This window comes from Lampetra fluviatilis, chromosome 13 (assembly GCF_964198595.1).
Source record: "Lampetra fluviatilis chromosome 13, kcLamFluv1.1, whole genome shotgun sequence".
NCBI lineage: Eukaryota > Metazoa > Chordata > Hyperoartia > Petromyzontiformes > Petromyzontidae > Lampetra > Lampetra fluviatilis.
The window spans coordinates 6,140,129-6,212,217 of NC_136287.1; the positions used below are offsets into that span (position 1 = coordinate 6,140,129).

Sequence of the window (72,089 nt, forward strand, 5' to 3'; positions counted from 1 at the left end):
CGACCATTGCTCCGGGCTCCTACAACGACCCCGCCTTCGTCACGCGGTCCCCCTTAAGTACCCTTTGGGCGGCAGCTCCCCCTAACTCGGACCTGCCTTTGTTCCCGAAGGTACCCCCTTAAGATAAAGATCCCCCGTATAGCCTTAACAGACTGTAGGGGCAAGTGCTGTTAGCAAGCACCTATGAAGGCCGGAACGGTACACGAGGGGGTGGGTGGCCAACACCACGCCCGACCACCTTTGTCTCCCCAGTGGCGATGTTTACACACCACACCATGTACTAATTTCAGGCTGAGTCAACCTAGGGGAGGCCCAGGACGGGTTCAGATAATCGTCACTGGTGTTGGCCGTGAGCAGGAATCGAACCCGGGTCGCTAGGTTCATAGCGCAGTGCGCTAAACGCTACACTACCGCTCCCCACCACAGCACCCGTGACATGATGTCATCCTCCGCTGTCAACTCACTCGCACCTCCCTCTGTACCCCCTCTCATGGTTGCTCACTCTACTCCTCTACACTATCACTGAGGACGATGGGGGGAAAAGGCTGGCCTTTTTTCATATACTAGCTTTTTTGTCTGTCCAAGGATGGGTGTATATGGCAGTACATCTGAAATATTCAATAGAAAAATTGTTCAGCTCATGATTATGAATGAGGAGGGGGGGTGCCCCATTTTGAGTGACGTCACCCGCTAATGTTTATCGTGGAGAGGTGCGCATGTGGAGTGACGTCTTCCACTCATGATTATTAATTAGGGGAGGGGTGCGGCATGTGGAGTGACGTCATGCGCGGGACGGACAGACATTTCTGAGTGATTATAGTAGGTGATATATAGGGCCCAGGATCGGGCACGCAACCCTACACAACACAGGGAACGAGATGCGCAGGCTCCTCCACTTACAGCGGAGCATGATCATCATCATTTGAACGGTGTCGTTACTCGAAAGTGCTCGACATTTGCATATTCTCCAATTGCACATGATCCACATGATGTGGAATTGGAGAAGATCTATGCATGTAACTCTGTAGAAAGTAGTTGGTGAAAAATTAGGAGTATATATATACACATACACACGATATATGTATACAATATATATGAATATATTATATGTGGATATGTATAGTATAGGTACATATTGTTTCGACTAGTATATGCCATACTCTCCAGATTAAAAGACGCTCCAGAAAGTAAGAAGCACCCCAAGCTTGTGTCCGACGTGAATAAAGTTAAACTAATCTGGTCACGCGCACCCACACACACATTCGTTTTAATATAGAATTGGGAAAAGTGTGTCTATGATCCAAAGGATATGGTATACCTCTGATATTCAGCGCTTTGAGATTATTAATTTCAAATGCGCTTTTTAAAACGGAGTTCATTATATGTTTAAAGCTATAATAACACTAGTGGTGAATATTTGAACTGGTCCTGGACCTCCCCTAGGTCGATTCAGCCTTTAACGTGTACCTGGTGCGGTGTGTAAATGTCAGCACTGTCGAGACAGAGGTAGTTGGGGGTTGGCCACCAAAGTCCAGTTACTGACATCAGACCTTGTGGGACATTTGAAAATATCTCAATAAAACATAAGATATAGTGATAGTAATTTTTTTATTTAGCTTAGTCATGAATTAAAATGATAGTTTGTACGTCAACAAAACTTAATACGAATGTATGTTTATGTTTTATTGATTAATCTACCAGTTTCCTCATGAGACCCATTCAGTTCCCTTTGAACTACTTTGGATTTTCTGACGAAAAATATGAATATGTATACAAAAAAATAATGGCAAGACATACATGTGCATGTCAATTATATTTAGGACTGTCCAAACACGGCAAAGTTGCACCAATCAGAGTTGGTCAAAAGAGAAGAGCCAGAGCGACTGTTGCTATTTGTAAGAACCATGTCAAACGCTTCGAGTTGCGTTAGACCGTGCCATCGTTCGACCGAACGTGCTGTGCTTCCTTCCCGGGCAACTGCAAGCGGACAGATGCCCTGCCCTCACACAACTCGAGGTGTGCAGTGGAGGCACGTGATGACTTCATTTCAATTGTATGTGTAGTGTCGTAATAACAGATGAATAAACTCCTTTAAGGCACACACTTGTTTATTGTCTTTCTTTCGACACAGTCCCTATACACACACAGAGGGATATACGGTTCCCTCACCCGTAGCCTAAGGAGGTACAGCCTCCCTACCTGGCGGGACCTACACACGGCTCTGACTGCTAGCCTAGGGAGGTACAGCCTCCGAACTGGCGGGAGCTATTCCCAGTCTACCCGCTACCCTAGCGTCCTCCGGCTGGGACCTAGGGGAGGCTAGCTTGACCCACCGCTGGCTCGGTGGGTCCCCTGACCACTGGTCACGCAGAGCCTTAGCTCTTACAAGAGCTGTAAGGCTGGGGAGCCAGGGTCTGCCTGCCAGGACCTATTCTTCCCTTGACTGCTGGAACACAGAGCCTTAGCTCTTACAAGAGCTGAAAGGCTTGGTCCAGGGTCCTAGCTTCTTCAGCCCGGGCTGCGGTCTTCGTGCGAGGAGAACTGGCGCGCGCTCCCCACGTTCGCCCTTTTATACCCGTTTGTAACGGTCTTTATCCAATCACACGCTCCCTCGTGGGACCCTCTGATTGGTTCTTTACAAACCGTGTTTTCGATCCTCTTTTACCTCATCTGACCCCTGGCAGTTGGTCTGGCGGGAATCCGTGTTTACGATCCGCTCTCACCTCTCCCTGACCCCGGCCGTTGGTCCCAGAGCGGTAACTCTGCATTGCCCCTCTGATACACAGTGGCCCCGCAGGTTACCAAATAGAGTGTGTCTAGCACCTCTACATATGCATCAACAACTCTCCCGTGGGAGCCACGGAGTGCCTGAGAGAGAGAAGGGAACGTGCCAACACCTTGGGATTTATAAACACTCCGATCAACTTTTTCTCAAATAGTCCGGTCATAGAAATGTATGAATGTCCCACCCCCCGATCAACGACCCACTCTAAAAAACAAATGCTGCTGCTGCTGCCACAAGCTGGAGATATCAAACGTGGGTTGACGTAGCAAAGCGTTTGTTCTAAAAAAAATACACAAACCACTTCGCCGTATGAAAGCAAATGCAAACTGATCGGTTCCAGGAGTGGTTCTATGGGCAGCATTTTTTTGTTGTTGCTGTTGAAGGCAGGGCGCCTAATTGCTCCTGTTTGCAAGATGATGCTTTCATTCCAAGTCTGGAGGTCCTAAATCTCACTCACTGGTACAGTTTCCAACTGTCGGCGATCCACGCAGAGCTTCACAACAGACGATCCGGGTGAAACTCAGTGCCGAAGCTTGATTCATCTCCTGTTCTGCAAGAGACTTGAAGATCTTCATTCTGCCAAGTCGCCCTTAACCATCAATGCGCTATAATGCACCTGTTTTAACATTCGTTGCAGTGGAAACATTCCGCTGGCAATCGGAAGGGCTGTGCGGAGTCAAGTCACAGCCTGGGTATTTAGAAGACAAACGTTTTGAGAATGGATATCGGAAGTCAACACGCACTCGCGTGGCGCTGTATATTCTCAACGCAGTCACCCTTCACATCAATGCATTCATCACACGTAAGCCCTGTAAATCATTACGGGGCTTCCACATTTAGCGCATTTCTCGATCAGTATCTGATTCCTAAAGCTTCCTCGCCACTCATTATGTGCGATACAAAGAGAAAGATCGCCCTTATAGCCTCAACAAAATGTTGGGACAAGTGCTGTTAAGCGAGCATATATGAAGGCCGGTACGGCACACGAGGAGGTGGGTGGCCAGCTCCACGCCCGGCCGCTTTTGTCTCCCGAGTGGCGATGTCCACACACCACACCAGGTACCCATTTGAGGCTGAGTCGACCTAGGGGAGGCCACTGTTACTGGTCGTGAGCGAGAATCGAACTTGGGCCACCGGGTTCGCAGCGCACTTCCGCAACACAGTATGCGTGTAAGCACACACACGTACATTTGTACCACGTACACAATTTATGGTGCCTTTAAATCATACGATGATCTTTAAAGGTCAACCTGCACATACCATTTTTAATAGCCAGTAAATCGGTAGGTGGCACATGCGGTGGGATAAAGTGTGGGTTCTCTCGGCCTCTTTCAAGGCGTTTCGTGCAGCTTGACAGATGAGGCTAAAATCTCAAGAAGGGCTACTCCATAGCCACCTCTTGGTGCGGGCATTGCAAGGTTGCGCCTTTGCCTACATGGCGTGTGGGTTTCTTCTTCTTTCTAGATTTGAAGTTTTCGTGACTGTAAGGATCCATACTCTTTGGTTCTTTATTTCTTCATCTTCTTCTTCGGGTGGCTGATGCTGATGGAGAACAACAACTGTCATGTTACAGTGAGGTGGTTGGGCCAGATAACTGTTCCGTGTTGAAGCAGCGGCACAGCGACCCGACAGAGCTTTTAGTATTTCCATTCGTGCGCCAAGCGTCAAGCGTTTGCTTGCTGCCGCGGTTTGTCCAGCGGATGCGGTTCAGGGCGTCGTGACCCCCCCCACCCCCCAAGAAGCTTCGCGGAAGATCGAGGCCAGGGATCTTCTTGCGTCGCCACCGCAGTGCAATTGGATGGCGGCGTCAAATGGTTTTGCCGGTGTCCACTCGAGCAGTCTGCTCCGAGCACGCGCTGCCGTTTGGGCCGTGAGCGAGTCCACGCGTCTGGCCGTGAGCTCTTGATGAGTTGCACCCGGCGAGACTTGGCCCGGACCGTGACAGCGTCTCGCGTGTCAAACTTTCCACTGGCGCAGTGTGTTTATGCTATCTGCCGCAGTTCGGTATGTAAAAAATATATATTTATAACAACGGCGTATTCTGATATTTTGAGGTGGTGTTTCGCACGTAAACAGCTTGTTAAAAAATATATAAAGATAGTATGCTCTCTCGCTTGTATACTAATTATTTGTTATGTTATGAATTCAGCCATGGGTTACAGCACGGCTCGTCGTGCACCAATTACGAACGTCGTGAAAGATTCCCATCGGTCGGGACAGACAACGGCGAACAACCGTGTCCTTTGTAGGGCTTCTGATTCCGGGTGTTTTTTGTTGTTGTGGTTGTGTTGCGTGTTTGTATTTACGCGCAAAGCGGCGCGACTGGCTCCTGCCGCCGACACAGTCACACAAGCGCGCGTGGCTTATCAGCACGATGACACACACGCTCCACACTTCACGGCATTTGAACCCGCCGGTGCCACCTCAATTGACACCGCAAGCGCCCCGCATGATGAGAATCCGGGGCACTCTTCCAACGTCAACAACAAAAGCACAGCGCGCCATCTCGTTAGCCGGAACCCTACCGCCTTGCATGTGAAGCTGTTTTGTCTACAGGTTATAAAAACAAAGGCAATGGATTTTCTATTCCACCCTCCCCTCCCTCCCTCCCTCCCTTTCCTCTTGTTTTGGTCTTTCCATCAAACATTCTCATCTCCGGTTTACCTTTACATCTTCACGCTCCAGTTGCCAAAGTTTGGTTAGTTGGTTTGAATTGTGTTGCCGTATATTCAGTTCATTGCCTAGGGCAAAATATGAACAAGGGGGCAGACAGCAGACAGAATTGGAGCGTAGATAAAAGCGATCCACACTGCTTCGTGTAAACAGGGCTAAGCTGCTGGGTGTCCGTAGAGAAGCAGAGGAAAAATCCACGCAAGGGTCCTTCAGACCACAAACAAACGTAAAAGTTTGTGGATTTACTCGTGGCTCGAGCTTTGATTATATGTTGGCCTTCCTTTTCATGTGCGGTCAAAATAGTTTCTCCCAACTCATGAGGTTATATTAGAAACACAATGGCTCACTTTATGCAGCAGCCTGCAGCGTTTAAGGTCGGCCTTGGGTATCTCAAGAAATGGAACACCCCAGCAAGTTTTCTTGGTTTCTGTTTTTTCCAGCTGACATCATCGCGAATTTGAACTTTGTTTTTCTTGGCTTGCGCTTCCCGGATCCAAAGGCTTTAGTATCCGCTATCAGTGCGACAGCCTGGACAGCAACTAACCTCGACAAACCGCATTGTCGGCAAGGCATTAACGCGGTTATCAACCTCTCGTACTTGGTCTCTCATAGATAATGGATTTTTTTTGAGCCACGCAATATTTGCTCTATTTTTATCTCGAAGTATATAGCTGATCCAGGCACAGCCTTGTGCCGATGACTAACCAGCAATCAACAGGGTCTTCCGTGAGATGTTGCATGGCAGCAGAAGTACCGAGTGGAGGTGATGATCAAAGCAGACTGGCTGGTTTCCCAGTCACTGCGTTATCTCTACCATTTGGAGGCAGAGCCGAATATGGCCTCTTGGAATGCTTTGCCACTGTGGTCACATCTTGTGGAAATTAAGCCCCTCGGCCAACCTCTGGCTCTGCTGAAATGGATCTAATAGCTTCGGCACTAAGTGGCATTTATAGCTATTTAAAGCTATTTCCCCATGATTGTCCAATGTGTAAGGATGCACTGAATACAAACCTAATAGTTTTTTTCGTAAGCTGAAACATGTTTTGTCCTCAGGAGCATGGCTCATTAGTTTGGTGTCCCTCCCTCCATCGCTGCATATCCGCCAACAGCCTCAACGTTGCAAAATAAATCTGTCATCGGTGGGCGGTGGGAACACCTGGGTGGGCAAAAGCTTCCATGGGGGGCAGAGCCGTCCCTGGGATACGGCGAGTCAAGTCGACCGCCCCGGGCCCAGCGCTTTGGGGGGGGGGGCACGCTACGGGGGGCGAGCCCACACAGGGTGAGTTGTCCCGGGCCCCGCACCCCACTCTATGGACGGCCCTGTCAGGGGCCCAATGACTCGACACGAGTAACGCCGCTTTTACAGCTTCGGCAATGGTTCAAAGGCACGTGCTGATGGCATAAGCTTCCTGAGTGATGCCAGATTCAACAAATGTAATCGACACAAGAAAGAAAACCGGAAAGAGTTGGCTTTCACGAACTACCTCGGAAATACGCAGTTAACTTCAGTCAAGTTGTAATTTTTACACAAGCGAGCGGTCGGCTTAAGTGCACAGAGTGCAGTACCTCCAGCAGCGTGCATTTTATGCTCAAACAATCCCCGCTTGAAATATCAGAAAATAACATCTCTAAGAAGAAGCGTCGTGCGAATTACAACTCGGATTAAGCACGAAACTAGCTGTGTAAATGCGAAGGTGATGAGTATTAAGCAAGGGATACACTTGATGTTCAGACCCAGCATGAGGTTCAGCCAACAAGTCCTCGGGGCGTTGATTTAATTCGTAATTTGAAAGGAAAACAGACATGGAATTTTTCCCAACCTGTGGTTTACTTTGTGGCGTCACGTGTACCGCCAGGGGCACACGTCACAATGTCGGGGGGAGGGGCGGGGGGTTACGTGAGACGAATCATTTAGCGGCGATCACGTGGGGCACGATCACACGTGATTCCTCGGCCAGGACCGCATTTGAGGGTGTGCACTAGCAATGCTGAAGCTGCTTTACATTTGTTGCATGGAATTTAGTGAACCCGTGTGCTTGGACGCCTTCCTGTGCACACTTGTTGTGCTCTGTGCGCGCTATAGCACACAGCAAGATGTATGGCAGGCAAACGGGTCGGGGAGCTGCTGCCTAAGACGTTCCAAAGCGTGTTCCCCAAGTAAGTTGGTTTTAGAAACATGTGTGAAGAGTATTTGGCTGCTGGAAATGTCCACGTGATAAGCCACTTCGTTGAGCGACCATTTGTAGGTCAGATCGCTTCTGAAAAAGAGCTATATAGCTCAGTGGGCCTTACCTTGTAGATAAAATATATTGATTGAGTCTACAACTGGCCCATTGTTCGCAGGGTCCCGTGATTCAGCAGCGCCAATCACACAACCCCGCCGCCCCGCTACCAGTCAACACGAACTTGTGCACCTTGCGAGTTTTCGTGCAAGAGACAAGACTCGATCCAACGAGACGTCTCGTGCTACCTTGGAGAGGTCACACTCGGAAAACACTCGCCGCATTACAGCAGCGCACGCGGCGAATGTGACTCGTGAAACGTTGCTTCGAAGGGAACCTCTTTTCAGGCGGCGAGACAGCTGAAAGAGAGAGTTATTCAGCCAAAGTCTTCCAGGACGGCTTCCAGAAGCCTGCACAATCGCGAGCAGCCATGTTGCCGGTGCAGGAGGAGGGGACCCCACGTGACCTCAACTAATTTGGATGCCTATCGGAGTGTGCGGAGTGCGCTCGCTCTCGCAAGATCTTGGAAACTAAGCAGGTTCAGGCCTGGATAGTGCTCGAATGGGTGATCACCATGCGTATAATTGGTGCTCTATAGGCTGCTGCAGTGCGATGTTTCGTGGGCAGTGGACAATATTAATCGGTTGAGGTATTTTAATTCTATGCTACTCGCCTTCCAGTGCACACGTATGTGCACGTGCTTTGGATGGAATACAGTGCCGTTCATTAATTCTGACATTTTTGACAGGACCTCATAAATTTGTCGGACTAAAAAGGATAAAACAAGACTGGCAATTTCCAGCACTACAGCATTTAGATTTTACAGCGACCTTTCTATATTGGTCCAGAAAAATATACGTTTCTCGTGTTGTCATCCAGCCCAAGTGTCTCTGATTATACACTGTGTAACAATTTTGTTTTGTTCCTGGGTAGTAAATGTTATTTCCGAATTGCTTATGGCTCAAAAGTACAGAAAATGGCTATTATTCCCCAGAAACTTTGCTTTTGTGACCAGAACATTGATATTTTTAAATTTACCTATTTTCCAGAACATTCCAGATAGATTCAGTGCTGAGTAAACTTGGAGTAATTTCTAGAACATTCTAGAACTTTCCAGTAAAATAAATAGTAGTATAAATACAGGGTCCTTAAGCCCACCAGTTCAGTTTAGTTCCAGCTGCCTAAGTGGATACATATCTGCATTTTTCTGAGATGGCATCAAGAGGCTGCAAGCATCCGGCAGACGCATTTTGCTATGTCTGCGGCCATTTATCAAGACAAGAGCGAAAAAGTACTCTGTGGAAGCATCTGCTAAGATGTGTGAGGCCTACAAGGAATATTTCGGCATGCCTGTCGGGGATCACGACACCTCATTTCACCTGCGAGCAATGCAAAAAAAACTCTGGAAGGTAAGATGGACAATTGTTGCTCGGAATTTAATGTTATAAAATTTGTAAAAAAAAATATTAACTTTGTAAAGTTTAACATTTTTAAATGTTTTACAATTTTCAATGTATTGAAAAAATATATATCAAATATGAAAAATGTTGCGAGAATCTCTTACACATCAATCATGGGTGAAATAAATGTATTTATGTTGGATGGTACAGAAGGGAAAAGAGAGCCATGAAGTTCGCTATCCCAGGAATTTGGCGGGAACCGACTGACCACTCAAGCAACTGCTACTTCTGCATGGTGGACCCTTCCAAACGTCGGACTGGCAAGAATGCACCTGCTATCACGTATCCGGACCTTCCTTCATCCATCGCCCCGGTGCCACACTGCCATGAGCTCCTCGTACCCACTCCTCCGGAGAGAGAGCAGCCATCTTTAAAAGAGAGCAGCAAGTCAGAGAGCGAAGAAGACGTTGTAGATCCAGATGACAATTTCTGAGGTGGAGCTGAGGAGAGAAACCCATACTCCCCCAACCAAAAAGGCCTCAACGACTTGATCAGAGATCTTGGTCTCACCAAGTCCAATGCCGAGCTTTTGACGTCTCGGCTCAAGCAGTGGAACTTGTTAGATGAAAGTGTGCAAGTCGCAGATCAGAGGAAGCGTCACCAACCTTTTTGCAGCTTCTTCACCCATCAAGATGGGCTCTGCTTCTGCCACAATGTGACCAGTCTGTTCGAGGCAATCGGAATCACCTGTAACCAGAATGAGTGGCGCCTCTTCATTGACAGCTCATCCAGGAGCCTCAAAACCGTGCTGCTCCATAATGGTAACAAGTACCCATCTCTTCCCCTTTGGGACAGCAGGGACACCAAGCCGCACTACCACAGGCAGTACTGGCCACAGCGGACCGGGTTCTCAGTGGGGAGGAACAACGTCAAGTGGGAGCCACTGGTGGACCCCCGGAAGGTGCTGATGCCACCACTGCACATGAAATTGGGCATTATGAAACAATTTGTCAGAGCTGTAGAAAAGGAGTCGGCAACCTTCAAGTACCTTCAAGACTTCTTCCCTTAGCTGTCTGAGGCAAAGGTCAAAGCCGGTGTCTTCATCGGACCACAAATAAAGAAGATCCTGGAGTGCAATGAATTCCCCAAGAAGCTCACTAGTAAGGAGAAAGCGGCTTGGAACAGCTTTGTCACAGTGGTTCGTGGCTTCGTGGGAAATCACAAGGTCGAAAAACTCTGTGAAGCTGGTTGAGACTGGTGAAGAACTACGGCACAATGAGTTGTAGGATGTCTCTCAAAGTCCATATCTTTGATGCTCATCTTGATAAATTCAAGGAGAACATGGGAGAGTACTCGGAGGAGCAAGGCGAGCGCTTACATAAGGATATGCTGGACTTTGAACGCTGCTATCAAGAACAGTATAACAAGAACATGATGGGATACTCCATTTGGGGGCTGATTCGTGATTTACAGTAAAATCGTAAATCTCGAAAAACTACTCACTTCTAAATCTTTTGTAGTCATTTTTGTATTACTTTGGTATAAATACATGTACATTTTGATTCATATGTTTTTTCTGACTTTTTGAGAACGAAAAGACACAAATTAGCCTTTTTTTCATTGAGTAATAGCCATTTTCTGTACTTTTGAGGCATGAGCAATTACGAAATAACACTTACTACCCAGGAACAATAATTGTGTTAAATAGTGTTATGAGCTAACCTCTTGTTGGAGTTTGGCAGTCTATTGCAGACTACTGCCAAACCCCATCAAAGCATGAACTTACACGTGATTCCACTGTTACACCATAAAAGCCTGGGACTTAAGGTGACACTATAAACTCTGTTTATTACTCTTTTGGAGTAAGCCTTCTTCCAATCCACAGAACTTTCGACAGTAATTCCTCCACATCAATCACAGTTGCACCAGGCACTCTCCCCCAAAGAGGTTAGCTTGGGTTTATGCAATATACCACTATTTAATATACTCGGTATTACCTGCCATGAATTTTAATCAGTTTGAAAGCAATATTTCAGGCAATATATCAGTCTGCTGGAGAACTCTACAAATGTTCGACTAACCCGTTTGAAAGTTTGAGTCAACATTTAATGTGTGCAGTTCACAGTAATGTGAATAAAATGTGGTTTCAGGAGCACACTTTAGAAACACTCCATCTTGCAAAGGGCCCTGCCGATTGGCTAAGCAGCGAGACTTCTGGCACTCGACCCACGACACAACTGGCCATTGCTGCTTCATTCAAATTCAGATTCCTTGAAACGGCACAGGTCACCGTCCACCCAAAATGTCGCTTTCCCAGAAACAAGTGCATTGCCAGCATGGGCCTTTTCAAAGTTGATGAAAACATTTTGATGGTTTTATCAGTACAATGTTGAAATCTGAAACTTGCAAATAATAATAAAAAATAAATGTGATTTGTTTATCCATGCAGGAAAGTCACGCGTCTGTAGGAAGGTGGTTCTCCAGTGGCATGTGATGATATACTATAGTTTGCTTTGCAAATTAAGGTATATTCAGTAAATACAGTCAAGTTATCTTGATTAATATGTATTTAATATTTTTTTGGAATAGATGTATTGGCCAATTATTTTATGATTTAACATATAAAAAACACAGCAGAATGTTCTTTTAATCTCAATCCACTTTTGCAATTATTTTTTCACTTTTCAAAACAAAGCAATTCATGCCTCGTTTCATATTGAGCCATTATCCACTGCTGAATGAAAGCTTCCCTGCAAAGTCACCATCACTGGTGGGTTCTGCTTAATTTTGTACTAAATCCGATGTGTGTGATGTTCAGAAACGGGTCAGTTGTTGGATAAAGGGCAGCAGTGTTTGAGTGAGAGATTAGACAAAGCTTAGTTTGCAGACAAGGATAACAGGAAATGTTTCTTAATCCAAAATAATCTGCATTCACAACAGATTATGGGAAGCTTTCTCGCGAGCTGGCTTGATCTTTCTCGGACATCAGTGATATAATCATCCTCTGCCTTGGATACATAACCATACATAAACCGCGCGAAGATGAGTCCAGGATTGAGGTCAGTCCATTATTGAACAAATTATTTGGTGATGCTGCTGTATTGGCAGTGGTGCACAAGCACACAAAAAGCGTAACTCACTCATAAATAATGCTGTGGCCTTAAAAGGATATTTATATGACAGGTGACGTTTCAGGCAATGGTCCTTCTTCATGGCATATAAAATAATAAAAGAGGGCCCTTGCCCAAAACGTCACCTCCATTATATTTAACTGTTAAGGTTGCAGCAGGATTGATACATATTCAAAGTTTTTTTCATTATTTATTAGAAACCAACTGCTTGGAATTACCTCCGGCACAGTGATAGATCATGCCTTCCTGAGATATGTTAATGAGCCGTGGAGGCGAGATGTTGACTCCCTTGCCTGGTATGAAGGAGGTCGTGGTTTCGATCTCAACCCTGACACCTGTATATTTGGAGTTTGCATGTTCTCACCGTGGATTTTTCTCCGGGTCGTCCGGGTTTTCCCTCCACATTTATCCTCCACATTTAGAATCAACGCGCGTTTAAAACATTTGGCTGGCTTAAATTTCCACGTGACAAGCCACTTTGTTAAGCTGTCATTTGTGGCCAGGTCGCTTCTGAAAAAGAGCTGTATAACTCAGTGGGCCTTACCGGGTAAATTAAAAAAGTATTTTTGTATTTACTCACCTCCTCCTGAAAGCAGCCGGAGAAGGACGATGTGCCAGCTGAAGGAACGGTACGCAAAGCCGAGGGACCCGTGGCGTTTTCACTATGACACGCTCACGAGTTATGCCGCTCTAATTAGTGTGTGCGCTTGTGAGGAAATTCGCTTTCCGAGATACAATGCAAATAGGGAAGGTTTGCACGTCGGATAGATCTCTCCTCCTCCTCCACCACCACCACCTTAAACGTCATCGTGTTTACTCAGAGACATGCCCTTCCGCGGATGAGAACTAATGCATTTTTATTGAGATAATATATTCTGATATCACTGCAGTGCTCCCTCAACTGTGTGCAATAACCGTCCCCGTTTTATATTACATTGATCCCATCTGAAGCACAACAATGAATTAAGTGGTAGCCTCGACAGCAATGTGGTACACATTCCAGTCCTATTCTGGCATTAGAGAGGCAAGGACACACACACACGCGCACACACGCGCACGGCTAACAACGAACGTCCAAAGAGCCATCGTGACAGTAAACTCTCACCCGACTGCCACTGCGGCAGAGGGATAGAACGATAATCCTCGTAACATACCGCCTGGATTCAATCACACGATGGCTGAACCAGCAGGAGGTTGCCTGCATTCTGCGCACAGCCCGCCTGCTTATTGAGGATTTCAGGATTCCCTAGTAATGCCTCGGGCAGGGACGGCTAAACGTCGAATGCGGCCCCGGTAGCACAAACTGGGAAAGAACACAGCAACGGTATAAGGTTGCTCAGCTTATGCCACGTGCCAGACAAGGCTACAGGAATAACATTCCCGGTAGGAGGGTTTTCTTAAGTTTCTATCGTGGGTAGAGTTACTTACCCCACAGGACCAAACCCCCAGCCCACCCCCCCATCCCTCTTGCGGAGCAGTGGTTTGTCGGGCACCTCTTTCCACTGCAGGGATGTCTCAGAGTAGTCAATCGATTCCGTTTGCATTCGTTGCTCAGGGTCAAGTTTGCCGCAGCCGCCACCTCGCCCGAACCCACCCCGTGGGGCAGAGGGGTTCTCTGCGCTCGCCACGCTCTGTGGGCGAGGCGCGCCTGTGCATATTCGGAGTGTGCGGGATCTTTTGTACGGGCAGCCGTCAACTCACCGCCACCAGCAGCAACCGCCGCCGCCGCCGCCACTCGGCCTCAAGAGGCGACTCGTGGCCGAGAGGCGGTGTGGGGATCGCGTTGCGGCGTGAAGCGGTCACGTCGGCGTTTTAGTGTTACGCGACGCGGGCTCGTTGGCTCTCGTCCAAAGCCGAATGTCAAAATATTTAATTACTCGTGCACTGCAGGTTAACACCCCCTCCCCTGTCCCACCTCCCCTCCTCCTCGTATCCCCGTGTTTAACAAGACACGGACACAACACATTTTGCGCGCGTGCCCAAAACGGGAACGGCATTTCGCTCGACTAAACGTGTTTGGGGATGCACGTGATCGACATTTACCTCGAGTCTCATCAATTGGCGCTGCGCTGGAGCGGTCAACATCGAAGGGGAGAGACACCTCGACGGCAGAACGAAAAAGTCCCGCCGGTGCGCGGCTGGGAAATCGGTGGCGCCACGGACACCGTGGGAATCACAAAAGCCTTGAATTAAAAAAAATCACGATTTTGGTGTCGTCTTCACAACGAGGCGCTTGCGAACAACACCGCTCACGCGAAACAATTGCGTGGTTTTGGCCGCATGCGTCACGGCGGCGGTCACACGACGGCCGACGGTTTGGTGGGGGGGGGGTTTGACGAGGTGCGACGATGGGGAACGGCAGACGAATTGAATATGCGGGACGTGTCTTTTAGATGCGGCCAAAACGCGGCGAGGGAGAGAGCCACGTTTACTGGAAACCGAATTGGGGGGGGGGGGGGGAAAGAGAGGCCGAAGCAGCCCGCAGTCGTCGTTATCGTCGGTCTCGCATAGCGGGGGATGTGCGGCACTTCAAAAAGGGTTGTTTTTTTTGTTACGGGATGCACAGCCACCGAATGTCTCCCGCTAGATCAATGGGGCTTCCCCCCTCCACCCCCGCCGTCTGCGCAAAGCGGCGATACGGAGAGACGAGGAACGACGCCGCAGCAGCCGAGGTGAAGACAAGGCGATGGTCGAGGGATTTAGAAGGCGAAGTCAACCGCGCACGGACGCCTCGATTTAGCGTGGGCAGGGGAGGTGTTTTTTTTGCGCCGAACGGAAATTTGGGCGATGCAACCTGGACGCGATGGATCACGCGAGAGACTTTTGGGACGGTGCCGTCGGCGGCAAAAGCCGACGGCTGGGATAAGGATTGGCGCGAGCGTTCGCCGCTTTGTTACGCAGACAACGGGGAGAAGAGCCCCCCCCCCAACCCCTTTCGTAACGATGAAGGCATCAAGATAGAAGATACGTGGGAATTCTGCCTACTCCAACAGAGGGAAGCGTGGAATGACACGCAGTAACCTTTCTGTCCCAGAAGCTTTGGAGAAATAAAAAGGGGTAGACCCTTATTTATGCCAGAAGAAGTTGCTATACATACACACACGAGGTTGCAGAAAGGCCACCATTTTCAGATGCTATACTGTACTTTACCATTAGAATATTGTTTACAGCCCCTTATGGAATCTACTGCTGGATGAAGGCCTCCCCATGCTGTCGGGAGCGGGGGATGGGGGGGGGGGTGTTTAATCCTCCTTCCTTTACACCGGTGGTGCGTGTGGGTCGCCGAAAGGAAGGGGGCCACACGACCAGTCAGTTGAGCTATCGCTCGGCTACTGACATTAGCCGTGGCTGCCAACTAGACTCGGGCGTTGTCATCCCCCTCATCCGGCATCGTTTCGTTATGAATCCTGAATTAAAACGAGGAGACAGGCACACGTTGGTGCGTCAATTGTGCCCGAGAAAAGTGCATCCATGGCGATACTGAAAGGTTGCTTGCTTTGAAACTAAATATCCTGAACATGAGAAAACAGAGTAGCATCAAAACACTAAACAAGGCGTTTAAAACGTATGCAAACCTTGCTTTTAATGAGTTAATTTCTTGTAAATGGTTACAGTACGAGCAGAAAGCAACTATTCATGATTTAAAAATAAAATGAATTAAAATCGGTATGGGTATGTACATTTTCGTATATTACATATGCCCCCAATGGTTGAAAAAACAAAAAAACTAAACATATCGTGAAGATCAAGATTTATTCAATATTTACATTTTATACACAAAAGCAATCCATAAAATACGACACGACACACAACGCTTGATTTTACAGGTTAGTCAACCTACGGGCGCCCGACGGCTGCTTTTGTTCCCCCCCCCCCACCAACAAGACAGGTTTACCAATTCACGAGAAAGTCGGTAACATTTAGAGACTGTTCAGTGCAACATCATAAGTAAGAGAGCATAGTTTGACAGTTATATAAAAACGATAGACGTTTTACTGCTCTTTCGGCAGGGGGGCTGCTTGACCACTGCAGTCGACCACCCTCGAGTGATTTTTCGCTATAAAAACACCCGCGCGGCATCATCCCTTTCATTTCGGCTCAAAACGTGTCCATCGGCTTGTGTAATTTCTTAAATGAATTCACCTAACAGCAGTTCCTGCCCGCGCCCACCACCGCCCTCCGCTGAGATATGTGCACCGTTGTTGATTTAGAGGCTCAGATTTCACAAAGGCAATTTGTATACGCATGTGCATACGCGCGCGCGCTCACACACACACTCCGCGTTTTTAAAAAACGTCGGCATGTACACGCACGATTCAATAAATGACTTCGTACAGGGTAGCCTTCTTGTCCCCGGAACCAGTGACTATGTACTTGTCATCCACCGAGATGTCACAGCTCAGAACGGACGAAGTCTCCTTGGACTGCAAAATGAAAATCAAGACGTTTGAAAACACTCGCAAGCCTCTCGCGTTAACATCATTTTGTCGACGCAATCATTTTTTGTGCACAAAAAATACAACCACCAACAGGAACGAGTTTTAACCGAAACGCCATTCCTGCAAACTTTGCAAAAAAACTCTGCGACACCTACCTGGAATATGCTTGCCCCGTAGGGTGTTCTCCAGGCATTCAGCAGGTAATCTTTACCGGTGCTCACAAACCATTTACCTGTAAAGTGACACGCACGAACAACCATTAACAACGTGGTCTTTCATCACGGTCGTCGTTTTAGTGACGCGCCGCGCGACACGTAATAAATCACAGCAACCACAAAATCGAAACCCCATTTCTCGCTCACCGCAGTGGGCGAACTTGAGCGAGAGGACGCAGCTCTCGTGCAGGTGCAGCTGGTACTTGTCGGGCTTGCTGTGGTGCAGCACCTCCACGTTGCTGCTCTCCATGCCCACGGCCAGCCACTCCCCCGTCGGGCAGTAGCCCAGCGAGAAGATCTAGCGAGGGCGAGGAGAGACATTCATTCACACCGCGCGTCATCGGCCTGCGTTCTTGGCCCGGCTTCGTGGCCGGCGTTAGAGCTGTCGGCGCTGGGTGTGGCTTTTCAACCAGGAGTGATGTTTGTCAATAGGTGAGTGGAAGTTAGCATAGGCACGGTCCATTGATTTGTGGCCAACCGTTCTGTTTTCCAAATGACACAGAATCCAACTGTTGTGCAAATTAGACAACAGATTGGGCTTCGTCAGGGAATAAGGTGGGGAGATGAGGGTGGGGGCTTAGATAAAATAAATATATATATTAAACTCTGAAGCAAGACAGGGCAAGAAGAAGAGGGTGCAGGCAGCACACCTGCGAGGTGAAGTCGTGCTGCTGCAGCTGCCTGCCCTCCCGCAGGTCCCACGACCTCACGGTGTTGTCCAGGCCTCCTGTCCACAGCTTCGTGCCATCGTGGGAAATGTCGATGCAGCTCGCGCCATCCGTGTGTCCCTGGAACTGCCTGTGAGACGAGTCGAACCCGGGGCACGCACGGTTTATGAAGCCGGCGGCTCTGGCGCGCGGCGCGACGCGGCAGTTCGTGTCTGCTGGTGTCTGCTGGTGTCTGCTGGTGTCTGCTGGTGTCTGCTGGTGTCTGCTGGTGTCTGCTGGTGTCTGCTGGTGTCTGCTGGTGTCTGCTGGTGTCTGCTGGTGTCTGCTGGTGAAAGCGGCTGGCGACGGACCTGACGAGCGTCTGGTTGTGCAGGTCCCACACGGCGATGTTGCCGTCACTGCAGCAGGAGAAGCACACCTTGGAGTCAGGACTGATGGCGAGCGCGTAGCACGCGGGCGCCGACGACGTGAGCTCCGCCTTGATGCGCGGGGTCGGAGCCGCGAGGTCCCAGATGGAGATGGTGCTCGCCTCGCCGCCCACGATCAGCGTGCGCCCGTCCGGCAGCAGCTTGCACGACCGGATGTAATTGTCCCGGTTCTCAACAACAAGAACGACAACAAAATTTTACTTCTCTTTAAAAACTGGATGAGAGTACACACTTCAAACATCGTCATAATCAACTTCCATTGTCTGTTCACTGCCGGATAAAGGCCTCCCCCACGTGATCGCCATCCGTCAGTCCCATGATAGCACAATAAAAAAAGTTAAAGGTTTAGCCCTGAAATTGCTTGCTCAAGGCACTGTTGGCGGGATGACCTCTCCACTCGAGGGAACACGTTGGACCGACTATCTTGGAAGAGGTGGGAGAGTACCCACACTTTACTCCATCACACACGGCCACCTGCCAATTGAGTTAACTGTGGTGCACCCCGTTGATATAACTGCTCGCTGGAGAGAGGCGGGGGGGGGGGAATAACCTGCACTGGCAGGTTTCAACTGCCGTAGGTAGAATCGAACCGGCGATCCGTGGATTGCAAGACTGGCGTGGGAACAGTTAGATCAGAGCAGAATCTGTGCAGTTCATGAGACCATTGTAATTTGCTTCCTGTTTGAATGTATGTATGTTGAACTTCTTATTGCACCGTACGTAGCCAACAGTGCGAATCAATTGTGCTCGATCCTGTAGTGAGACACTTGCGTAAAAAAATCAATGTCATTTATAAATGTGTTATAGTAGTATTAATTTGAATTTGGTAACATTGTAGATCGCACACATTGCGCAACTCTGCTTCAGCGTTGTGTATACCAAAACAAAGTGCGTGTACACGAGACGTGTACCACCTTGTGAGGGAAGTCAAGTGCGGTTATTCCATAGATAAACTTGTCCACGCCATAAGAATGTGGAATTTCCCAACAATGGCTCAGGGCCACAAAAAGGAGATGAGCACCGTCTGAATTCTTATGCGAGCAGGCATTCACTTTGACTGAAATAAACTAAAAACCAGCGCGGTAACCACGGCAACTCAGGAGCATCCCTGATGTCACGACAAGGCAGCCGAATTGTATACTACAAAATAAACAAGCAGACAATGCATCTCCTTCATACGTTACTCCTCCGCGTGAAAAATATACAAGTGTTATTTTACACTACCCCACAACCACAATGCATTCTGGGGAGTGCACAATTTCAGCAACATTGCTTCAATGCAAGCAAACGCTGGTTTCGCCACACAGCGTCTCATCATCAGCAGTCAGACTTCCTTGAGAAGCAATGCTGGTGAACTGCCACATGTTAAGCGGCAAGGATCCTCTTCTTAAAATATGGGGGGGGGGGAGAAGTCCTAGTTCAACGCACACTGATTTCCATGTGATGGTATTAGTCGTGCCATGAGAAACATTACAACCCCTGCACCTCCGATTAGCATGGTTGGCTACGTGCGGTGCCGAAAGAAGTTCAACACACGTACATACATATGTACATTCTCCACAAAGGCACGCATTTATGTGTTATTGTTGCGTGTTGCAAACGTCAGCTTACGAGGCAGTCGAGCTGGGAAACGGGCGTCTTGGTTCCCGGCTGCCCGATGTCCCAGATCTTGACGCAGCCCTTGCCCCCCGTGTAGACGTGGCGCGTGGGGTTGCTGATGGTGACGGCGCACACCACCTCGCCGTGCGGCAGCGTGCTGATCTGCCGCGCGTGACGCGGGATCCCTGGGCCCATCAGGGCGTCCGGAGGGAACGGCACTGGCTGCATCTGCCCGTCCGCGCTCACGTGGAACGAGTACGCCCTGTGGCACCAAAACGCAAAGATGTAGCGCGCAAAGCACTCTCGACACGGCTCCATTGGGATTTATCGTGGAATATTTGCAATTGCAACTGCGCTTCAAGAGCCTGCACAGAAACAGTAGTGTATCACAGTGGCATGCATATCTCACTATATATTTATTTTTGTTTGAAGAGAAGACAGCCAAGTCAGTCATCGGCAGAGGAGAAGAGGAAGGAAGGCCTTGAGCCTGGACTTTGGCGCAGAGAGTTCGTCGCATGGATCAGAATCTTTAATTAGACTGGAGAAATCCGAAGATATACAAAGCGCTTTTTAATTTTTTTTACACGTCTCTGTGCGGGAGCCCTGAGCGCGCGTAATCTTCTCGGGGTGTAGAACCGGAGGTGCAGAGGCACGAAGAATCGGATTTCCACTTTTCCTAGAGACCAAACCCATACTATTTCCGTCAGCCTAGATCAGGTGTCGGCAACCTGTGGCTCCGGAGCCGCATGTAGCTCTTAAAAAGGGACCGCTTCGTGACGTTTTATTTTTTAACAGACCACCATCTCATATTCACATTGCATTGCGGCTCTTGAAACGTTTTTTTTTACCGAATTAGAAAAAAACTTTACTTCTTGTTTTGTTGGTTGTCGACACCTGGCCGAGATCGATCACACCCGTGAAATAGACTTAATAAAATTGAACGCAACACCACCAGATCCCCATACATCCCCCCCGGATTGCCAGGGGGGTAGGGAGGGGTTTGATAGTAGGGGCAGAATAAGAAGAGTGACTTCCCACTAAAATAAAAGGTTGTCTGGGGAGGTTTTGGCCGGAAAGGCTTGGTTTGTCGGGAGCAGAGCGCACGCGACGGGCACTACAGCGAGCTGAGAGAGCAAGGTCGACAGGGGCAAGTGTCGGGAGGATCTTGAAAGAGGCGAGCGGGATTCTTAAACTATAAACAATTTTTATTTTACCAGGTAAAGCCCACTGAGCTATATAGCTATTTTTAAGAAACAACCTGGCCACAAATGAAAGCTCAAAGAAGTGCCTTTTCATGTGGAAATTTATAGCAGCCAAATATTCTAAACACATGTCCTAAATTTAGAGGGAGAAAATGGAGGACCTGGAGAAAAATCCACGCGACCACGGAGAGACACGCAAACTCCAAATATACAGGCATCAGGAGTCGGGATCGAACCCACGACCTCCTGTATACCAGGCGAGGCAGTTCACATCTCGCTACCGAGACTGGTCCAGAAGTCAGGAGGGATTAGAGGGGGGGCGGGGGGGATGATGTGGATTCATTAACGCATGCAGGAGAGGAATCTGGCAGTGACAGCATGGATCATCTACAGGCAGGGGGGGGGATTTCATCCGACTTCTATGCAGTCGTCATGCATCACCGTCACCAATGCATTGACATGTAAGTGTTATTGATGTGCAGTACTTACGGCTTTCCACCAGAAATACTGTTGGGCAGAGACGGGGGAACGCCGGGCACGCGCATGTGCGAATGTGGATCAAAGCCAACCTGTGAGCGCACGAAAAGGAAACGTTAATCACGCGCTATTAAGGCTCTTGATGCGTAAGAATTTAAATCGTATTAGAGTGCAAGTGACAGGAGGTATGCAAAACCCCTGTCTGAACAGCCAATTCTGAAAAAATTGAACATATTACAAAAACCCGTGTTCACGTTCAAATTTGGTTTCTGGAATGTATTTTTTGCAAAAAATATTGGGAGCGACTCATTCAATTAAAACATGCAGCAAGCAGTTTATTATTGGACCAGGTGGGAGGTCACTTATATTCCTCGGTAATCAAAGAAACTCGTATATTAACAGCACCACACATGGATAATATGGCAGTGAAATATTTTTTGAATTGTATTTTAAAGTTTATATTTTAATGACCAACCTGTACCGGGCTTCGTCCACTTTCTAATAAGCATTAGTGTTGCACTCCATTATGGGAGGCAAATGACTTGGTGGGCATCATACATTGCTATAGTGTTTAACATGAGCTTTTGGGGGATTAGTGCCACAGTGGTTAGCACACACTTCCCTACGAACCCTGGGATCTGAGTTGGATTTCTGGCCACGGATGACATTGGTGGTGAGATCTGAACTGATCCTGTATCCTGCCTCCCCACATCATCAATCCCCACTGTCCAGTATCGTCAAATATAATCAAACAAAACCAATGACCGACACAGCGTGGGGAGGTCTTCATCCAAAAGTGGATAAATAAGAGCTGCAAATAATTGTACATTATGCAACACAATTTAGAAAAGCATTCTGACCCTGCGCTTTGGCATTAAATCAATAAACCTTTGGGGCTGCAATTATTGGCACCCACATTTCAGAACTTTGGTAAAGGCATTGTTTTTTTTTAAGACAGACTTTAATATATTTGTAACCAATCTTAAATATAATTAGAGATAACAGCAGTCGCTTAGACAGTCGCACTCATCTATGTGCACACGTTTTTCGGTTCCAAGAAGAACAACAATCAAAATGAAACACTACTACAACAACAGGGGGTAAAAGTAATATTTTTGTAGATCCATTTTACACTAAAAAAGGGTGAAAGCGTAACCCCCACAAGTGCTTGCTCATGCCACTGCTGGCAGAACAGCCCCCCCCTTCCAGGTAGCTCTTATAGAGGCCCCCCTCCAGACGAATACTGTGGCCAACTCTCCCACATTCGCCAGACATCTTTGAAACGGTTTGAGAGCACCGATGTAGCTCTCCACACACGACCCAGCAATCGACTGTGGTGAACCTATTTATCATACTTCTAAGTTGGACAGACTTGGGTATGGGGTGAGCGGTGCAGTGGAATTTAAGAAACTTGGTCCAATGTGTCACTCGCCACACGCGCTGGGAAATCGAATGGAACCGACGACCACTGGATTGCACGTGCAGTGTGCCCCACCGGTACACCATGGCAGCATCCCCCACTCCCACTTTACACCAGCCTGCACCGTGTGCTAACAGCCCACACAAAAAAAAGACACGTGGTCAGGCTACTTGTGGGAACTGAACCCACCGGCTCCGCGTCAACTGGCTGCAGGCGGGACCACCGGTCACGTGACCACCCAGTCGACCAAAGCAGAGCAAGGTATGACGAACGCCACACGTTACACCCACCGTGGGCGAGCGACGCCTGTCATGTGACCACGCGGTCGACCAATGCAGAGCGTGTCGGGCACCCTCCATGGGAGAGTCAGCCGATCATGTGACCGTGCATTCAGCCAATATGAAGCGAGACAAACGTACGAGTGCGATGTTACACCCAGTGGGCGAGCGACGCCCGTCATGTGACCGCGTAGTCGACCAATGCAGAGCGTATCGGGCACCCACCATGGGCGAGCGTCCATAGGCGGCGGCCGCGGCCGCCATGGCGCTCATCTGCGGGGACATGCCGTGCAGGCTGGCGTACGCCCCGGGGCTGGCCAGCTCTCCGTTCAGCCCGGGGTGTGGAATCATCCCAAAGGGGTTGCCAAACGGCCCGCCGGCCGCAGCCAAAGGCATCCTGAAGCCGGCCCCTGCAACAACATCCCCACGTCAGAATTATTTAGCGCTAATCCACGGTGTCGCGACCGCCTAACTAGTGGGCTGGCATGGCGCACGTAACCAGGAAGGTTGGGCTCGGCCCAGATTCCAACGGCAGCCTTACCCGGCCCAAGCCGGCATTAACCGGGCCATGTAGCCTACTTCTCTTGGGCCTCTTGGCCCCCTTTCCACAAGGGAGCTGCTCGCGAACACCCGTGCAGCCCTAGGCACTAGCTGTGATGTCACGCTGGGGTTAGCAAGCCAAGCAGCGATGACATCTGTCACTTAGGTTAACTTCAAGGCAGTGGGTTTTTTTTTTGGGTGTGTTTCTTAGATAATCAAACCCAAGCGTACCTTAAACATTATTTCTATATTATAAAAATAACAAATGCTATCCGGGGTGTGAGGTGGAGCCGCTGGATCTCAACAGGCTTCCCCTGGCTCATGTTTCAGAAGCATGAAAGAACATCACTTGTTGCAAATGGCTAAATGTACGACCGCCGCAGGGTCACGGTGCATTTATTATTCTTGTATCGCATTACTTAGTCCTGGCCAGAACCCCATCGCCGACTTGAAACACCAAACGCTGACTCCCCTCTTAAAAGGCATATCATCTTTAAGTGCGCCTTACCCAGAGGGTCCATGCTGTGAGGCTTTCCTGGGATGGGCCTAAGGCTGGCCGAACCACTCGTGCCAGGCACAGGGAGGTCATTTGAGGAGGCTGGGGTACTTGAGGCGGACATTGGGGTGTGAGGTTTCTCGTTCTGCAGCAACAACAACAAAAGAACCGAGGCGCATGTTAACACAGTTCCCATCGATCTGTAACGAAACGCCGAGGCCGAGCTTGTTGCAGAGTTCAATTAAAAAGGACAAGCGGCTCTTTAACCTCCAGCTACATACAGAGAAGTGTGCGGCAACCTCGGGCACGTAAACAAAATGATCCAAGAAGCAACTAGATCTAGCATGAAACGCTTCAATGTGGGCAGTAGTGTGTTGAAATAAACAAAGCGGCGTACTTGCACACAAAGAAGGTCAACACGATTGGGGCATTTACAAGCTGGATAAGAGATGGCAGTACAGCGACAAATTCTTGATCTACGTGTGGAGCTTTGAGCGCTATCCCACTGCGCGGGAGAGGGGGAGGGCACTCCCTCTTCGTATTCCACTTTTTTCCCCCAACAAGAACCCCAAAAACTCATTAACAGAATAGTCCAATCCAGCTTTTTTTCACCCCCCTTGGGCAACAAAAAGAGCAGCGTTATTACTTCTAATGCTATGATAAAACAACAAAGCTACATTAAAACCGGTGACCTACAACGAAACGAAAAAAGCAACTGAAGCAACAAGCACCTGCACCGAGGTGGAAGGGGGGGCAGACTTCGCGCAGCCGCCCCCTTACGCACCTAGGCCGGCTATTTCCATGCAAGCGCGATAATGGCCACTGGGGAATGATGTCTCCCAACCACATGAAAGGACGCGAGGTCGCAGCCCAGCAGCACGACTGGCGGGGCCAGATAAATAATCCCCTTGCGGCGCGGGCGAGCGGGCCTGCCAAGTCAACAGCCGCCACACCACCACCACAGCTGCCGCTGCCTCCACCGCCAAACCCTCACACCTGCGCGTGGTCCTTGGAGCGGGAGGACGGAGTGCTGCTGGACGACGCCACCGACGCTGGACTCTGCGGGGGCGCCTCCTTCCGGGGGCCGTGACCGTGTGACCGATCGAGCCCGTTCTCTCGGGGCAGGTGGCCCGGGCTGCCCCGGGGGGACGTAGGGTCCTGTCCCCAAGGTGGAGGGGTAAAAAAAAAAAGGAGGGGGGGGTGGGAAGAGGCGTGAGGCGGGAGGGAGAAACGACGCTAACCGTGAACGGCGGGTGACACGCACCAACCCAACAAGCCACGGCGAGGCCGCCCCGCACGCTTCCTTTGCTGGAGGCGAAGTCTCCGCAGTAGTTAACGTCAAACACAACAGGCACGCCGTAAACCCTGCGTGGCTCCCGCGATGACCCCGTGCCTCGCCGCCTCTAAAACGGCCTGATTTATCGCGCGCGGGTGTCAGTTGCCCATATTTTATGCATGCGAGCCACGGACCACGCTGCCCTGTGTTTATGCTAATAATCCACCGGACGCAATTCTGAGTGCCGTTTTTTTTTTACGAACCGCTCATTACGAACCTCATTTGAGACATCCACGACTAGGTTGTCATCACTCTTGTCAGCGTCGCTGTCCTGCAAATGCCAAAACATCGCACGCGTTAAAGATGCGTTTTTTGCCCTAATAGTAAAAAATGTGGGCTTTCTGTACGTCAAAGCATTTAAAAAGCCGATGTCAGTGATGCACATTAACCACATGTTCCATGTACGTACGTAGTGATTCATAGACTCCTTCACATCCATCTTCCTCTTCTTGTTCTCATTTGCAAAGTCGGACGAATTTCTGAATTTTTCATTGCCTCTCAAGCTGCCAGCTGGTGACACGGACTTACTCTGGAATTATAACACAAGACACAACTCAAGTTTAGCCATCACTACTGGCCCCGAAGTTTAAACATTCTATTTTATGCCACTAAATCACATCAACTAGCATATTCATTACTTTGCCTTCTTCCCCAAATTGTATACCGACTGCGCTACCGATGTCAGTCATGAGACAAAGCATCCATTCGGACCTCTCGCAAAGCAGTGCAACCCTACACGCTAGAAATGGCCCACAAAAGCAGACACCTCAGGGCTACCTGTGAAATCCCATCAAGTGACCTCTGGTCGACTCGGTAAGGGCGCAGAACTTTCCCACCTGCGCTGCCACATTGAATATTAATCATCACGGGAGTCACACTGACATTTCTGATTCTTATACGTGGAATTTAGCCATATTAAGAGCAGAACCAAAATGTATTTGCTGTTGTTTTTTGTGCCGTCATTGTTACGCCATCAAGTCACTCCATTTGAGAAACAGGTTTAATCACAGTAGGCTACCTGGATTCGAACCCTGGACCTCAGCATTGCCAGCTTGGCAACCTGATATTTTAGCTTACCTGACCACCTGCATGTAAGAAAAATAGTTGTGGCTTTGAAATATGTTGTTGAGCAACAAGCATAATAAAAGCATTCAATGGCCACAAGTACAGGGATATACCTGCATTAAGAGCCTATTACTAGAGTTACAGCTCGGTTAAAAACACACGAACTTGGGAGAGCACAATTGTGGGGACCATGGAACACTCAAACAACTTTCTTCCACTTGAACTACGACAATTCGCTTCCCGAGTGCCAAATCGATTTACACCCGTTCAAAAAACCCACAAGCTTTTTTTTAAAAAGCAATACATATGCAAGCACATTGCAAACAAGAGACTGCACCAACAAGTGAAAATATTTACTCTTTAATAAGCGAAGGCAGCATGCGTTCTTTTTATAAGTATTTCCAGCTCGCTCTAATAATGTAAAGTCGTGGTGTTTTTCTCTTTTGGCGAACCACTTGAAATGAGGAAATGTCGCTTGGTGGCACTCCCTGGGCACAATTAAAATTAAGAGTCCTCTATATTTAGTGCAGCAGAGAACAATTTTGAGCCAACACATTTTTTTGGTCAACAATTAGCCACTGCTGGGAAAAACATTAAACCCTCAGCATGTTTTACTGCATCTTATGCTACAGCCAGTGGATAAATTGATGCAATTTGAAACTGCACTGTAAACTAATTGCAACAAGAGCAAGTCTGTGTAGCTCCATTATGATTATTTTCAAAATTGCATTTAAACATTAAAACGGCGCATCGCTCCTTTGCTTAGCCCATTCAGCATAACGTACAGTAACACCACCCCACCCCGCCATCATTTACTATTAAAATGGTACAATTACATTTTCTAAATGTTAAGTGCGTGCTTACTGGGCCTGGGTCCCGGTCTGCTTCCGAAGATTTAATACGGCCGGAGACGATCACAGGAGCCAAAAAAATACAAAAGGAAAAAAGCACATTTGTTAAAACTCCAGAACGCACATTGTGTTTGGTCCACCTCTCACAAGAGAAAAGTGGGGTTTCAGCCGGCAGGGACATTGTTCGACGGTCAAGAATGATGATGGCGCGGCGGCCAAGATAGGAACGTAACGAATCCCGAGAGAACATTCGCCATGAGGAGATGGAGCAATATAAATGGTGACATTTTGGGGGTGGCCTTTTCACCCATCAGTGGGCTGATAATGGCTGCAGATGATGACGACGACGAGAACAAAACAAAACACACTCTTGCCACTTCAACCGAAACGAGCGTCGAACGCGTGCAAAGTGCCGCTCGCCTCCGTGAACACAAACCTCTGTGGTTGTTGTTGTCCTGGTGGTGGTTCTTGTCCTCCTTGCTGGGGATGTGCGGAGGTGGCGCCAGGGCCCCCGACAGGGCCAGGAGGCCCGAGCTGCCCACGCTCACAGGCGGGAGGCCGGGCGGTTGCAGCCCAGATGGGTGCGGGGGCAGCGGCACGGGCGGCGCGTGCGCGTGCGCCAGGTGCTGCGCCTGCAGCTGCTGTTGCTAAGGTACAATACATGTGTATATAGATAAATCACACGCGTTCCTGCATCCAACGAGATAATTTTTTATATTTGAAAACGTCGCGACAGATTTGGCGTCGAAGTGCCAACGGACGCCGGCGAACGCGATTATGCGACTCGCAAATATCAAAGTGCTTTTTGCTACCCATGTGGAGGACTGCCGACTATTTTGGATCACCAATACTGTGCTGCTCAACCACCATACAGCGGTGGGTTTTACACCCCGATCGTTACGCTTCAATCACAACGCTCCACTCTGAAATTACCTCCCATCGTCCATTTTCTCAAATTCTTATCACATTTCTCAATTCAAGGAAGGCATCAACTCTGATCTATTATGCATCAAATAGCGCCGTCCGTATCTGGCCGCTTGGAGCTGTGGGCTTTTGGAGCTGCACTCAGCAATACAAAATTAATAAATATTGCAAGAGTTTGATGCAAGGCAAGGGATTAATCTGCAAAAAAGAGGAGGGATGGGGGATGCGCAATGACTTAAGTATAGCGTTTCAAAGTCGGGCATATACATTAAATTGGCTTGCCATCACTTTGAGGCTTGCCTTTGATGTAAATGATCCCTCGGCGCACGTTGCAACAGTGGGCCATTGTATGCGAGCCTCGTGGGCCAATTTGCCTGCAATTACTAAGAAAATGTCCCCAACTGTAGAGCTAACCAGCCTCCCTTATAAATAGCATCTATGTCTTAATAGCTGCATTGCCTGAGGCTCGAACGTGAAGTGAGGAGGCAGCGATAGTAGCACGCTCCTCACGGCACACCTGTATGCCCGCGCGTATTTTATCAGTCCGTGTATTACGGCAAGGCGAGGCAAATCCCCCCAGAATAGAGTACATATATTTCACTGGCATTGCTCATGTCATCATTGAACAATATATATATTATTAACGCTACAAAAATAAACGTTTGCCCAAGGACCCATGTGGCGCATTCTGCCAGTCAATCACAAACGCAATTGTCTCCCACCAAGATTAATTAAACCATCTTGAGCAATGCTGCGCTTTACAATTAACAACCGGCAAACAACGGCATGATGATGTTCATAATAAATTAAGGGTTGAAGTAAATTTTAAAAGCACTCGTAAATAAATATTAATCATGCATTCACGACCACGTACAGTTCCTTCAACTCTAAAAGATCGGACGAATACACTCTGTGCCGATACTACGAACACTGTTTTGTTTTTAAGTTTTGCACAATGCTCTCCGTCAGCCTAGAATGCATTCTGCTGAAGCCATCACCCGAACATTCTGCCTGAACATGAAGCCCCCACCTAAAAGTTAATTTACGTGACATTCTAGGTGGGGTATTCACATAAAGCATATTTTTTTTATGTGTCACTTTGACCTTTGATAGTGAAATAAAAGAATTCCCTCGCATAATAGTGCACGGTCCTTGAAAGCCTATATATATTTTTTTTTTTATCAAATAAATGTTCTTGGAGGAATTGAGAGTATATTAATATGATTTTAAAAAGGATATTGCTATTGGATTTTGTTTTACATTGTTTATTTAAATGGAAAGTACATACAAAACTATAGTGTATTACTCAAGCAAACAAAAGCTCACTGAAAAACCATGTTATGGTCTCTTGCCTAATTACTTCACTTAATGCCAAATGCTAAACTCTGAGAAAACCATGTAAAATGTTATTCAACAGTTCTAGAATGAGGAGGTACTAATCATTGAGCATCATTGTGGATAATGTAAAAATAAAATGCCTTATTTAAATATTTGTCACTCATTTAAAAAGTTAAAAGCATTAAAAACACAAATCCCATCAGCGCACAGGGCATTCTGGAAGTGCATCTTTTCAGCAGCTTCGGTTTAGTATCAGCAGATACTCGACATTCACCGTCATCAGACGTCAGGCTTGCTTAAACCGATTACAGAATATTTGATATCATTTTCCACAAAGATAAGCATTTACGTAAAGCGACACACAACTGAGACACAAAATCCCATTTATGGATCGGCCCTAGAGGCCGCTCGTGATGCATTGCATTTTTTAACGACGGCCAAAATAAAATAAAAAAATGCACCACGGCGGACAAAGCATTCGGCACGGCGAGCGTTCACGGCGTCACAGTCATCAAAGAAATGTTAAGTGGAAGAGGACAAACCAGCGGCAGGTTGGGAAGGGCACGTACCCCGATGATAGCGTTGAGCTCCGACATGGTCACCTGCTTAGCTCTCTCTACAGCCTGGATCACCTGCTGTTGGTGCTGCAGCAGTCAGAGGAAAAGACGAGAAACCAAATGGACTCCATTTCACTGCGGCGCCGGCCGTGCGTTGCCTGTGCATCCGCTAGGGTCCAGAGACTCGTGAGAGCGAGAGGCTGCAGCAGCAGGATTAACACCCGGAACGGTAAGAGTAACGCCAATAACTTGTTGAATAACGACAAAAATCCACAATACGTACGTAATTAAAACTCATTACACTTCGGGTCGGAAAAATCGCACGTTAACTCCTGGGGACGGATGATTTCAGAAATGTTTGATGGATAATGCCTCGCTGCACGCCGGTGAGTCCATCACTGAAGCACCAAACCTCACCTGCTAAGACTGTCATATAAAGGTAAAGGTACAGCCCCATTGGAGGGAATTTTGACTATTCTTCCATGCTTGCCAGACGTCTGTGTAAACATTAGTCTTCCCATAAAGAAGGGCGGTCGGTTGAAAAGGTGATATCTTCCTTTCTCCTCGATGGCAGTTAATGAGTGGTGATAATTTTAATCAACCTGTTATTTTGTGTACAAGTTTACCGAAGCAGTAACTTTAAAATCAAAAACCCCGCCATGTTTAAGTTACGTGTTATTTTAAATAAAAACGGGAGTCACGGATAGTACTTTTGGCTGCAAAGTGTGGAATTGCACAGAGATTGGTTCACCAACAGGAAATGCTTTACACCGCCTTTGACAAAGCAATGTGAAACGTTATTGATTTGGGTTAGCATGCACAGCCCTTGCTTAATATACCACTGAAAGCAAATACATTTTTTTTTTCAAAACTCATTCATTCCACTTACTATCAGATTTAATTTTCATTTGAAGATTTCAAAATGATTCACAGCATAAAGGTCATTGGAATTAAAGGTTACTGGGCACTTTTAACAAATGGATTTTTGTTTAAATCCAGAAGCCCAGCTAATGACTGTCTTTTTACATGTCTGTTTAACAATGTCAATGAGTCGCACGTTATTACATTAAAATTCCCTCCAGGTAAATACCCTCCGCCATGCTGCTATACTTCCAGAATGTGGATGGGCCAACAAGTGCTACACAGGTTTTTCAAAACAGTATGTTTAATGATCACCATTCCATATTCATCCTACCACTTTTCTATTGTGCGCACTCACACAAAAACCCCAACCAAGGACAATGACTGCCTTTAAAACAACGCGCTTCCACTAATGCCAAAATAACAAGCCCCGCTGGGTCTGTGCAGATGGTCTAAGCACTTACTCCCACCCATCTAGACTACAGACACACAAAAGCACGGATATAAAAGCACGGCATACAGCGTTGACTCTACCCACCTCCCACCAACTTGCAGTCAGCAGGGAGGCATTTTGGTCCATACTCACCTCCGGTGACAGAAACGGAATGATCTGGGCACAGATTGCATTGAGCCTTTTCACTATCTCCATCTGAAAGAGAATACACTGTTTAGTTTCTTAGTTCTGAGAGACGGAGAAGATAACTTAAAAAACACAACAATAACAAAACATTCAGAACAGAAATTCGTGCAACCCTTTTTGAACGAAGATAACGCAATATTCACCTTGCCCCTATGGGTTCTTGAGAACAAAAAAAATGTAAAACACATGGTGGTGTGGAGATAACGCACGTGGTGTTGTGTTTTTTTAAGTTTGGGAGAAACGGCCAATTCGATGCGGTCTGAGTATCTACTTCTGTCGGCCTTCAGTACCTCTCCGCATTTAATCCAACTAAGTCACTGCTACGCTTCAGCGGCAAACCAATAACACTCAGCACCGAGGAATGTGCACGTTCGACATACGAGCACGCGCGCAGATAACAACTACCCATGATATTAAATTATTTAAGGGCCAGGGAGTTCTGTACCTTCGGGCCCCTTTGCTTTGTTCATCGCTGGCTACAGTTGAAGCTCACCAACGCTCGACAATTAACAAAAGAATAAAGATGTCGCCTCAACGTGCCCACGCCATACGAATGCAATTTCTACGACATTTTTTACAAAAATGTTTACATGTTAATAGGTGGATGTTGATATTAGCGCCTGATGAGTGTTTACCAAATTCAACTAAGATAGGACTACTTATTTGGAGGTAAAAAAGGCACCTTTCACTTTAGCTTAATCGAGATTTACTGTCACTAACAATACACTGTAAGATGATCAAACCTCACGCTTAATTTCAATAAACGTTGACTGTAAGTTACGCAAAAAATGGCTAAATATATCCGCAGAAATTTGGTTGAAAAAAACATTCACAGCAAGGGCTTCTCATCAACACCATGTTTTTCACATCTACATCATCAATTTAAGAGTGTTGAAATTTGACAGAGATCCTTCTTCGAGAGAGGACTTTGGCATAACCAACGTCATGGTAGGATCACTTGATGCACCAAGCAACTCAGCTCTGACGCGACACGCGGGCAAAGTGGGATGGTGAAAATTGGAAATGGCACGAAATTAATGAAATTTTGCCATTGTGGACGCTAAAACAAAATTTACGATAATGAAGCATCGGTCAATGTCGATTTCAAATCTCTTGATACGAGTATCGAGATTTTCGCGTGCGTACGTATATATTATATCAGAGCGCGACATCCCTGCAGCCGCGAGTGGCAGCTGCGTTGGCCACGTTTAAAAAGATAACTGATTCTGTGAATATCATCGCGGCAATTAATTGAAATTGCCTGCGGTGGGAGAAGTCGCTACACCTCTACTGTACGCCGAACCACAGGCAAGGCAATGCTGCATTTAATTTGCAATATTTTCATATATTCCTGTGCTTTGCGTTTTATTTAAGCACGACAATGGCAGTTGCAAAACATATCTATTAACAGCTTTATACTCTTCACTCTGCGCAATGAAAAAAACCCAAGAAGCATGATGCACCCTTTTCAAATCGCTCTATTTATCATATTTTACTCCATCTTATTATGTCTCAAGGCAAACAGCTTGCAGATCGCTGCTTGCAGACATGCTCAGATTAATAAGCAGCTTCCCGAGCTTAAAGAATTGAAGTGTTATTACTCTTTCAAGTCTAAAAGTGTAAATATTTTCCAAAACATTGTGGAGTGGATAAAACTCCCATCATACAGGCAATTTATATTATTTTACATGCGGTTTTACAAAATTTACAACTACGCTTAAAGTGGCTTTTAAAAAAAATGTTCATTGTTTAGATTAATGGTAGTCACACTATACTAATTGCTATTTTTTTCCCTTCCACAAACACAGGGCAGAAGCCTCGGGGGATGCCGATCCAATAAAGGAAGGCCTGCCACCATTCCACGTGTCAGAAAAAATATAATCCCTTCACACAGAACACAGCCGTCTGCATTACATCCCCATTTCCCTGTGGGGTGGGCTACGGGTCAGTTATTGACACACCAAGAAATTGCTTGGGAAAATGAAGTATAAATAGTTCGCCAGCTGCCAAAGTTACGAGTATTTAGCCAAAGAAAGCAGGACAAGAGCTAAGGACGAATTTGCTTTCCTGCAACAACCTCAAAATTCACATGCTGAAAAAAGTGCACCAGGCCATAAGAAAATGCAGATAGCTTGGAATAGACGCAACAGCGTTTAGAGCCCGACTATACTGCAGAACGAGACAAAACTAAAATCATACGGTGGGTGCAAAAGGGCCCAACATTTGACAAATGTAAACAAAAACTATACAGCAGCTTTTTTTCCATTGGTGACAAATACACTTAAGATAATATGACAAGAAGCACAAATTGTGCAGATTATGCCACTCACTTGTTTGTGCATTTCGATGTTCAGGCCATATGACATTTCATAATACTGAAAAACAAACACGGAAAATTTGATTAGACGATCCAGTCATTGTGCCGTTAGCGTTTTGAAAGGATTCATAACACAACACACACCCAAAGCAAATTGGATTACGTCAAAGATAGGACACAATATTAGTGAGGCTTAGGCGATGCTTTGTGAAATCTAGCCTTACAAAAATAGCACTTCTGTCTGGTTAGCATGGAGCGAGGTCACAAAGGACAAGCTCGCGCATAATAAAAGGCACATTATGAAAACGAAGGAGCGTGCTGGGAGGTTAAGGGACAATGGAAGTAGAGCCATGTTTTTTGACATTTAAGAACACTAGAGTTCAACTTAAAAGATTCCTCAGTACAGCAATGCGTTCGACAAGTACCGTTCTGCACAATAGAAGGCTTACCATGACATAATGCCGCTGCATCTCTGTTTTCTCACTGGCCAGTTTCTCACATTCCAACTTCAAACTGATGACGCAAGATGACAACAAAAAAATAGAGGACACTTATATCAGACAAACATTTTGGCACCTTCTACCAGAAACATTACTTTATTAATAACAAGTAAAATGCTTTGCTTGTTTATATACGGCTGGGTTATTCTTACATTCAGTATTTATTTTCCATTTTATTCACACCTTGTCACACCTCCTTCAATAACGCAATTCAGCTCTGCACTAAGGGCTCTGCCCAAGTCAACGTTAGATAGATCTTTATTATTTTTATGAGTGGAACGTCTCTCTCGGCAAGTTGTGTTTGGCTATAAACTCCAACTGTGTAAACACACGTACCACACCACACAAGGGGGCTGCTGTTTCCACTATTCTCAAAACCAAAGTCACGTTGAATCCTACAACCAGTGATGAGGATGCCTGATGCAAAAAAAGGTCGCGTAGGTTCATAAACGCAGAATTGCGAATGAGGCCTCGTGCAACAACGCAGCTCAAATTTTAACGGGCGCACGAGTAATCACGCCACGCTGCATGTATGCACATATTCCCACTGCCAAATGTGGCAATGGGGCTGCTTACACACAGGACCCTCGGCGCATTCTTTACACGACAACAATCACTCGTGTGTTCCGCACACAATTCGTGTTTATCTTAAGAATTAAAACAATAATCGCGTAATTCTGCGTTGGCAGTGGCGCCACAGGCAACACATAACAATATAGCAACGTATTCATCAATGACGCTGCATTAAAATGGGAAAAAATTATATATATGCAGTATTCACTCGGATTAGAAGTTGCTAAGGAAAGTAAGATGCGCCCCAAAACGTCAAGGATAATTTTGTTTAAGTGTATCTTGTAATCTGGAGATTCTGGCAATAGCGTGACGTTTCAGGCAACGGCCCTTCCTCACAGCGAGGGCTCACAATTTGTACTCCGCGTTTTTATTTTTAGGGCCTTGTTTCTTGAAGGATGTGTCAAGATCTTTTTATTTGTGATGCACGTCGTAAAGCAGCTACGTTATCGTGGTGGTGTGCGGGGTCTGGTGACGGTGCACGGGGTGTGGTGGTAGTCGTCGTCGCATGTGCCACGTTGCCCACCTGTGATACTGCGCCTGTAAAAACTGAAACTCTTCCTTGATGCGATCACAAGTCTCATTGATGGCAAATTTGAAGGGCTGCCCGGCTTGGGGTGGCGCCTGGGAAAAAGACAAGAACACAAACTGATGAATCACCAGGCATTTTCACCCCCACACACACAATGCCATCACCTACCCTCCTCCCCCATATATATTTTTCCACCTCCCCCCGCCCCCAGTTGCAGACAGGCCATCACTACTACTACCACCACCACGACTACGGGCTTACCAGTGCATCATCAAACAAGACTCCAGCGTGAGCCACCTCCATACCCCCCCCCGTCACTCTTCCTCCTCCACCACACATCTTCAGCCCCAATCTTTCCTTTTAAACAGATTACATTCCCACCCAAGCCGAACCAACCCCGCCCGCCGCCAGCCGAGCCTACCCAGGGAGCGTAAATCACTATAATCAGTCATTTCAATCTCGCACCCCGGGGCGAAGAATCCAAAGCGCCATCACGACAATCCACTGTCGCCCATTTATCAACCGCAACCATCTGCGTGCGAGGCGACCACTGGAATCTGGAACATGCCTTCCCAATGTGCAACATCCTCGTAATAGGTTCTAACTATAGAGTGGCGGAGAAGAGACTTTGCAAGAGGGGGGTGGTGGTGGTGGTTATACATTACACAGGATTTTTTTTATCTTGCCGGAAGCTTTTTATGAAAACAATTTGAAGGACAGTGTGTGTGTATATATACGTGTTTTATTTCTATATGTTTGTCTCTGTCTTATGTACGCGTGTATGTGTGTGTGTTGGAGATGGAGCGGTAGGGGGGGGTTAGCACGCAGTACACTGCCAAAGAAACCCGGCCAACCTAAGTTTGATTCCCAGCCATGGCCAACAACCATGGGCGCAGAGTTCACTCTGATGATGATTATCACGGTGTAACAATTAATTTCTCTTTTATTTTATTCCTGGGTAGTAAGTGTTATTTTCTAATTGTGTATGCCTCAAAAGTGCAGAAAATGGCTATTATTCCGCACAAACTTTGCCTTTGTGACCAGGACAGTGACATTTTGAAATGTACCTATTTTCAAAGAGAAAACGTGGTGTGTGCATTTGTGTCATTCCTTCACGTAAAGTCCTGGTCACAAAAGCAAAGTTTGTGGGCAACAATCGCCATGTTCTGCACTTTTGAAGGCATAAACAATTAGAAAATAACACTTACTACCCAGGAACAGAAATCGTGTGACATCGTGAATTATCCGAACCGGACGACAGACAGTGCTCGGGCCTTCACAAACAAAAACGAGGTCCACTCCACCGTCTGAGAGGCGTTGTTTGCCTGGGGTACCATGCGGGTAAACATCGTCTCCAACGAGAGACAAAGGCAGCCGGGAGGGGGTGTTGTTTTATTCACACCGCGGCGTTAATAGGCGTTCGCTAACAACAATTGACATCACAATGCATCGTGGTAGTCGTAGTGAGGGGTGGGGAGAGCGGGGGGGGGGGTCTCTCTTTGTTGTACGTCGTGTGAGTATTTGTTGCTGTTTTAGTGCTACGCTATTGTCCGTACATCGTAAGACATCGGCGAGGCGGAGGAGACGCAGAATCTGTACGCATCACGCCATTGCCGGGCTTTCATCTACCACAAAAGGGGGGCCCCCATTCGTCCGTCCCCCCCCCCCAAACTCTCCGTCGTGGCCATCCTCGAGCAGGAATGAGAAGCGACAAGACGAGAATGTTGACGACGAAGGAAGGGAGATGATGAAGGCTCGTGCGCGCCGGTCGCACAAAGGGGACGACGACGACAACAACAACGATGGCAGTCGGCGTCGTGGATGTGTGCGAGGCATTTTGTTTGGCGTGGAAAGGTCGACGGCTGCTGTAGGGGTGGTAGTGGCATCAACAAAACGAGGACACACACTCACACATACACCACTCACACACACCACTCATCGTTGCGATGGAGCAGTGTGCGCGAACAGCGGAGCTGCTGCCAAGAGCAATATTAACGAAGCAGCCATTTGGTTAATGCGAATACTCTGGTTCTCGTCAGCCACGCGGCCTCCTGGCTTGTTAAACCACTGCTGCTGCTGCATTAGCAGATGATGTTATGATGTTATTGACAAGAGCACTCCTTATAAACTCTCTCTCGGATCTTCTGCTGGATAGCCGGGAACAAACTACCCCCCCCACCACCACGGCTGTAGTTCGTGAACACAAGACCGGTCGTGGCGCACGGAAAGATGACGACGGTGGTGATGATGACAACAACACGCCGTCGTGTTATATTTACAACGGATTCAAGATACTTTTGAGATTAAATTCGCGTAGGAGGAGAGGAGGGGGGGGCATGGAAGGGCACCGACACAGCGAGCAGCACCACGGCTCCACAAAGAAGGAGCAGCAGGAGCAGGAGGAGGGGGGGCGGTGAGAGAGAGAGGAGAGATGGGGGGGGGGGGCCCCTAAAGGACATCACTCACGACACGACGAGGAGCAAGGGGATGGGGAGCATTTCGGGGGGGGGGGGGTGTTGCTTGGTTGGTTGTTGTCGTGGTGGTGGTTGTTGTTGCGTGTGGTGGTGGGGGGTGGTGGTGTTAGGTACTCACAGCGTGTCTGCTCTGCGGATACATGGCGCGCTGCTGCCTATCGTCAGCAGCTCCGTCTCGGCAGGGGATGCTGATGCTGATGATAACTCCAGTATTCGGCTTCGATGTTCGCGACGGCAAAGCACCAAAAATAAATAACAAAAACCACCAGCAGCAGCACGGCCCTGGCGCTCACAGAATCAGCGCAGAGCGAGCGACGATGGTCGCGTCCACGACTCCTCCTCTCCTCGCTCTTCTCTTCTTCTTCCCCTCCTCCTCCTCTCCCCAAGCCTCAGTCTCGTCTGCCTCTCTCGCCAATGATGTCGCCGGCAAACCTCCCCATCAGAGCCGACACAAGCTTCTCTCTTTCTCTCTCTCTCACCGCGGCGGCTGCTGCTGCTACTACTACTACGCCTGTGGGTAGTAACAACACTCCCCTGGCGTCTTTATCGAGCCCTCTCTCCTCTCTCTCTAAGGGTAGAAACTTCGGTATGCCCAAGCGCACGCGGAGACACACGGCACAGACGAGAGGCAGCGAGAGAGTGCGGAGCCAACACGCGTGCTTAACCCCCCCCCCACCTCTCTCTCTCTCACAACAAAGGACGGCTTGATTGCTGGACAAAGTAACGAGCACACACATACACAACAACAAGCCTTACTACTTGCCGACGTGCAGTTACCATTAACACAACAACAAGTCACAGGATCATCCGCAAGGCCGCCGACGACGACAAGAAAAAGAACTCCGCACACATCACCCCACAACAGTTTTGAAAGCGGCTCTCCAGCACACTCACGAACCACCAGCAAGCAAGCAAAGCAATGTATAATATGTTTAGTTATTAACAGAGCTACGAGGAGAGAGAGAGAGACGAGAGCGAGAGAGTGAGAGAGAGAGAAGCGAGTAAAGGAGTGGGGAACGCACAAAGAAGGAAGGGCCCCCGGTTGAACGGCGGGCAAACGAGACGGGGGTGGTGGGTTTGGTGGTGGGGTTTGGTGGAAAGAAATTAGCCCCAGCCCGACTGAGGAAGCAAAAAAAAACCCAGCGGAGCGAGAAGAGAGAGAGGAGTAGTGGGGGGGGAGGAGGAGGTGGAACACAAAAAAATTCAACCTCTCGCTCCTCCGGCCGGAGAAACGAAGCCGCGTGACGTCAGCGCTCATTTCTTTTTTGCATTCGAACAGCGGCGGGGAGGGTGGCGAGAGGGCCTTGGCTGGTTTGCTGCTGGTTTCTGAGATTGGGGGGCGGTGGAGGAGGTGGTGGGGGGGGGGTCGCGCCTCTCTTCCTCCTTTGTATGCAAGCCAATTAAAGGAGCGCCGCACTGCCCCCCCCCACTACGCGAGCCAATTAAAGGAGCGCGCGCGTGGCCCCCCCACTGCCCTGGCCGCCACGTGGGGCCGTGACGGCACCGCAAGGCCCCGGCCCAATGGGAGAGGCCACGTGGGCGCGCTCCAATCATTAGGCGCGCACACGCTAAGGACGTCATTAAGCCCCGCCTGATTGCCATTAAGGCGTATCTCGGCCACGTCAATCAAAGTAACGTGGGTTCGGCACCACCCACCCCCCAACCCCACCCAGACACCCGCCCCCCCTCCACCACCACCACCCTCCACCCCCCCACCACCAGCCTCTCTTCCCCTACCCCCCCACATCCTCGCGTTAGCGAACCAATGTAATTGTGGCTAATTAGGAATAATTCCTGCGATCTTGCGCTAATTAGGTTTGATTGTCTTTCCGGAACGGGAGAGTTTTGGGGGGGGGGGTTTTTGCAGGTGCTGCTGCTGCTCTTGCGGAGAAATGCAACCGAGTGGTGTTTGTGTGTGTGCGTGCGTGAGCGCAAACATTATTTACATAAGCGTGAGTGAGTGTCTTGTTGTCGTAAATCCACGGCGGTGTTAGATTTAGCACGAGTGATTGGTACACACTTTATTTAGCCGGGACAAGGCACTGTATTTGGCACTTAGGGATTGAAGCGCTTTCGCATCGTGATATCTTGCATTGAGAACAGACCGAGGGTGCCCTGCGAGTGAGAGGAATTTGTGGTCATTTCGCAAGTCACGGAAATCTCCTCCCCCCCCCATCGAGTGAGAACCCACGTGGCGCGGACACCGCCTCGTTCTCTTTGTGTGCCATGGCCCAGGGTAAAAGGCGCAACCCTGCAACTGCTAACTCGTGCCACTGTTGGCGGAAGGGCCTACACGAGCGAGAGCTCTCGAGAGGCCCTCCCCATCTAGAAGTTGGTTGGTCCACTCTTCCACGTTGTCCAACACGTCTAAAGGGCCGTCCATAAATGACGTCACGCACCTAGGGGGGGGAGGGGGGTCAGACATTTGTGACGATGTGTGACGAGGGGGGGGGGGGGTGAGAAATGTGACATCACATCGAAATGCGCAACTTTAAATAAATATAGACAACACGTTCCACTTAGTTAAATATACTTTTTAATACATGTTTCTCCTACAATATCAGAGTGCATCGCCACATTAAATACGCACTACAATGACAAATAGTTTAAAGCGATTTGAAGCATTTGGGGGGGGGGCAGAGCTTTGTAACGTCATATTTGAGGGGTGGTCTAACTTTTTTTGTGACGCCGTGTGACGAAGGCCGGGGGGGGGGTCAAAATCGTCCAAAATCGCGTGACGACATTTATGGACGGCCCCTAAGACGAGAGTTGTGGGAAATACCCACACTTTAGCCCACCACGCACGACCTGCCGGTTGACTCACCGCGATTGTTATGTTACTGCTGCGTGGGCAGAGCCAGGGGAAAGGGGTGGGGGGGTCAAGACACTTGTCACCATTGTTCGTGCCGGGAGATCGAAGGGGGCGACCTCTGATATTGCAAGCACAGCGTGGCAATCATTAACAACCAACGGCATCATCCCTCCTAGAATTTGGGTGGTATCGCCTTTGTTTAAACACAATATATGCATTAACGACACAAAGCGTTGCGCATGTGAATGCAAGGACGCATTAAAATTACAAATGTTATTTTTTTTTCCCGGCGAACTAAATTATGCATTGTCGTTAAATATACAATGTGAGATTCAAATGCAACTTGTAAAGTTGACACTCAATGCGGGAGGGATTCAGCGCGTGGTGGTTGGTATCGCGTCCTGGCTTGCTGATGCTTCAACGCAGCAGAGGGCTTTCAGTGCGTGGCGAGGTGGCTGGCACCAACGTTGACACCACGAGAGAGCGACCATTATTGAACGCGTGGCCCTGCTCCTTGCGGGGTGAGTCGTCGTTGTCTTCTCCCCGCACACGCGCGCGCTCACACGCCATAAAAGTTTAGCCCACAAGTCACACAAGACCCCGTTTATTGCATGCGGTTGGGCTGCTCGGATTATAATATATAATCCGTCTCCACGAACGTATACGCTGTGCCTCCTCTCCAGTCACATCCGCTATTCTTTACAGATCCACAGACTCGGGCAGTGAAAAGTGAAACACAGACTTACACCGATACATCTCGATTTACAGAGCGACCCAGAGACGTACATATTTGAGCCAAGAGTCCCGTTATTGCATGCGGTCGACAGCTAGGATTTTCTCTCTCCATGGGCTTCTCTTTTTTTATTCTGTGCCTCCTCTCTCGTCGCATCCACTATCCTCGCATCTCGCTCCACCGCAACATCCCATCTTCCCCGTCGGGCGCCCTCCTCGCCCTTCTGCCCTGCACCAGTGGCAGCTCCACAGCGCTTCCCGTAGCATCTTCTTTGTCCCTTCTCAACACGTGGCCAAACCATTTGAGTCTCGCCTCCAAATGTCACCTCTCGAAAATTGTAGTAATCCCCGCTCAGGCTATAACTTCTTCATTCCTCCTCCGTTCCCTGAGATATGTACCCAACATCCAACGCAGCACTTTCATCTAAAATGTTATACAACTATAGCAGGGGACGGTGTTTCATAATGTAAAACTTCAGCACGTTAATCCAGCCACTGATGAATGAGGGCCACCCAAAGCTAGGTCGTTGGTGAAGGCAGGGAATATAGACGCGGGAGTAGCACGGTCGGCTGCGAAAGAACTTCAACATATAGTACATTCAACAATGTCATTTTTTGCGCTACTCATTGCTGCCCACCACAAGGCCACTAATCACCCCCAACCTGTAAGAACTTGCTGTGTGTGGTGGTCGCCCATCCAAGTACTATCCAGGGTCAAGCCTGCTTAGCTACCGAGATATGTCGAGAATGGGGGCATTCCGGGTAACATGGTGAAAGGAAATGCATCTTGTCAACACAACCAAAACACGGGAATTCACTTGGCGCTTTTGGAGTTTGAGCCAAGCCAGCGTACCTATTTCGCTCCGGTATCATGCTTGGAATTTCACCAAGGTCTCTTTTATCTTTAATCCTCGAGAAAAAAAATCGTGTTTATTTTCGATGTTGGGTATACCGTATAGGAAAAAGGTACAGCCCTGCAATCTATTGCTCACACGACTGCTGGTAAATCTTGACTTAAAGCTTTCGTGACTGCAGGAATACATATTCTATGGGTCTTTCGGCAAAGCCACGTAGATAGAAAAAAGCTGTATTTTTTTCACTTGCTTGTGTTGCGATCGAAACGTCGTGATATTTGTATTATTTTTCTATCTACGTGGCTTTACCGAAAGACCCATAGAATATGACTGCTGGTAAGTTGGGCCTCTGAAAGGGAGAGCACCAGAGACCCCCTCTAGCGGGTATATGTTTTTAAATTACCCATTCATACTGCTTACAACTGAGGGGGGGGGGACCCTTTAATGTCGCCGAGTGGACAGAGGCGGGGGCATTTATGAAACCTGTTCAGTCAGTGTGCTTGCTATTCGTCACACCACGGCAGCATCCGTGGGATATGCGTTGGCAAGTTTGGTTTCGCATTGTTGTTCGCCTCCCGCGTTGTGCTTCGCTCGCTTCTAAATATCGTACACCATCCAATTCGTGAGCACTCGCCTGAGCAATAATTCACTGAGAGCTTTCGCTTAAATGTTTTGTGTTGTGACATTACACCGCGCTTGCAGAGGGCATGTTCAACACATTCAGAGGGGCTGTACGCTGCCTAAGACTTATTTAATTTATATATTAAAAAAAATATATAGAGTTTGTGCTGAAGTATTTGTATTTATGCTTTTCAACTACTTTGGAAAACGTCTTAAGCATTATTATTTATGACTGCCCATTCGTACGTGAAAATGGGGAGGGAGGGGTCACTATAAATCTCTTGAAGATGATCGAATATAAACAAAACTTCAGTGTAAAGTCGTGTTGCTAGTGTGGGCTGTCCAGATCGAAAACTGGCCAAATTCATCATCGATACGCCTATATCTCCGAGACATAAACCAGAGCAAAAAGGACTACATGTACAGTATTTGAAAATATGTAACACACATTTTGCTTTGACCCTAACCCACAGACTTCCCGTGCCATTCTGTTAATGAAATACTTTCGAGGACAGAAGCATGTTGAAAAGCGTTACATAATCCATGACCGATGGTCAAAAATACGCCGGAGTGGCAATCAAATAATGGAATGCGTCCAAAAACGTACGTACAACCATGCATGGCGAAGGAGCGATGCAATCAATTCCATGTGCAGATGGACTGTTAGTACTATCACATGTTCGTGAGAGGAGGTGGCGGCTCGGGGAGGCCTTCATCCAGCAAAGGATTGACCATGGCTGCTGGTGATGATGATGATGATGAGCAGGAATACTTTTTACCCAACTCGTTTCATTGAGGTCCCAATACCCCGCGATGGCGTGCCACGGAGGGCGTGCGAGTAAGCACGCCACGCGGTCATCTCATCTCGAGAGGTTGCGATCCCTGGCGGTACCGATGGCGACAGAGTGGTGGAAAATTACAGCTCGCTCGCTAACGTAGCCTCCTCGTCTCGAGTTAGCGGCTCCAGACGCTTTTGGCGGTGTGTGAACAGCGCGAGCTTAATTGTTGCCTCTGCAGAGCAACAATGGGCAACATCTTATTGGTTCTTTCGGTAGAAGGGAAGTAATAAAATAATAAAAATAAAACATAATAAAACAATTCTCACGACGTTTCGGCCACAACGCAAGCAGCCGTCCTCAGGTGAAAACCAGGTCTGGGCAAGTCAAGTGACTCATATTCTTAGGTTTTTTTCGGTAAAGTCACGTAGGTAAAGAATTAAAATTAATACAAGTAAAATTAAAATTAATAAAAGTGAAAGACTTTTATTAATTTAATTTTTTTACCAACGTGACTTTACCGATAAAAACCTAAGAATATGAATCCTTGCAGTCACGAAAGCTTCAAATCTAGAATTAAGTCAAGTGACTTTCTAGCGCCACCTACTGATCAGTGAGACCGAACCCACACGGTCCGTATGGGGTTGGTACGTGAAAGTCTGCAACTTGTTTTTGTTGTTGGTGGTGATGGTTGTTGTTGTTGTTGCCAGGGCTTCATTCATTCAACCGCAGCTGTCCAGGACTGCGGTCCGGAAAGTATATTCTCCCTGTCAGCTGTTGGCGGTGGGAGGAACTGGGGGTTCGGGCGTTGAGTCAGTTGAACACTTAGGCTTTCGACGACCAATATTATTCATAATAGAGATTTTTTTGGGGGTTAGATTTAACCCCCAAAAAAACCTCTATTGTGGGGGTTTGGATATTGTTATTGTTAGGGGGTGGGGGCTCAATAATATTCTACGAAGAAAACTCAATACGTTCATGAACTATACTGCCCTGTAAGGGAAATTAATATATATAATAGGGCCTAAATTAAGTTATGGTTATACGTGTCCGTTCCATTGTCAAAAAAAAACAATGTATACCACAGGCCTAACGCACCCAACATTAATTTGAGCACAGTGGGGAAAATGTTGATATGTTGCTCATCTAAACATGACGCACGTGGTGAAAGCAGCAAGATGTAATAATAATACTGATAAAAGTCACCGGTGACGTCGCTGAAAGTTTGTGTTTTGAGTGTCTGGGCTAAACGCTGAAATGGGGAATGGCGATTGAATAAGGCTTAACTGTGTCACAAAGCGCAGCGTCGCAATGGTTATGGAGAGGTTTGGGATTTGGGTGTTTGCAAGAACGTTCAAAAGGCATCCAGGGGCACGGGGAAACGCGTGAATGGAATGACTCACAGACACAATCAGAGAAACACAGCATCAGGGAACAACAAATAAAAGCATCTCAATAATTCAGAAAACAAAGCGGTCTTTGCTATTTAAAACCCATTTTTGCCTTTATACAACACTTTCTGAGAATAGTTATGCCGTACTTATGACTACATCTGCATATATGGATACACTTTCGCAAGCCGTTTTTTGCAATAAATAAAAGAGAGTGGTGGTGCAGTTGTGAACACACTTTGCTCGGAACCAGGTGAACTGAATTTGATTCCCACTTACAGCTACCATCAGTTGTAAACCGGGGCCTCGCTTCTACAACTGATACGGCATGGAGAGGCCTTTGCCTAGCTGTGGATTGACAAAGGGCAGAACATTGTAACTGAGAGAGGCTGAGAAAGTACTCCTCTGTTGAATTTATTTTCATGGCAATTAATTAGTAGTAATTGGACCTCATTTATCTAAGTGGAAGCCACCAGACATTCGCCAAATTGTTCTGTTTTAATTCCTATGGGGGGATATTTTGTAGGCAAGTTTCTGTACAAACAAAATTGAAGATCCATCATCTGCATCCACAACTGCAACACGCTGAATAATAAATGAATGTGCCACATGTAAGCCTATAGCTGATCCGAGGGCATTGTTCCATTCTCTTCTTAAGCGCAGTGTATGTTTGGACGAGCCTAATTTACTTTGCATTGGTATGGCTTGAAACAGCCAGTGTTGACCAGGTAGGGTACGTTATATACCTATCATCAGATGGTTTATTATCATTGCAGTTGCTTGTGTAAGTAAGCAATTGACGTCTTTTTTTCTTTTTTTAAAAACGTTGTTTTCTTACCAAATAAAATACAAAATGATCGAATGGCAATGGTGTGTATAATGATCAATTCTCTGTTCCACAAAGGCCTCTCCATGCCCTGTCAGTTGTAGAAGTTGTTTGACCATGCTCCACGAGGTTATTTGGCAAAGACAAGCCCCAGTTTAGATCTGGCTACTCTGCTGATGGTAGCTGTGAGTGGGAATCAAACCCAGTTCACCTGAGCATAGTGGATGAACAACTGCGCCACTGCTCATGTACGCTATACGGTATAACTAGCAGATACTTTAGAATATCGCATAGTGACCTAATCTGGCACATTTTTATCAAGTAAAGTTGAATTCCTAATTCTCGGCCACAGCTAACAACATCTGTAGCAAGTGATATGTGAACTGGCCCTGGGCAACTCCCCCACCCCCCATCCTCCCAGCCCTTTACTTACCAACGTGGTGAAGTATAGTCAAACGACCCTCGTGATCAATACGGCCCGGGGAAACCTTCATCCAGCAGTGGATTAACGATGGGTTGTGAACTGTTATTTTATTACTACTACAATATTTACGGCGGTGCCTTCAAATGCCGACGGACGGCATACGCGTGGAGGCGATTGGACACGCACACAGCACACAAACTGGCACACAATTTTACACTTGGATAGTTCATAATTGTAAATGTCCTATATCTTCATTTAAAATTCATGCTCACGCACAAGCAATTTGAGTGCCACTTTAGCCTAAGTCTCACTACCTATATCTCTAGAAATAAATCTGCACGTTGTGCTCGTGCTGCACATTAACACCTTTACATTTGTTGTTTTTTAACTGACGAGGATTTTAAAATAAATAAATGGCAGGAATAGATTTTTTTTCCTATTTGCTCAAGCAGCAAAATGAAAAATAAACAAATACATTGCATTTTGACGCCAATGCTGACAACCCCCCCCCCACAGCAGCAACCAGCTAACACAGTCGTAATACTCCTGGCAAAATCCCAGTGCGAGATGCAGCACACTATCTGGGGAAGGAAAACAGCTGATAGTGGCAGGAAGTGGGTTCAAGTCATCAGTGGCTGGGCTTTAACAAGGGCTCTTGCAAGGCACACTAATGGTATCTGCAGGGACCAGTGCTGCACATTATTCCATTGTCTACTCAAAGATTGCTGGAATGGCAAATGCATCTTCTTTTTTTTCTATCTCCCTCTCTTCCCCTTCCAGGTTTATGGTCAATACCCATTACGCTCTGAATAGCTGGTAAATGGCAAGGCTTTCCTTTTATTTTGCAGCATTGCGAATCGCTAATGCCAGTGCTATTGGCATATGCTAAAGCGCATTATTAAATAATGTCTAATGTCCTTGATGTAATAATAACAACAGTTTCCCATTAAGCCACTTGCAGTTTGGTATTGACCAGATGGAATAAATACTCCACAATTATACATGCTTACATGTTATATTAATACAAATATCGGCTTATAGGATTATGGGACATGGGAGGCGGGTTGATGAAAAAAAAAATAAAAGCTGTAATTGTAAAAACAAAAGTCGCTTAACTTTTCAGGACACGTTTTAGATTTATGTTTAACGCAACTCACAAGTGCTGTGGTTTGTGCCACTGGGTCCTGCTCCGATTATAGGAGCATTCCACGGTCCATTGAGCACCAGCGCACACGAGAGCCAACATCTTGCACTTGTGATTAATGGCCTGGCAAACATGAGACCAGAAAAAAGGTCACCACATATCATTAACTGTTGTATAATTATATCATCAATAATCATATGGAAAAATCTGGTGGTTTCTTTTAGCCTCAATAACAACGAATATGGTAATTATTATGGCATTAAATGATTACCATACTAAGTGAGCAAAAAAAACCCACACCATATGACCTCATCGTAAAAATCTAACAGCCCCGCTTATTTTAAGTTGCTAGAGCTGAATACGATTGGCGGTCGCCCATGAGTTACACCTCAGCTGATATGATCAGCTGGTGGCATGCCGGATAGGACACCCTTGGCTCGTGCTTAGTGAGGGCAACAGAGCTGCAGCGATGGGAAGCGCCGCCGTGAAATGATGAATTTGCTCAGAGCGTCAGGCCGCACGTTTATCCATCAGCCGCTTGCCAGTCAAGCGCAACTTTGCCAAACAGGGCAGTTTATCCTCACCCGGACGGTGTCCTCTACGTGGCTAAATAAAGATCAATTGCTGATTTAGGGTGCACTTTGGTCAGTTCTAGGAGCGGTCTTCACTGAAGTGTAGAGCGCTTTCCTCCGGCGAACCAAATCCTCACTTTTCAACTTACAGCGAGGAGTTATGCTCACGCCAATAAGGAAAAACGCGCAATAATCCCATCAATAAATATTTATTCTGGCGGTAACCATGAACATTTCTACCTTCTAGTGTAAAATGCTGCAAGGAAAACAAAAACCTGTGCTTAGCACAAATAAAATGCCCTTTGAATCCTACAAGGGCATACATATATTCCTGACTCTTATGGTGGGTAGCAAAATATTAAGTAGGTGGGTAATTTTTTCAGAGAAAACCCGCCCCGGCATGCCAAAACAAACCACGGGTACCGCGGTAAGTTGGCTGCATTACGGGAACAGGTAGATCTGATAGAAAGCGGGGGTTTGAAACCATCAAATGTTACACAGGGTGTGCTCCGCTCTACGGTAATCCATTGCGGTCACTGATGAAGCGAAAATACCCCCCCTGTGTCAGAAGCGGCAGAGTTTGATTATAATCTGAGAGCAGAGTGCAGATGGTATGGGCAGCTGTCTTGGCTGCATATCAAGCAACATTCAGGATATCGTGAAGGACTGGATATCCAAGGTGTCGATATCATTGTACCAACTCTTGCCGACGCATAACATGTAGTTGGTCCGCTTACTCCACGTGACCAGTGGAAGGTTGAAATGTTAATTTTGCTCCGTGATAGATATCGCATGGATGCACATGATCATCCGCATTGTAAATTATTGAAATGAAATCAAATATAAATAGCAAAATGTGTGTGAACTTCTAAATATACAAACAAGATATTGAATATGTAATATCTGTAAGATACAATTCACGAGATATGATAATAAAACACCTATGTTTGCATTTTTCAACCCCATTGCCAATACCGGTGGTTCATTATATATATTGTATGTATATTTGACATCATTAAGCTAATTCCGGCAGGTGGCTGACAGAATTATTTTTTTGCCGTCAATATGCCGACCACGCTGATGGAAATTGCGAGCGGTCGAGCCAAAAAAGTAATTTGGTCGATTGGGATTATTGGGCTAAACTTTCATGATTCTGTGCACTGGAGCGCGACTCAATTTTAACGAGCCCTCTGCCAGAGTGGAATGACTAATCAGCTATGGGAATAAGACATCTGTTATGCTCTCTTATGCTAACACTGTCTGTCTCCGAAAGAATCGATTGAAGGAGGGAAAAAAAAGAAGGGGGGGGGGGGGGAATACAGGGTCAACACAGTTCCCGACAAATGGCTTTGTCAAACACAATCAATGTCAATCTTTGAAAACTTTTTTCCCCCCCCTCTCCGTTCAGTTTTACCCTGAGAGGTTTTACTTCACAAGAGTAGCGAATATTCTTTGGCAGTAAAATATTAACGGCGAATGTTAAAACAGTTGTTAAAATTGTAACATGCAAAAATTGTAACATCCAATGCAAATGCCGTCGTGATATGACTGTTAGAACCCCTTTTGTTTAGCCTGTGCGGCTGAATTGTACGTTGTGCAACGGGGGGCGGGGGGGGGGATTTCAAGTGTGCCAGTAGTGGAGGGAAACTAATTGTACACGGAGGAGATGGAATGCCGGGAGAAACGTGTGCAGTCGCCCTACAGCGGTACAATTAAACGGCCTTTGTGCTCAGCATACGAGATATACCGTTAGGCCTCCCGTTGTCCTGCATACAGCCTGTCAATTTAAGTAATTTATTAAAGGCCTGGATGCATCGTCGGGGCCACGGCTACCCGCTCATTACACCCAGATCGCCGTCTCCAGAGGAATCATTAAGTCCAATTCGGGTCCATCTCCCCCACCACGCAGATGACAGTAAATTGTTAGGCAGGGGTTTAATCCATTTCCTTCTATGCTGCTGCCCCTGACTCCCCTGCACCCCTAACCCCTGTCCACCATTGATTATCCCCAACACACTTGCATCTGGTCAAGTCGGGTCTCTGATGGGCAATTACAGCACCGTACGCTTCTGACAGCAGATACAAAATAATGGATGTCATTAATATCGTGGAGAGTGGTAATTTTCGAATGCGGTCTTTTAACGGTACCAAACTCTAAAAAAGACAGCTCTTTTGTCGTGTTTCTAACAGCGAAGCTTCGCGGCTGAAAGGCCCTGATGAAACTGTGCTGCAAACAGGTTGCGTACGGGATAAATACCTGCAATAGCCGCTTATGGTAATGTAAACGCTGTGCTTTGACTGCACGTAAAAACTGTGCATATGTCGAAAGGTGCACGCACATTTTTACTTGCACGTTTCCAAAAAATATTTTCTTCAGGAATTTGATTCGACCGAAATGCAATCATGACGTTTATTATGACCTTGCGAGCCCCGAAGAAAAGGCAGGATAATGGTGCTCGAGAAGAGCATCACGAATGGCCCAATTATTGGAAATAAAAATCGTTTGCATTCCACATTCCTTTACAACAACAAGAAAACCCAGCGCTTGAATAGTTCGGCACTTGCACGCTTCCGCTCGTACGACGACGAGCGAGGTCAGTGATTGACCAAGGTGACAAAAGTATGATTGGCAGCGCGAGCACTCTAGGCTCAGGAGACAGCGGTTTTCTGGTGAGTGGGATTTTGTTTGGTTGTTGAAAGTTTTCTTGAAGAAATACGACCGCAGCGAGCCACTCAACAGCAACGCTCTCCCTGCCGTGGTCTCGCTCGACGATTCCCGGGCCCTTTGTGCTCACACCTCGTCGAAGCACAGCGACACAAAAAATGCACGAGTAAGGGGAAGCTCCGTTCGAACACATTAGTGAGCAGAAAAAACATAAACTAACATGAGAATAGGTTTTGCCATTTTTTCTGGCAACAAAACAGGTGTTAAGATGTTAAAACACCAAACTGAAACCTTTTTATAAGGAATCATGTATGCATTAACTACAATACTTGTGGTCAGAATGCAAAAAAAAAATACTCTGATAATATATGGCATTGTCTTTGAAACTGATTGGTCCACACCAGAGACAGCTTTCTTTGGAGCCTAGTCTCAAAAGGTGTTAGACCAGAGGACGCCAAAAGGCGTAAAGCACAAAGACAAGCACTATCAGAGAAATGTGTTTGTGCACCACTGCCAAAGCAGCTAACATGTGATTGCATCACACTGTGGGTGTTTCTGAGTTAAATGTGTGCCAGCAACATTTACGGTCTATATTCATAGCCCCCGTAAGAAATTATGTTGTCACGGATGGGGGTGGGGATAAGTAAATTCATGACAATTACACTGCAATTTAATGAATGCATCAATTATGTGCAACATTAATCTCCTGAAACATATAAAGTTTGTTGTCAAAGGTCATATAAATGAAGCCTCAGGCTGTATTATTAAACACATTATTTGGTGATCCTGCTGCTGCTGCTTTGGCAGTGGTGCACAAATACATTTAAAATAATCAACACAATCATTAATAAAATTACCTTAAAAGGAAAAAGATATATATCATTATGCAACGTTTCAGGCAGTGATCCTTCTCCATGTGCTATCAAGAAGGGTAATTGCGCGGAATGTCACTTATTATATACTTTAGCGTTTAAGGCCACAGTGTCATTGACTAATGTGTTGCATTTGTATTATTAGATGCTTAATGTTTTTGCTGTGCAAGAAGCATTAGTACGCAGGCATAGACCGATTTCGCGATTCGATCGTCACCATTCGGGGATTGCGATGTGATCCAAGAATCAATGTTTTTCATAATTGTGGTGAATGTAGCAGCCTCCAGTTGCAACAGGGATCATGTGAACCTATTACATGCACTGAGTATAATCGATTCTTGCAAGCACAGTTCGATGCGTGTATTGTGAGCATAAGAATCTACATTAATGGCATAATCCTATTAATTTTATAGTGTAATTTCGTGTTACCCCATACTTTTGGGATGGGCTAGTGTTATGTTTTTTAATTGTTTCATACATTTTTGCTCAAGTTTGAAACACCCAATGTTTATTGTCATACTTAAGATGCTTACATTAAAAAGAAAAGCTTTAAAAAAATCCACGAAATCCGGCCTTGACATTTATTGCCATCTCCTGAAAATTTCAAGCGGGGGGAAGAGGTTTTGCTTGCACCCTTTGCAAATCCCATTCAGCTTTGAGCTATAGAAGGTACAACATTTGCATTGCGGATTTTCTGGTGTGGAATTCCATTTTCCTACAGCAATATAAAATATAACAAAAAAAGTATACACTGAAGCATTCCATGCCTGCAATTGAAACAAGATGAATAACGTGTCCTTTTCTTACGTGAAGTCCCATGTGGTTAGATTTGGCCATGTGCATGTGATCATATAAAATGTGTATGGCCAAATCACCAGGTTCTGAAAGCCAAGCAGGCTTGGGCCTGGATTGTGCTTGAATGTACGTATGTTGAACTTCTTTTGCACCGTACGTAGCCAAACCGTGCTAATTCATAATGACATGCCGTTATTGAAACATGCGCTAAGTTTGCTTTTAATTGGAGCGCATTGCCATGGGTCAGGAAAAGTGGACACCAATGAAGATATTGAAGTGCAAAGGTGCGCACAGACCCAGTGCACATGAAACGGTGGTCCAACGTCGGCATGCTTACTGGGCAGTAATGTGGAAAGGCACGTGCAGTGCATTACACTGACAGCAAGAAGAGGAACACGTGGATTAGAGAACACACGCAGGCTAATGACATCATATTGACCATTAAAGAAAACGTAATATAAAGAAGGGCCATTGCACAAAACGGTGGCTTTTATATCTTTACATTGTTAGGCGAATCGAGAGGTGCGAATGGGTGGCCACCATACAAGAAACAAACAAATCTTTTGACCCCCCCCTGCCGAAATAAATGAAATCTAAATATTATCTACGTTGTCAGCAAGAGGGTATTGCAGCAAAATCGATTTTGTCCTGCACTGTGTTCTAACGTCTATGCTTCCCACCTTCACCATCCTGAACTGACCAGCATGACAAAAGGCAAATAACGCCCATGACCCAGAATGGCAGGAGGATGCCCTCATGCAGCAGTCCATGAAAATAAGGTGCATTTATATTTTGCATATGGTAGCAATTTATTGAATCAAAATTTTAATGAATATATTGCCCTGTTTATATTTGTATTTGAAATGTTTGCCAATACAATGCAATTCAATTAATGCATACCAATATAAATTGCATCGCAAAGTATACATATATATATTTTTTGCAACGATCAAAATAACACAATATAAATAGACCATCTGAGCAAACAGGCATGCGGAAAAATATCATATGGAGATAAATGGGTATTCTTCCTCCTTGCCTTTTGAATGTGATCATGATCAAATTCATTGCGGTAAGGTATGACATTAATATTCTGCACAAAAATCAAAGGGCAGGTGATTGCTGTCAGCTTGGCTGCGTTTATTACCGGTGCACGTTTGATGTCAGGGGAATGCCGAGGCATTAATGAGACAGCCGGGTAGCACTGCATGTTCTTTAAAGCAGAACCCATCACCGGTGCCTGACATTCACCGTAATTAGGCTGATATTTGTCAAAGCTTTTGGCTAAATGAAGAACCGGCTGTACCGTAAGTCCTTGCAGAGCGAGGTTATGAAACACGTTTTTTTTTGTTGAAGCCAGATCTAATGAGTGCAGACGGCAGAATAAAAGTTTTTTTTTAATCATTATTAAAAGGAGATATGAATTGTCAACAATAGTTAGTCACAAAGCAAAGAGCATCGGAGGGAAAGACGGGATCTTTATATTTTCATGTGCACACACAACACATGAACGGAACAAGAGGTACATCTGGTACATCACTCGTTCTTTGTTTGTCCACCCTTGCAACGGTTCTTTATTTACAGAACAGATTACGGTTTCAGTTTGTCGAGTGTGCATGACTGCCAATAATCATTTGGCTCTTTTTTTGTCATTTTATATTCTCTTTTTGCCAATGTCAATTTCCAAACGCTTGTGCAGAGAGATAGAAATACATTCTGTATTTTCTTAATAGTAATTATTAAAACGCTTTTGCATTGGTGGCCAAAATAAAAAAGGAAATTCAACCAGACGTTATTAATAATTACGTAACAGATAATAATTACGTAAACAGATAATCTGTTTGTCAGTTTTACTTATAATTCATGAAACACAACTATTATATATTTCACGTGGCTCAACGTAAAATAGCACGCACGAATTCGCCACCTACTGACCGTTTCTCCGTGAATCGTACCTCAAGGAAAGATCGATTGCAGTTCTAAATACATTGCACTGATCCTGCCTGTGACCGAATCACCCGAAAAGATTCTCACGAACTAAACATGCTTGAGCGTGGATAACACCTGTGTGGGTTGGTGACCACGAGTGTTTGCCAGGTAATACAGGCGAGAGAAGACTGTCCCTTTTCTTTGTCCACAAGGTAAGGTCTTTTTATTTCACGGCACGAGTCCACACCTTTGTTCTCGCTGTCTCCCGCAAAGCCCCGAACGCCGCTTCCTGCTCGCTCTCTTGTCGTCTTCCTGGCTTCCACCCCTCGCCGCACTCCATCTCCACCAACCGTCACCTCTCTTACCCTCACCTGGCTTAACCGTCCCACCTGACGCTCACCCAACCCTCCATCTCTTTTCCCTTTTGAACGTTCCGGCCAATATTCTTGCTCCCCGTGCCCTAACCAATCAGAGTGTGGAGTGTTTGCTCCACAGCCTTCTGGAATACTCTGTCCCAGGGATCGTGTGGGACAATCACCACACTGCCATGGGGCTCTGACGTGGCTAGGAGATAGCAGTATTTGTGGCTTTTCTCTGGGTTCTCCAGTTTTCTTCCACATGAGGCCGAATATTCGTCAATGGTACTGGGCAACATTTCACAATGTCGGACTCACGTGACAAAGAGACTTGAGACTCAACAGAGGCATTTTCTGGTAAATAATTGGCATTGCTCTGATTAAAAGAGTTGAACTCTAAACCAATGGGTTTTGTCTTTAAATTATTTCGGCCGAAGCTACCATACCCCGACCAATAATAATAATAATAACGCCAAATTAATGCTTCTGAACATCTAGAAAATTGGTCATAATTACTTATTTGTTTTAAAATATAGCTGCAAAATTGTAAAGCTGCTTACTCCTTAATAAAGGCCAAAAGATCCATTAGCAGTTTATAATGTAACATCTTTCTTAAGCCCCCTGACAGTAAAAGCAAAGTATGCTGCTTAAAATGCAAATGCATTTCCTAATTGCTCTGCTTTTGATGTGCACCCATAATAATTGCATATAATTAAAGCCATTTGGAGGTAGACACAGTAATGGGGCAAGACTAATTCAATTTGATGTCAAAATATTACATGCAAGAGCAAAACTGGGTAAAATTATCGCCGCAGAAAAATTAGTTGGATAATTTGGAGGAAACATTTACGGTTAAATATTCACCGTGGACTCTGGAAGCATTTCCATTAAGCAAGCGGCAATAAAATGTATAAAGCCATTACGATTTTTACTACAACCTCACACGATGGGAAATTACGTTTAGCAATGGCTACCATCGCAGAATCTCGCGGCGATGCCGTCAGTGAAGTAGCAGCGACGTGAGAAGCCTCCGATTTCATCCGCTGCAAAATAAATCGGAGCAGCGAACGCTGCCGAGAAACTCCTCTACGCGCAGCATAAAATATGCCACCTTATCGTCCTTTAATGCAATTAATCTAATGCCGTGTTCATTATGGATGAAGAGAGGTACACTTTCATGAATGCAAAGCAGATGTTTAGCCCAATTAAATAAGGAATGTGGTGAACATTTGTTTGTTTGGAAAGTTAGTTTTTCACTGAAATGTTGTTGTCGATGTTCCAATATCAGAAGAATAATTTAGTAGTCAGCAACGAGTTGTGCCCAATCATGGGCTACAATTACACATCGTGCAGTCCCCCTGTGACTGGGACATGCGTCTTAAATATAAATTTATTGCCATTTGGTTTCACTATAAAAGTGGCAGCAGTTAGATTGTAAATGCAATGAGAAACGGCTTCATAAAGCCGTGAATTAGGGGTAGGTTTCCAACTTACAAAAAGACAAGACCTACCCCACTGGCTTTATGGGCCTTTGTAACCCATTCACCGCGGTATCCAATGGCCTCTGTAATTTTGCCATGCTTTACTCAGCCAATAATAACATCACCTTGGCAGAACAATACAATTAGACATCTATGGTTTTTTTGTGAGCTTCTAGAATAATACAGTTTTAACAATTTTACGAGAACTTCTTTTTTTATTTTCATTTAAAAAAAAATGAGATTTACATGATTTATTTTCTGGGGCATGATTGAGATTCCGTGTTCAAAAATCGGTGGAAAAGAATCAAATCTCCCACCACCCCTTCCCCCCCCATGTCCCCCATCAATTTTACATGATCGGTGGTGCTGTTATTTTATAAGAACCCGCTTTGTGTTGCACATGGCCTATTTTGAGGCATTGTCAACATCCAGCAGGCGGGAGGAGCAGCCAATTATGTGCGCCAGACTACATCCTTGAAGCACCTCGCAATGGAGGCTGCGCACCCCCTGACAATGGTTTCAAAAACATTTGGAAGTTGCAAAGTGCTTGTCTGCAAAAAAAAATTGGGCGACTCTGAAAATGATAATGGGGGGGGGGGGGGGTGCGATTTGTAGGAAAGTGCCAGAAAGCCACAGCAGCAAAAGCACAATTTACTCCCACACTCTGGAGTGCAGCGATTGGGGCCCTCTCCCTTGTTAAACGTAATTGAATGCAGTCGCTGGCAAAGTACAAGCCCCTGGCCTTTCATCACCATAATTGGTGGCCATCCATCATTCCTGGGTAATTTCCAGCAAATACTGGTGATTTTTCACACCTGCCAAGCGCCTTTGTCGCAAATAAAAGCTTCTATCCTGCAAAAGCTCCATTTTTAGAACAAATGAACGAGCCCTTTAACCGTCAAATCAAAACCATCGTGTATAGTGCCAAAGGATTATGTATGCGGTAAGTACTGCGGAAGATTGCTATGCTCTGCGGTGTAGGATCAACGTCAGCATGCTGTGACTTGTAATTACGTTATATCTTGTACACATTAGGTGAGCGTAATGTTTAAAAGTAAATGGACAAAAACAAATAATACATACAAAGTAAGCACTTATGCCAGATGTGTTTTTTTCCATATCAACGTGATCAGATAAAATACAGATAGGTAAACATGCATGCAAATCATACCTTTGTCTGTGGATTCTACACATGTATTTATTTTGATGAAAAACCCACACTCCAACAAAAACTATTTTGTTCCAAGGACAGACAAAAAAAAGTATTCTTTTCCGTGTCTGGCATTCTTTGGTGCATCAAGTAACGAAATCTCTCATAGCCTGCATGATCCATTCTGGAAGATCACAGGCATCGCGTATGAAACATAAAACAAAAAGTATCGCTTGCATCACTCCGTGCCAAACAAAGTCAACTGCTTTGAGGCTTCGCAAAACAACACAGGGTGTAATATGTTCCGTAGAATTGAAATTGCATGCAAATTGGCACACATGATTGACTCGGTTTTTTGTTGTTATTCTTCAGAAACTGTGCGCGCAATCAATGCGGAAACTTCACGCTCATCAACTATTTTAGAGTAATGCGCCATCGGCACACCTGCTCCTACCCTTGCAGAAAGGCAGTGAAATTGGATTCGGCGTAAAACACGATTGCGCGCGGCACGATAGTCCCGCCGCTGTGAGTGGAGACATGCACAGGAAAGGTTGCTGGGTTTCTCCAAAACAATCTCAATGAAAGAAGCACTTATTATCTACAAGTTGGAACAGCTGAGGTCCCAGTTTGAAATCCTCTCATCTGCGCCTCCTTCATTTCTTTATCTCCAAAGGGAGAAAAAAGGTTATGGCCAGGTACTCCAGACTTCCAATGCCGCTATGACAGGACCTGAAACCACCTCATCAGAGCGTTCTGCTCTGAAGTCGACTGCACTCCAACAAAAATAATGAAGTAAACCCGCAGACATAGGGGCAGGTAAAGGGACAGATTGGGAGCACGGCAAAGGGCGGGTGAAGGGAGGGCAGAAGGGACGAAGGCAATGGGCGAAAGCTGTGACCTCAAGCACGAGCACTGGGCCCGACGAGCCGTGTGACATTGTCTCCAGAATGTCCTGTCCCAGTTGAAAAAACAAACAAACCGATATACGACCCACTAGAGCATGAACAACAACAACAACAAAATTTCGGTCTCATTTTAGGATATAGGAATTAAAAAGGTGCAGCATCTTCTTGGTTCTTTCGGTAAAGTCACGTAGAAGGGAAATAATAAGTTAATAAAAATAAAACATAATAAAATAATTCTCACGACGTTTCGGCTATAACGCAAGCAGCCGTCCTCAGGCTGCTTGCGTTGTGGCCGAAACGTCGTGAGAATTATTTTATTATGTTTTATTTTTATTATTTTATTATTTCCCTTCTACGTGACTTTACCGAAAGAACCAAGAAGATGAATCCCTGCAGTCACGAAAGCTTTAAATCGAAAAGGTGCAGAATGTATAACCCCTGCAAGAGCTGTCGCCCTCAAAGTATAGGGCCTGCCTCTGCAAACGGCACTGGAAGATGACACTGTGGTTAGGCAAAGACTTATTGACTTCATGGAAGCTCAAATTAACTGAACCTTAGTAGATTTGAAGCTTTCGTGACTGCAAGGATTCATACTCTTAGATTTATTCGGTAAAGTCACGTAGGTAAAAAATAAAAATAAATAATAAAAATAATAGAAATAATAAATAACAAATATTTCTGTTTTTACCTACGTGACTTTACCGAAAAAACCTAAGAGTATGAACCTTAGTAAACACGATTTACATTTTTATATAACAGCCACATTCCTGAAACTAGTTCTGAAAGGCTAAACTCAATACGTGGAATTCTGGGGCCTCGCGACGATAAACAGTTGCAACCACTAGCTCCAGGAATTCCTCCGTCAAGCGCATGTTTGAATATTTTTAACATTAGATATTCATCGTGTTTTGCTTTTCATTGTAGATTTGGTTTTACAGGCTGTCTGCGTTGCACGTAGGGATGCTGCTGGGGAGGAATGGTTACAACACCAGACTTGCAAATCCAGAGGTCGTTGGATTGATCTCCCAGCGTGGCTGTTGAAAAATTATGATGTTTCTCAAATTCACCCTTCACCCCCAGCCCGACCTTTCCCAACCCAGCAGTGTAGGACATCACGGTCGACTGGCAGGTCGTGTGTGGTGGGGTGAAGTGTGGGAACTTCCGCTTCTCCCAAGACGCCTGGCCAGCTTGGAAGATTTCGGACAGACGCCTTCTAGAGGGTCTATATTGATCTCCCACTATTGGAGGGTGCTTCCGCCATCAACAACAACAATAATAATTAGAATTGTTTAAATGTTTAACATCCAGCCGCAGCGCGCTCACTCACTCTTGTAGAGAGAGAGAGAGCTACTCAAATGTCCGAGGAAACCACAGACAAAGCGGGAAGGCAAGCCACTTGGTGAGCCGGTGCCAACAATGACCAAAGCTCTGCGGTCCTGCATATATCGAGGTGTTTTGCAGACTATTAGTGAGTGTTTGCATGCGGGAGGAAACCGGAGAGCCGCTTGAAAAAAACTCATGCATACGAGGGGGCAATGATATATCCCATTAATACGGAACAGCTGGAGTACACATTAGCTGTACTGCCTTCTATGGCCAAACCAGGGTATGGCACCTCGACGACTCCGGGAAGGGAGTTTCAAAACATTTGTCCGATTCACCGACCTTCGCTGCCTCCACAGTGCCGGATTTTAGGCCACGTGCACTGGCACTGCCCTGGCAATAAACCTGCTCTGAGCAGTTTACCTTCTTGCATGTATCTTAATAGTGAAAAATTGGACTTTTAAAATCATCCACTTTTATAGATAGTGAAAAAAAATCAAATAGCACAAGGTGAACAAAACGCACGCTATTAAAGATATGCGAACGTCAACTCACCCCACATCATAAGAAATGCGAATGCCTGTGCAATTAGCGGCCGTTTGGTTAACTCGGGAACAAAAACGTTTTACATCTCGTTGCTTCTCAAAACCTAGGGGTTAAAGTTATCACCCTTACAATCGCCCCCATTAACACACGCTGACCATTTGGCTCGAAGTGCTGATCAAAATTCCACATTGCCAGAGGGCTTTGTTACCCGACCCACTGCTCGTTCAACTCAAATAGTGCAGGGCTCCACGTGAATATTTTATACAGCACATTGGTGAACGCTTCCACAATAACATCGTTAAAATAATTCAAACGTAGTTGCCATTGACTCGTGATGATCTACTATGTCACAGAGACGGAGCGATGAAATCAGTTCGTGTCTAGACGCTAGACGGATCGTTGCATCGCATGGATCGTGAGCCGGTAGAGGTGGCTTAGCGATGCCTTCATCTAGCAGTGGATTGACCTGGCTGATGACGGTGATGCCACGCAGCACGGTACTGCGATGAATGCCATTGTGTGCCAGCTGAAGTGTTTGCGTTTGCTTGGATCAAAGAGAAATATATAGAGGCAAAAGAATAACAATAATTCTAATGAAATGCACGGGAGTTTTTTTATTCATAAACTTTTACAACACGGTAGTCAGGCGGCATAGCGATCACGTCATCGGTTATCGCACGTGAGCGTTGTGTCGTGAGTAGGTCCATTATTGTATTTGGTAACTCGCAGAAGTCGTTTATAATCTTTATTTTTAATCCCCGACTAGAGAAACAGGAAATTTCACAAGGCAACTGGATAAACACAGCGGTTTAATGTTGTAGCCAAGAATGAGACAAATAAAAGTCCACTTTGCACTCATTTAAAGCTAACAAATTTGACATTGTTAAAAACAGTAAGAGGAATAAAATTGTAAAATACACTGTTCTCAAGATTCTTTAAAAAGAATTACATTCAAGCACTATAATACTTTATATCACTTTCACTATTTGAAGGGGGGGGGGGAACAACTGTATAATGAGTTCCTTTATGTTAAGTTGAAATTCTTAGAAAATAGATTGCATGCCACACTTTGCCTAAAAAAAAGTATGCATTCTTATTTTTCGTAACTCAAAACTAGGCCTTGCTTTCCCAATTGCTGCCATGTAAATTGATCCTTATTCGCGTGGCAGGCCCCAAACCCACATTCATCACCGTAAAACCACAATCCATTTTCTGACGACAAACATACATACCTACGGTAGCTGTCACAAAAAGCCATACAAACCTGAATCGCATTAGGCTACGGATAATGTTTTACATGCAGCTGTAAAATTAAAGCCGTTGTTCATTGCCAGCGGAATTGGTGCCAAGATTCATAAAGTTCTCTGGACTAATTTTATGGGAATTGACTTACGGAACTGGGTACAAATATATTTTTTCAATTACTCGCATGCAAGAAAAAGCTTTTAGATTTGCTTTTAATAGTGTGAATGCATTTTTTTCCAATAATGTTTATAATAAGCCCTGTTAGAGGAAATATTTGGTGATGATTTTATCTAGGAAATGGAAACAGTGGAACATTTATTTGCTGATGAATAAATAATACGTATTTATGCGATATACAACACTAAATGTTACATGACAATCAGCATAGTTCCAAGTAATTTATCTAATGACTCCATCCGTAAAGTCGAAAATCATTATGCAACTGTGCACATAATGTACAGTGTTGCTCCAAGCGCATTACAATATGGAATAAAAAAAATACATTACAACAATGAACACCCAACTTTTACGATGACAAGGTGCCACCCAGGATGTTTGTGTGGCAGCTGCAAGCTCACGATGTGTCCTGAGAATAATCCCTGAGATGGGTATTGGAATTGGGGTCTGCGTGTTAGTGTCAAGACCTTCCTGGTCCTTGTGGATTTCTACCAGAAATAACTTCAATGTCCCCGACATACCGGCAACATGGTTTGCAATTAGTTTGGACAAATCCAGGAGGACCGAGAAATCCGTTAAGAGCATAATACCTATTTACCTGCAAATCAATCTCCCATTCCAGATGAATGCTACAAACCGGGTTGTCTCTTGATAGCTGGATGGGGATTTTTTTCTTCTTCTTTGAATCGCTTTTCACCACCATCAAAAACTTGCAAAAAGCATTTTCACAATCACCGTTGATTTGCAATTATTCACGTTCCTCAGCAAAAAAAAATGTTCACAGATAAACTGGCAATGTATACGCATTTCTAAACCTTCTCTCATGCTGCATGTCACTTGAGAAAATTGGTGTATTATTGTGTTAGTAATGCACGAGCTCTGTTGCTGCTGCTGTTCCTGCTACACGGCCTATCAAAAGCAGCCTTTAAAGGCCTTAGGCCTTGTTTTTGGGAGTAATCATTGCACCGTGTACACTTATTTATATATGTTTTTAAATTCATGAACAAATAACATCCCTGACTGATAATATATGTCAGAGGCCTTGATGGAGTAATGGATTGATAAAGAGTGTAAATTAAACGTTATATTTGTGCTCTACTACTACATAGATTTTTGTGATAGTGCTGTTTAGGTCTCTGGTGTGTTTACAGGTTGTACCGTGTGATTCTCGGCATAATATTTGATGTTTAATTCTGCCTCTTGTAAGCTTCTTCAAATAACTGATATTCAGTTCCTGAAGTAGCTCCCAGCACATTGAGCAACAAGTCAGACATCATGCCGAACAACATGCGGTACAACCTGACCACACATCCAATACCTAAATTTGTGCTCTGGTTGCCATTGCAAAAGGGAAATGGTGATTCAAAGTGGTTGAGAAGACAACCACCCCAGTGGAGTAATGAGATGAGAGCTCACATGACCATGAGGGTTGGTGATAATTTCATCCAGCAGTGGTTAGAACATGGCTGATGATAATGATGATAACACTATGTATCAATTTTATTTATTTTATTCCTGGGCAGTAAGTGTTATTTCCTATTTTCTTATGCCTCAAATGTACAGAAAATGTCTATTTGTTCCACACAAACTTTGCTTTTGTGATATTTTGAAATTTACATATTTTCCAGAACATTCCAGATAGATTCAGTGTTGAGTAACTTCTAGAACATTCTATAGCTTTCCAGTAAAATTAATAGTAGTATAAATACAGGGGCCTTAAGCCCACCAGTTCAGTTTAGTTCCAGCTGCCTAAGTGGATACATATCTGCATTTTTCTGAGATGGCATCAAGAGGCTGCAAGCATCCGGCAGACGCATTTTGCTCTGTCTGCGGCCAATTTATGAAGACAAGAGCGAAAAAGTACTCTGTGGAAGCATCTGCTAAGATGTGTGAGGTCTACAAGGCATATTTCGGCATGCCTGTTGGGGATCAAGACAAACCTCATTTCACCTGCGAGCAATGTAAAAATACTCTGGAAGGTAAGATGGACAATTGTTGCTTGGAATTTTATCTTATAAAATTTGTCAAAATTTTACATTTTTTCATTTTTAAATGTTTACAATTTTCAATATTATTGAAAAATATATCAAATATGAAAAATGTTGCGATAATCTCTTACACATTAGTCATGGGTGAAATAAATGTATTTTTGTAGGATCGTAAAGAGGGGAAAAGAGAGCCATGAAGTTTTCTATCCTAAGAATTTGGCGGGAACCCACTGACCACTCAAGAAACTGCTACTTCTGCATGGTGGACCCTTCCAAACGTTGGACTGGCAAGAATGCACCTGCTATCATGTATCCGCACCTTCCTTCATCCAACGCCCCAGTGCCACACTGCCATAAGCTCCCCGTACCCTCTCCTCCGGAGAGAGAGCAGCCGTCTTTAGAAGAGAGCAGCAAGTCAGAGAGCGAGGAAGACGTAGATCCAGATGACAATTTCAGAGGTGGAGCTGAGGAGAGAAACCCATACTACCCCAAGCAAAAAGATCTCACCGACTTTATCAGAGATCTTGGTCTCACCAAGTCCAATACCGAGCTTTTGACGTCTAGGCTCAAGCAGTGGAACTTGTTGGATAAAAGTGTGCAAGTCGCAGATCAGAGGAAGCGTCACCAACCTTTTTGCAGCTTCTTCACCCGTCAAGATGGGCTCTGCCTCTGCCACAAGGTGACCAGTCTGTTCGAGGCAATCGGAATCGCCTGTAACCAGAATAAGTGGCGCCTTTTCATTGACAGCTCATCCAGGAGCCTCAAACCCGTGCTGCTCCAAAATTGTAAAAGTACCCGTCTCTTACCCTGGCTCACTCGTTGCACCTCAAAGAGGATTACAACAGCATCAAGACCTTGCTGGACGCCTTGAATTATGATGAGTACGGCTGGAAGGTCATCAGAAACTTCAAAATGGTGGCATTCCTGATTGGTCTCCAAGGCGGTTTTACCAAGTTTCCCTGCTATCTTTGCCTTAGAGACAACAGGGACACCAAGGTGCACTACCACAGGCAGTACTGGCCACAGCGGACAGAGTTATCTGTGGGGAGGTATAACGTCAAGTGGGAGCCACTGGTGGACCCCCGGAAGGTGCTGATGCCACCACCGCAACATCAAATTGGGCCTTATGAAACAATTTGTCAGAGCAGGCTTCAAGTACCTTCAAAACTTCTTCCCTAAGCTGTCTGAGGTAAAGGTCAAAGCCGGTGTCTTCGTCGGACCAAAGATAAAGAATATCCTGGAGTGCAATGAATTCCCCAAGAAGCTCACTAGTAAGGAGAAAGCGGCTTGGGACAGCTTTGTCGCAGTGGTTCGTGGCTTCCTGGGCAATCACAAGGTCGAAAACTATGTGGAGCTGGTTGAAGAACTATGGCACGATGGGTTGTAGGATGTCCCTCAAAGTACATATCCTCGATGCTCATCTTGATAAATTCAAGGAGAACATGGGAGCTTACCCAGAGGAGCAAGGTGAGCGCTTCCACCAGGATATACTGGACTTTGAACGCCGCTACCAAGGACAGTATAACGAGAACATGATGGGAGACTACATTTGGGGGCTGATTCGTGAAATTGATTTACAGTATAATTGTAAATCTCGAAAAACTACTCACTTCTGAATATAAATACAGTAAAACCTTGGATTGCGAGTAACTTGGTCTGCGAGTGTTTTGCAAGACGAAAACATTTTAAAAATAAATATTAATTTGATAAACGAGCGAGGTCTTGCAATACGAGTAGTACGTGTATACACTTTGTCTACCGAGCGTCACGTGATCACAACTGATATACGAGTGCTTTGATATTCGAATGCTTTGGATTGCAAACCCGTTTCCGGAACGAATTATGCTCGCAATCCAAGGTTTTACTGTATATGTAATTTTTATTCATTTGGTTTATATCTGACTTTATGTGAACGAAAAGACACAAATTCGCCCGTTTGCTCTTTGAAAATAGGTTAATTTCAAAATATCACTGTCCTGGTCACAAAAGCAAAGTTTGTGGGGAATAATAGCCATTTTCTCAACTTTTAGGCATAAGCAATTACAAAATAACACTTACTACCCAGGATTAAAAAAATTGTGTTACATAGTGTAATTCTTCGGTGGGTTAGTATGCAGTGAAACATGAGTACATGTTTTAACGTACTCATATTTTTCAGCATATTTTTTGTATCGTTTGATAGACCTTCATCCAGCTGTGGCTTGATCATGGTTGATGATGATAACTATGATTTATTTTTTGGTTTAAGCACCGGTACATATATAAAGCCGAACAGAGCTAGAACCTCAAGTCTATACGACCTGATTTGGGATTCCAATTAAGTTATCACATTGTTAATGTTGTACAAGATATTTACAAAAAGAAGTATAAGAAATATGTCACCAATAATTATTGCAATACAATCTATTAACGTAACCGGCTGACAAGCTGACAACAAATCCCCGCTGGCTAGACTAGTAAAGCATTCACGTTGTGAGCAAAGTCATGTTGACTCCTTGCTTAGGACATCTCCTTTGTCTTTTATGATCCATGAGTTATTTGGCCAGATGTTGTGTGCTGTAGAAATAACTCCAAAATGCGTGCATTCCGGTGACGTCGTCCCATGGGTTGCAGTGATATATATTTTTACTGACTTAAATGGGACCGCGGAGAGAACCCTAAAAGCTGCATGTTGCAACCGGCTTTGATGGTGATCTACTTAATTTTTATTTTCGATCTCCAAATGCACGGAAGTTGTAATAATGGGGAAAAGTTTCCTAATTCCCTGCCCACCGCCGCCTCTGTCCACCCAGCACTATGCATGTGTAGTGACATCGGGGCCGGCACAGTGACATCGGGGATGTCACTGTGCCGGCCCGGAAGGGCCGTGCCGTTCGATGTTCCGACATCGTGGACAGCACCGTGTGGGTGGCTGTGTGTAACACCAGCCCTAGCGGGGCTTGGTGAGCACTGGGATAGTGCGGGCACCACGCACAGTGTGTGGTGGGGGCTCCCCCGAGGGGGAAGGGGTGACTGTCAGCCCAGGGGCAGGGTTGCCCCGGGCCGTGTCACTCTGGTTGACCCCGTAGACACGTGATCCCGAATGTCCATACAGGGGGCCCCAAGTGGGGGGACTCGGGGGTGATCACGTGTCCGGAGAGCTCTTGAGAAGGATCGAGAGGGAATGAGAATGTTCGGGAAGGCGGGCGGGGCCAAGGGCGGAGCGGCCCCGACCGGAGATGGATATAAAGACCCGAGTGAGGGTCCGACCCTTCGTTGCAGGGACTCCTCTGTGTAGTGTAGTTAGCTGGGTGGTCACCACCCTAGGTTGTATCTGGTAAAGGGGCAGTTACCCCTTTGTGTTACGGTGTTACAAATAAATGTGTTGCCTCTAAAAGGAACAACGTCTGCGACTAAGTGGGACTCACTACACATGTGTAATGACGACTTGACACACTTTTCTTGAGATGGCACTTTTGTTTGAAGACACGTTCACTTGACATCAAGCGGAGATTTCACTGCAACAGCCCCGAGTCTCCTGCGCATCTACCTTTTATATACCAACACAAGGCCACGTCCCCCTTCTCGATCATTCTCACTGACTCTGGACGCTCGCTCTACCGGCAGACTCCACCGTCCTCTTCCGTCACCTGACTACGTTCCCTTCGCGAACATCTCCGTAGCCACCAGTCCCTTCGCACTCACAACTGATAACCCTGTCATAACCTCCCGTGGCCACTAGTCCCCTCACACCGCATGCAGGCTCGATTGTCATTACAAATGCATAACTCCGCAGTTAGTCTATCCTTAGGTTCACGTGTAGTGGAGTAAAGTGTGGGTACTGACACCTCTTACAAGAGATCTGGCCAGCGCAGTAGTGCAGGCCAAATGTCGTTTAAAAGGGGCTTCTAAATAACTCCCTCTCGCGGAGGCCCCGCAGGAATGGTGTTGAGAAGGCAATGTCAGGGTTGCACCTTGACCTTTCACCTCAAGAATGCTCCTATGACCACTAAAGTGCTTGCGGTCCCTCAGCCAGTGAAACATCAACAAGACACTCTCCCATAAAACAACAAAAAAGCTCAACACATTCATCAATAGCACAGTATCTTTAAAGGGAGGACATATGCAAGAGGTGCTGTTTCCGACAATGGCCTTTCTGCATGGAACATGCACATAAATCCTATACATCCTTCATATCACGAATTGATCCTGTTAATAAATATCGTAGTTTGCCAATCCACTGCTGGATAGAGACCTCCCCACACGTGTCGGACATGAAGGTTGTTTGACCATACTTCGCTACGCTGGTCAGTTCGGGGAGGTAATATCACCCGCCAGTGATGTCAACATTGGCTGCGAATTGCACACAGGTTCCCATGGCACTAACGACTCATCTCTTGCTTCCCCCATACAGTACATTATGAGTAACAACATAATAATGAGTGCCCGATTTTGATTTGTTATTCAAGTCAAAGAATCTTCCTGCTCAAACCTCACTCATCACCACTTGTCGCCATGGACCAGTGATGGATCTTTTTCGAAATTTCACATTCGAATAACGAGGGGCAATTTATCCACAGGAAGACGACTCAACTATCTCACTCATTTAATCGCCACTGGAGTAACAACATTCTGATTTGATCCCTGACCGGGTTTTTTGTTTTTCAGCGGGTTGTTTTCAAATCGTATATTAATTGTGCCGTTGGTGTTATGCCAAGAGATGAATACGCCTGTGGTGAACTCTTGCAGAGCATTTTAACTCCCTTCGTTAGGGAATGGTCTGAGGAGGCCGATTTCATATAACTTATGAAAATATCCCTCCAATTGACGTGGTTTATTTACACATTAGGGGAAATATTTTTCTACATTTCCTACTTTAAGAGAATTGTACGTTGCATGACAGTGAAAAGTATATATATGTTAATTATCAGAGCTGGAATTTACTCAGATTAAGTGAAAATCTAAATACAGTACTGCATGACATAATGGTTATATTGTTGACTTAATGCTGACCAGGTTAATTCCATCACGGGCAGCTGAAATCCATTTTGAACTCGGCATCTCAGCGGTGCCAGCTCAGTGCTTTGAACTCTGACCTCCGAGTCACCCAGCCACCTTGCAACCGGAATTTAAATTTGCAGCGTGCCGATTGTGAGTGAAGCACTCGAACCACTGTTCTACCAAGCCAGATCTCCACTGCCATTTCCCCCCAATTCATAAAAATTGTGCTGTTGGCATCGTTTCATGAAAAAAATAATCACTTTGGAAACTTGACAGTGGAGTGTGCTGCGTGTGTCAGAGAAATATCCAATGGAAGTGTTCTTTACAGAACCTTCAAATTGCCTTTTTTATCCTTTACAGTTCAGGGGTGGCACTTTCCTCCATGCTCTGCTATGAGTTTGTTTGACACTTAACATTCAAAACAATAGTATTCTTTTCCCAGAACGGAAATGTATCCAAATGAAGACTTAAAGCTTTCGTGACTGCAGGAATTCATATTCTTTGGGTCTACATGATATATTTCTCCTGCCTCAGCAGCTCTCCCGCTAAATTTTTCACCTGATGACGATTGCTTGTGTTGCGATCGAAACGTCGTGATATTGTTAATATTTAATTAATTGCACTATTTTTCTATCTACGTGGCTTTACCGAAAGACCACAAGAATATCCAAATGAAGTTCAAAATAAAATTTTATATTTCGATATTTTGTTTAATGCCAACCATTGCTGACTGGGCAGAGACCATCAAGCCGAATGCAGTGAAGAACCCGGTTTTTAATCTCAGGTGACAGCCCAGAATCACACCCGGGATCACAGAGATGGCAGCTGAGCACCTAAGCCTTCTGAGCTAAGTCGTCACCTCCTTTCCTGCTGTCTTACACATTAAAAGAAGAAGAGAAAAATGCGTGTATACACCCCCCCCCCCCTGATCGTGGCATCTCAATGGAGCCTCTACAGACGCCGCAGTCCGAGAGGTCCTTGCTCCCCTCCAGAGAGCCCCGTGTCCCTTGTCCACTTTACATTTAACCTGAATTACATCATTGATCATTTAAACTCAGGCCTACCGGAGGGGCCTGCATCGTTTTTTTGTTTAATCCACAAAGGACCCCCGACGTTGCTTCTGCTGAGCTTGGACAGCGTGGACAGTGGTATCACATTACACTTTAATGCGTCCAAGAATTTAATGAGGGTAGCAACAACAAGAAAAAAAATGTATCACGTTTAAATAGACACGGCCCGCAATGTCTTTTCGTAGAAATTATTTGCATAATAAATATCGCGGATGTTTGTGAAACGAATTCCAGTAATTATTTGATTAAGTCCCATTGATCGTGAAACACTGGAGTCTTAAGCACCGCGCTCGCCGCCGCAGACTGAGGTAGCCCGCGCAAGCTGCTGGGTCATATTTATCTCGGCCTTTTGTCTAATTCATGAATAGCAGTTCAGGCAACATTAGCATAACAAGTCGACAATTACACTGCAAATTAATTCACTAAAGAGATACAAACAAGGGAAGAGGCCCATTAAATCTTGCAATTTGCAATTCAATCCCAATTTGCTGCTCCGCCGCTAATTGCCTCTGCAGCAGCAGTGCAGGTGCTCCTGCTGGATTTTGTGACCTTTTTTTTTCTTCCGGGCAAGAATCTTCTCCCCAGAGCTGAGCTGCGATAACGAGCGTAATTAACACACGCGTCGGTGCTGACACTCAGCTTTCCGCCCCACAAGCCTCCTCTGACTACACCACCCCTCCCCTGGCCCTACAAACATTTGTGGAGCGCCTGTTTACCCACGGATTTAATCTCGCAGTGTCTGTCACCTTCTGTTACTGCAAGGACAGCAGTCACGGAGGCACTTGTCACAGGGGTGACACTGCATCACAATTAGCCAGAGCGCCGTTACAACGACGGGGCGAGGCCGCGGCGAGTGTATGAAAATTGTGCAATTAGCATTCGCGCGGCCCGATGTCTTGCGCTCCACTTTTCCATTATCAGCTAAAGAAAAGGTAATTATGGGTCTATAGTATTAGAGGCAGCTGCATATTAAATTCAGTGGAAACACAATATACCAGATCGGTATACTTCGCTTACATTTAATTTAAAATCCTTGGTGCAGGCGGAATTAAAATATGCTAAGCTTAAAAGCCTTATTATTTCATGTCCCTGTGTTCCATAAAGCAGGAATAGAAAACGTGAATTCACTTTCATTCATCAATGATGCATTAACGACTGTCATGACCCCCCAAGAGATAAATGTTGCTCAAAACTTCTCCTTAAACATTTACATTCTTGTTGCTGCCGCGAATAGCTACGAAAAAGGGCCCCCATAAAAAAATAGCACGCTATTCAATTATGGCTAATCGGTTACATCTCCATCATAAAGTATTCATGGGGCAAGAGACTCAGCAAATAAATAAATAAATAGGCAAAGGGCAAGCATTGCAAATCAAGCCCCTGGGAATCGATAGCAGACAAAGTAACGGTAATGTATCAGATACAAAAGAAGTACACATTGTTTTTGTGCCTGTGCTGTTGAGCCACGAGGCAAAAATGGATCAATTTCCAGAACACTGCTCCTCCCTGCAGCGACGCCACATAATTAGGCCCTCCTCCCGTACGAGGAGGGAAAAAAAAGAATGTGAAAAAAAAGGCAAAAGAAAACATCGTCCATCTGATAACTCCCGGTGGCCTGTGCCCATCCATCCGTGGACGCAATAGATCACGGGGGGTGTAGAAAACATTGAACAAAGAGAATCCCGCCTCCCCAGCGTGTCAATTGGCGTGACGTAGCACGTGTCGCTATTGCGGCCCGCGTCGCCCACAAAGAGTTATAATCGGCATTCGTTTAGCGCGCTCGAGATAAACAACTAATCATTTTAAGGTCAATAGGAAGACATGCAAACGAGAAGTGAACGCATGCATCGTTATCAGGAACATCAATGAAAAGGACGAATCTCGTTTCATAATGGGAGAGATAGTCAGCACATTGGAAAAAGGCGAGATTAAGAGCTAAACTAATACATAAATTCCAGGCCAGTAATAATGCTTTAGATCTCAACTTTAACATATTAAAATGTTGCTATTGGAAGGGGGGGGGGTTAATATCTGGAGAAGCCTTTTATTAAATGAGGAGGCTACATTCTCCCTTACGGAGCAGCTTGCAGGACAGCCAAACGCAGAGCCGCATGTTTTCTGGAATGCTAAGCAACTTGTATAAACTATCAGTATGCCAGACAGATGTGTTTTCACTTGAATTTGATATCGCAAGTCTGGGACATCTGCCCTTGTGATCCGTCCTTGATCATTCTCATTCATATTCATTGCTCGGAAAGGGCACACCGCTACCCTCTATTCCTCGCCCTCAGCAACGCAAGGGCAAAAAATGTGAACCTCCTTTGGTTGTGTTTTTTTTTCCATTTCTCCCCCACCTTCGCTTGTTCTTCTTCACACGTTCCCTTAAAATACACGCTTGAGGTGGCCTGGTGCCTCAGATCTCAGCGCTGAGATCGAGAACCTCGGTTCGAGTCCACGCGCCTATCTGTGCGTAAACTGTGTTCTCGAGTTTAGCGAGTTGATGACCGCTAACGACTG

General features: G+C 45.9%; 1 protein-coding gene and 1 long non-coding RNA gene across 8 annotated transcripts; one reads left to right on the plus strand and one right to left on the minus strand.

The window, feature by feature from the left end:
- Positions 1–15,947: 15,947 nt before the first annotated feature.
- On the minus strand, positions 15,948–39,257 carry LOC144935471 (transducin-like enhancer protein 4). Of its 7 annotated transcripts, none has more exons than XM_078862156.1 (20): positions 38,057–39,257; positions 35,459–35,556; positions 34,312–34,375; positions 33,876–33,920; positions 31,444–31,554; positions 30,030–30,131; positions 27,662–27,872; positions 27,239–27,255; positions 25,719–25,838; positions 25,527–25,580; positions 24,970–25,131; positions 23,986–24,118; positions 23,163–23,347; positions 21,252–21,331; positions 19,573–19,822; positions 17,884–18,131; positions 17,516–17,663; positions 17,013–17,163; positions 16,806–16,882; positions 15,948–16,635 (listed from the first exon to the last, which is right to left on the minus strand). In XM_078862156.1, exons 1-20 carry the CDS (start codon positions 38,078–38,080, stop codon positions 16,528–16,530), a joined length of 2,388 nt encoding a protein of 795 aa, XP_078718282.1. In that variant the 5' UTR covers positions 38,081–39,257; the 3' UTR covers positions 15,948–16,527. The 7 variants fall into 7 exon arrangements, with proteins under 7 accessions (XP_078718282.1, XP_078718288.1, XP_078718286.1 ...); XM_078862162.1 differs by having other exon boundaries at positions 30,057–30,131; positions 31,492–31,554; positions 38,057–39,256; XM_078862160.1 differs by having other exon boundaries at positions 31,492–31,554; positions 38,057–39,256.
- On the plus strand, positions 27,827–33,366 carry LOC144935472 (uncharacterized). The gene is made up of 3 exons (XR_013637309.1): positions 27,827–27,877; positions 30,218–30,273; positions 33,354–33,366. It is a non-coding gene; the product is annotated as an uncharacterized LOC144935472 (long non-coding RNA).
- Positions 39,258–72,089: the final 32,832 nt, after the last annotated feature.

Excerpts from the sequence above, each read along its gene's own strand:
- LOC144935471 (XM_078862155.1), bottom strand. The coding sequence starts at position 35,956 with ATGGCGCTTTGGATTCTTCGCCCCGGG. Across the intron at positions 31,555-33,875 it reads ACATCGAAATGCACAAACAA|ATGGAGATAGTGAAAAGGCT; the intron begins GTGAGTGGCATA and ends ATTCTCTTTCAG. Across the intron at positions 24,119-24,969 it reads GCTCCAAGGACCACGCGCAG|AACGAGAAACCTCACACCCC; the intron begins GTGTGAGGGTTT and ends TTGTTGCTGCAG.